At 35.6% G+C, this 72,089-nt stretch overlaps 1 non-coding gene and 2 pseudogenes across 1 annotated transcript; 1 reads left to right on the forward strand and 2 right to left on the reverse strand.

The window, feature by feature from the left end:
- Positions 1 to 4,548: 4,548 nt before the first annotated feature.
- On the reverse strand, positions 4,549 to 4,653 carry LOC122737664. The gene has a single exon (XR_006354473.1). It is a non-coding gene; the product is annotated as a U6 spliceosomal RNA (small nuclear RNA).
- Positions 4,654 to 37,934: 33,281 nt separating this feature from the next.
- LOC122749463 lies at positions 37,935 to 42,288 on the forward strand (annotated as a pseudogene).
- Positions 42,289 to 42,462: 174 nt separating this feature from the next.
- LOC122749534 lies at positions 42,463 to 43,863 on the reverse strand (annotated as a pseudogene).
- Positions 43,864 to 72,089: the final 28,226 nt, after the last annotated feature.

The raw sequence follows: 72,089 nt of genomic DNA on the forward strand, positions 1-72,089 counted from the left end.
AAAGCTATGACAAATCTGGAGAGTGTACTAAAAAGTAGAGATGTCACCTTGTTGGAAAAGGTCTACATAATCAAAGCTCTGTGGTTTTTTTTTTTCAGTACCAATGTATGGCTGTGAGGATTCAATTATAAGGAAAGCTAAGTGCCACAAAACCAGTGTTTTTGAATTGTGGTATTGGAGAAGACTTTTGAGATTCCCTTGGACAAAATGGAGATCAAGTCAGTCAACAATTAAAGAAATTAATTCAGACTATTCATTAGAAGGTCAAATACTGAAGCCAAATTTTAAATACTTTGGCCATATAATGAGGAGACAGGACTCGTTGGAAAAAGGCGCTGATTTGGGAAAGTTTGAAAGAAAAGGAAAAGGAAACAACATGAGATGGATAGATACTGTCATAGAAACAATGAACATGGACTTTGACAGACTTTGAGACATAGTAGAGGATAGAAGGGCCTGGTAGGCTATGGTCTATGGGTCATGATGAGTAGGACATAACTTAATGACTGAACCACAGCACCAACCTCCTCTACTCCTCTCTCACTCAGAAAGCTAATGCAATCTTAGGCTATTTTTCTGTAATCCAAAGTCCATTGGTATGGGATTCTTTCCTCATTGGTGGAGACTGATGTCCTGATCCTTGTTGAGGAGTATGGTGGAGTTGAGGATAGGGAGAAAGGAGAGCTCTTTAGTATTATTTGTTTGTTTGTTATTGTTGTTTGTTTGTTTGTTTCTTTTTTGGAGTTGCTTGGTTTCTTCATAACTTCTTAGGGTATTATTTAGGCTCTGAGGCTCCTCTGGGCTATTCTGACTTCCATCTTTGAGAGAAAAGAAGCAAAATGCTAATGCCACTTCAGTTGGATTAAAGAAAAAACTATGAGAAAAGGGAGTAATTTCCAGTTTGTTCATGGTGGAAACTTTATGGAGCTTTCCCTTATGTGAGATCTAAGACAATCACTTGTATGAGCTGAGTTATCTCACTCCCAATGGGAAAGAGCCTTCACTCTGTTTTGTCTGGCATTTATTCTCCTATGAATACTTTCTCTGATTGATGTTTTGCTATGATTTGGATAAATGAGGTTCTTGTTAACTGCTGTCCAAAATGGATTTGGTATTGGATGGGAATTGGGTGAAGCTTTTCCCAATGATAAATCAACAATCAGAAATTGAATTGAACCTAAAAAGCACAAAATTCTGGCCTAATTCCCCCTTTCACAAAGGAGAGACAAGTGGTCATGTTTCTACCCCTAACCTACTGCTTCGCCTCCTATTAGAGAGTAAAATCCCCTTTAAAGATGTGTGGGAGAGAAGAGGTTAGAGATGTCTATTCTGCCTCTTTTCAAATCACACTATGATTTCCATACTACATGTATGAGCCATAGCCCTCACAATGATCATTTTGAGAAATCTATAGAGTCTAGATTTAGTGCAAAGATAGTCCTACTGTATTCTGCCCAGATCATATAAAATCTTTCAGTTTTTGATGTCATATTACAACAAAGACACAAATAAACTGGTGCTAATGGAAATTAGATAAATTGATCTTTCCTCTCTTCCTCCCCTTTATCTCACCTCCACTAACAACTGGACAATTCTGTAAACATCTTCCCTCAAGTTTACACAACCATATCTAAGGGGATTCTGCTCCAGTATGCATAAATATTAAAATTTCCTTATGTGCATAGAAAACAATCTTCTTATTACTTTGAAGTTGTATTCTATACTTGATGAGAATCAAGATTGCATTCAAACAGAACCTAACCACTTTCAGGGAGTGTTTTATGAAGAGCTACTTTGGTGAAAATGGAAGGATGACTGCTGTGTTCTCCCTCCTTGAAGGTTTAGGGCTCGGCTTTATAGAGCCTGAAGGATACTGTGTACAGTAGATAAAAGAAAAAGCTGGATGCCATACAAGATTAACTTGGCAATAGTGATAAGAACATTTAATCAATCATAAGCTAGCTTTAAGAAGTAGATCAGATCACTGTGACTGGAAGGCAATGTACAGCATCCACAAGTATTTGTTATTTACCTTTTGAAAACAATGACAGTGAGAATTTAAGTTTCCGTGGATACTTTGATGAGAAATTTCGAATGCTATAGAATATATTAATGCGATAAGCCCCCTATCATAGGTATGGGTTCAGTTATCACTCTTTAAAATCTTAGCATATATATTAACACATTAAAGCCTCCCACCATAGGTATGAATACAATTAGTATTTTCTAAATTATAGACAAGTTGGTTTTCTGATAGAGGAAATGTAAGATCACTGGTGGATTACAAATGCTTTTGAAAAATATTCTGTATTTCAATCCCTGTGGAATAAGAGATTTGTTTTATATAGGAAGTCAATAAAACCCAAGACAATCAGAATTTCTGCATATGTACTTGTGATATTGCCATGCAGTCTAAAAACATAAAATTATTTCTAGAAGTGAATAGGCTTTATATTAATGCCCATAAATAAAGGCCCTTAGAAGGCTTGAGGGAGGAAAAGATTTTCTGAAAAAGCTTTAAATCTGAAAAAAATAGCAAATTATATTAGACAGCATTCAATGCAGAACTACAAGAACACATTAGAATGAATTGTGTGCCCATTTAAAACCTAATTGCATTACCTTTGTTTGCTACTTATGCATCAAGTGAAATCAGTAGTAGAGAGAATCTCAGGCAAGTTTCTGAAAGTCCTCCCACCAATAATCTGAAGTCACTATTTTTGATATGTAAATATATAAAAAAGAAGTCCAAGAAAACAATCACCTTTATCAAAGTTCAATGCATAACATAAATAAGATAGGGTATGAGGACAAAGATAATTTGATGTGATCTGCAAATATCTGTTTTACTAGAGTTCTAGACTCAAATTTTATGTTTTTTCCAGGGCAATGAGGGTTAAGTGACTTGCCCAGGGTCACACAGCTAGTTAAGTGTCAAGTGTCTGAGGCCGGATCTAAACTTAGGTCCTCCTGAATCCAGGGCCGGTGCTTTATCCACTGCACCACCTAGCTGCCCCTAACTACTGACTTTTTAAAAGTTATGTTCTTTTTAAAATCAGTTTTCTAAATGGAAACTTCAGAAAAAAGAAAAATCGATTTCTAAATCAGTGGTTCTTAAACTATTTTTGTTTCATGGTCTCTTTGATACTTTGATGAAAGCCAGGGACTCCTTGGAATAATGCCTTTAAATAAATTAAATGAAAGAAAATATATATTGCTACAAAGAAAAAAAATGGAAATCCATACATACACCTCTTTCCAAATGTTTTCTAGGTCTAGGAGCCTTAATTCAAGGGAAAATAAACAGTCTATTTCTCTTTCCCTTCCTTTCTCTCTCTTCCTCTTCCTTTATCCTTCCCTTACTTCCTTTCTTCTCCCCTCCCTCTCTCCCTGTGTTCCTCCCTTCCTGCTTTCCTTCCTTCCTTCCTTCCTTCCTTCCTTCCTTCTTTCCTTTTTTCTTCTACTTTTCTCATTTATTTTTCTCTCACAGAAAAGTCATTAACTATAAAAACATGAAAGCTATGTACTTCAACATACACAAAGAACTCCTAAATCCAGGGCCAGTGCTCTATCCACTGTACCACCTAGTTGTTCCTTATTAGTTGTAACTTAGTATTTATTAAGCCCATACTTTTTCTAGTGAATTTTGTGGTACTGTGATATTATTCTATCAATGTGAATAAAGTAGTCCCTACAGATCTCTAGGATTTTCAGTGTGTTTTTCTTTTTTATTCTTTTTTTTTAAATTTTTTTGCTGGTCACATTATATATATATTTATCAAATGTAAAACCGTCCTTTTTCATTATTGTTTAAAAGAGCAAAGGCTCTTTGTCACTTTGCTACATATTATTTTACCTTCAACATACACAGACAACTGCTAATTATCCTCAGGTCAATACATCTGCCACTTGGACACACAGAATCTATAGCTATTTAGAAATAAATTCACATACAGTGAGGCAGCAGAAAACTGCAAAAAAAAAATCAGCAAAAAAAAGATTAGCAAATCATTTTGATTAGCATTCAAGATATAGAAAAATGACCTATAACCACATCCATAATATATATTTTTGAGATAACATGCTGCAATGAATAGGGTATTGAAATTTAAGTCAAGAAGAGTTCATATTCCATCTCTGATATGTACTAGCTACTTGACCATTAGACAATGCACTTTACCTCTTCGCGACTACTATAGTATGCTACATAGGGAGCTTGCCCTTTTTTTAAATACTCCTTTTATTCTAAAAGGAAATGCTTAAACTGTGTAAATCATGAATTTTTTGTGTTTTTGAACTGACTGTAACAACATATGTTCACATATACCATTTGTTTGTGGCATAAAAATCAACTTGCTAATGTCAGAAATAATTTTTCTAAACTTTGTTAGACAACTGATTTAACATTTGCTGAGAACTTGTAAACTAATCTGTTCTATGGCCATCTAAGAACCACTGCAAATTGGTGTTAAATATCCCTGAACTGAGAATTACACATAATAAAAATAAAGGCAGCATACCTCTACATTGAAGTATGACAAATCCTAAACAAAAGAGGATAATCTCATAGCTACTACCAATCCTTGTGCAAGGGCCATTCTAATCTTCTCTGTATCAATCCAATTTTAGTCTATGTGCTGCCGAAGTGAGCACACTACTACTAATCAATAAACTTTTTTTTAACCTGAATGTGTTTCAGGGATGCCAAAGCAAAGTATACTTTTACAAATCACTTCACAGTTGTAAAGGTTCTATACTGATTCTAAATAGTGACATGTTCCTTCCTCCAGTACTATAAGTATAAAAAGAAACAAACAACGCTGCATCTATATTGGAACTTCTGGTAAACTCATTGCATGTAAATATAACAAAAACATAGAATTGAAAAATTATTTAGTTTGTTTTCATCTAGCTTCATGATATTCTTAAGTGCCAGGGTAACAATAAAAAAGTACATCAATAAAATTTTAACTCAAAACCGCAATTCTGGAGATGGAAAAGTAATGTCTTGGACTCACATACAAAACAAATTTATACCTTTTTGGTATTGAAGTGATTTTGTTTTTCTTTTTTTTAACATTCAAGTTAATAATCCTACTTAGAGAAAAAAGTCTGAAATTGGTCATAGCATGGGTGGACTTGAAAAAAAGAGATTATGATTCATTTAATTAGACTTCCATTGGAATGTCAAGAATACAGACAGGAGCATAACATAATATTGCATAGTTTTTGACATGTCAAATTATTAAAATGAGAAATCAGATAGGAATGGAAATTCTCAAACATTGTACAATCTATCTACTTCAGTGAAATCCTATGAAATTTTGTTAAGCAAAGGAAACATGTAGGATGTAAAAAGATGCTCATATTCTGTTAACCCTTTCCTTAAATAAACAAAATCAATAGTTAATGTTCCCAGCTATTGGGCATCAACATAATTAGCCAGATTTGCATATTATCCTTTATACCCCAGGCATCATTCATAGCATAAAAATTGACCATATTACCACTATAACTCTGACATCATCATTACAAAAAACACACAAAAAAATCAGCAGCAGCAGCAGCATAATCATCATAATTGAATAGTCAACAAGAATTAATTTAATATATATCCCCTACTTTTTATTAGAAAAGTATGAATCAGAACACCTAGTTTCAAGCTATCTTGTTATTTTTCCCATCTTAATATTTTAATTTATTATTTCTTTTAAATATTTTCTTTTTTTTAATTTTGAGGTCCAATTTTTCCCTTCCTCTCACCCACCCCCACTAAAAAGGCAATCAATATGTTATCAATTGTAAATGAGAAATCAAGAAAACAATTTCATATTAGCCATATGTCAAAAATAAAAGCAAGAAAAATAACGTTGGAAAATTATACTCCAATTTATGCTCAAAGTTTATCAGTTCTCTCTGGAGGTAAATAACATTTTTTAAACATTAATCCTTTGAGATTTTGTTGGATCATTATACTGATCAGGGTATTTATGTCTTTCACAGGTGATCATCCTTACAACATTGCTGCAACTTTGCACAATGATCTCCCTTTTTTCTCACTTGCAATAGTTCAGTAAGCACTTACCATGATTTTTTTCTGTAACCACACCCCTTGTCCTTTCTTATAGCACAAGAGTACTCCATCACAATCATATGGCACAAGGTATTCAGCTATTCTCCAACTGTTGAGCATCCCTTTGATGTTCAATTCTTTGCCAACACAGAAAGAGCTGTTATAAATATTTTTGGGTATATTTGTATTCTTCATTTTTTCTTTATTTCTTTGGAGTACAGAACTAATAGTAGTATTTCTTGGTCAAAGCGGGTGCACGATTTTATAGACCTTTGGCCATAGTTCCAATTTGTACTGAGACTGGTTGGAACAGGTCACTATCCCATCAGCATTTTATTAGTGTACATATTTTTGTTTCATCTGCTCCAGCATTTGTCATTTCTGATAAGTATGAGGTGGTAACTTAGGGTTGTTTTAATCTTCCTGTCTCTAAGATATAGTGATTTAGAGCATTTTTTCATGACTATGTATAGCTCTGACTTCTTTTGAAAACTGCCTGTTTACATCCTTTGACCATTTATCAAGAAGAATGGATCTTTTGGGGGCAGCTAGGTGGCGCAATGGATAAGGCACTAGCCTTGGATTCAGGAGGACCTGAGTTCAAACCCAGCCTCAGACACTTACTAGCTGTGTGACCCTGGGCAAGTCACTTAAACCCCATTGCCCTGCAAAAAGAAAAAAAAAAAGAATGGATCTTTTTTTTTCTTTTTATACATTTGCTTCAGTTCTATACTCAGTATATATTTGAGAAATGAAGCCTTTATAAGAGAAACTTGTTTAATTTTTTGTATTATATAATTTTCTATGGTATCTTTCAGCAAAATATAATTTCCATGATTATCTTTTTAGTTAGATTTACTTTTGCTATTACTTTGTCTGAAAACATGCCTGCCTTTTCTACTTCAAATAAAACATGGGAGATTTGGCCCCAGCCTTTTATTTTAATTCTGCGGGTGTCTTTCTGTTTCAAGTGTGTGTCTTGTAAATATTTTATTGTTGGATTTTGGTTTCTAATCTGTTCTGCTCTTTGCTAACACTTTATGGATTAGTTCATCTCATCCCCAGTTATGATTGTTAACTATGCATTTCCCTTTATTTCGTTTTCTTCTGTTTCTTTCACACTTTCTCTTTTTATCCCATCTTTCTGCAAAATATAATTTTGCTCTTAATTACTAATAACTTAATCTGGCCTGCATTTTGTTGATCCCTTTCCCCTTCTATTTCCCTACTGACTAAGACAGATTTCTATATACAACTAAATTTATAGATATATTCTTTTTTTGAACCAATTCTGAAAAGTGACATATAAGTATTATCTACCACTTTCATTTCCTGCTCCATTGTAAAAGCTCTTCTTTGTGTACCTTATTTATATGAGAAAAATTTCTCCCATTTTATCTCTCCCTACTCAAAAATTCTAATACATTCCTCTTTCTCACTCCTTTTTTTACATCAACCCAAAATAATAGGCTTTCATTTATGTCCTCTGTCTATGTAAACTCCCTTTAATTGTAATAATAATGACAAAATCTTAGTAGTTACATCTGTTACCTTCCCATATAAAAATGGTACCATTTTAAGTTTATTGAGTCCCTTATGATTAGTTTTTTGTATTTTCTTTTTATGTTTCTCTTGAGTCTTCTGTGTAAATGTAACATTTTCTACTCAGTTCTGGTCTTGTTTTCAGGAATGTTTGAAAGTCTTCTTTTTCTATAAATATCCATTTATTATCATGAAGGATTACCCTTGGTTTAGCTGGGTAAATTAAACTTCATTGTAATTCTAGCTCCTTTGCCTTCTGGTAAGTCATATTCTAAGCCCTCCCCTTCTTTTTTTTTTTAAATTAATAAAGTATTTTGTTATTTTTTCCCGTTACATGTAAAGACTTTTGTTAGACAAGCTTGCCAATTTCAGATTTTTCTCCCTCCCTCCCTCCCCTCCCTCCCCCCTCCCCTAGACAGCAGGTAATCTGATATAGGTTTTATATATATATATATATATATATATATATATATATATGTGTGTGTGTGTGTGTGTGTGTGTATGTGTATACATATACATATGTGTGTGTATACACATGTACATATGTATATGTATACACATACACACACACACACACATATATATATCCATAACATTAAACATATTTCAGCATTAGTCATGTTATAAGAGAAAAATCAGAGCAATGACGAAAACCCTCAAAACAGAAAAACATGAGCACTAAAAACAAAAGAAATAGTATGGTTCATTCAGCATCTACTCCACAGTTCTTTTTTTTTTTTTTCCTGGAGATCCTCTTCTATGATGAGTTCCCTGGAACTCTTCTGTACCATTGCATTGGTGAGAAGAATATAGTCCATCACAGTAGATCAACACTCAGTGTTGATGATACTGTGTACAATGTTCTTCTGGTTCTGCTCATCTCACTCATCATCAGCCCACACAAGACCCTCCAGGTTTCTCTGAACTCCTCCTGCTCATTGACAGCACAATAGAATTCCATTGTATTCATATACCACAAATTGTCCAGCCATTCCCCAATTGATGGGCATCCCCTCAAGTTCCAATTCCTTGCCACCACATAAAGAGCAGCTATAAATATTTTTGTACATGTGGGTCCCTTTCCCCTTTCCATGATTTCTTTGGGCAAAAGACCCAAAAGTGGTATTGTTGGGTCAAAGGGTATGCACAGCTTTATCGTCCTTTGGGCATAATTCCAAATTGCTCTCCAGAATGGTTGGATCAGTTCACAGCTCCACCAACAATGCATTAGTGTTCCATTTTTCCCACAGCTTCTCCAACATTTATTATTTTCCTTTTTTTCTCATTTTTGCCAATCTGATGCCAATCTGATAGGTATCAGGTGGTACCTCAGAGTTGTTTTAATTTGCATCTCTCTAATCATTAGAGATTTAAAGCATTTTTTCATATGGGAATAGATAGCTTTGGTTTCTTCATCAGAAAACTGCCTGTTCATATCCTTTGACCATTTCTCAATTGGGGAATGACTTGGATTCTTATCAATTTGATTTAGTTCCCTATATATTTTAGAAATGAGGCCTTTATCAGAAGTACTGGTCATAAAAATTGTATCCCAGCTTTCTGCCTCCCTTCTAATTTTGGATGCATTGCTTCTGTTTGTACAAAAAATTTTAATTTTATATAATCAAAATCATTCATTGTGCATATACTCTATCTCTTGTTTGGTCATAAACTGTTTTCCTTTCCAAAGATTTGATAGGCAGACTATTCCTTTCTCTCCTAATTTACCTATGGTATCACTTCTTATGTCTAAATCATGTATCCATTTTGACCTTATTGTTTTCCCAGCAGTTTTTGTCAAATACTGAGTTCCTATCCCAGAAGCTGGAGTCTTTGGGTTTATCAAACACTACATTACTAGTGTCATTTACTACTGCATTTCCTGTGCCTAGCCTATCCCATTGATCCTCCACTCTTTCCTAGCCAGTACCAGACAGTTTTGATGACTGCCACTTTATAGTAAAGATCCAGGTTTGCTACCAATAACCCAACTTCCTGTGCACTTTTTTTTTCATTATTTCCCTGGATATTCTTGATTTTTGTTTTTCCAGATGAATTTTGTTATTATTCTTTCTAGCTCTATAAAATAATTTTTAGGTAGTCTGATTGGTATGGCACTGAATAAGTAAATTAATTTAGGCAGTATTGTCATTTTTACTATATTAGTTCTGCCTATCCTTGAACAATTGATATCTTTCCAATTATTTAGATCTGATTTGATTTGTGTGAAGAGTGTTTGGTAGTTGTGTACATAGAGTTCCTGGTTTTGTCCTGGCAAGTAGACTCCCAAGTATTTTATATTATCTACCATTACTTTAAATGGAATTTCTCTTTCTACCTCTTGCTGCTGGACTTTGTTGGTCATGTATAGAAATGCTGATGATTTATGTGGATTTTATATCCTGCTACTTTGCTAAAGTTGTTCATTGTTTCAAATAGTTTTTGTGTTTATTCTCTAGGATTCTTTAAGTATACCATCATTTCATCTGCAAAGAGTGATAGTTTTGTTTCCTCCTTGCCTATTCTAATTCCTTTAATTCCTTTCACTTTGATTGCTAAAGCTATCATTTCTAGGACAATATTAAATAATAGGGGTGATAATGGACATCCCTGTTTCACCCCTGATCTTATTGGGAAGGCCTGTAATTTATCTCCATTGCATATACTTGCGAATGGGTTTAGGTAGATACTGTTTATTATTTTAAGGAAAGCTCCACCTATTCCTATATTCTCTAGTGTTTTTATTAGTAATGGGTGCTGTATTTTGTCAAAAGCTTTCTCTGCATCTATGGAGATAATCATATGATTTTGTTTGGTTTTCTTATTGATGTGGTTGATTATGTTTATAGTTTTCCTAATGTTGAAGCAGCCCTGCATTCCTGGTATAAATCCCACCTGTTCATAGTGTATTATCCTGGTGATCACTTGCTATAATCTCCTTGCTAATATTTTATTTAAGATTTTAGCATTAATATTCATTAGGGAAATTGGTCTATAATTTTCTTTCTCTGTTTTTGCTTTGCCTGGTTTTGGTATCACCACCATATTTGTGTCATAAAATGAATGTGGTAGAACTCCTTCTTCACCTATTTTTCCAAATAATTTGTATAATATTGGAATTAATTGTTCTTAAAATATTTGGTAAAATTCACCTGTAAACCCATCTGGCCCTGGGGACTTTTTCTTAGGGAGTTCATTAATGGCTTGTTCAATTTCTTTTTCTAATATGGGTTTATTCAAGGATTTTATTTCCTCTTCAGTTAACCTGGGCAGTTTGTATTTTTGTAAATATTCATCCATTTCATTTAGATTGTCAAATTTATTGGCATACAGTTGGGCAAAATAATTCCTAATTATTGATTTAATTTCCACTTCATTGGTGGTAACATCACACTTTTCATTTTTGATACTGGTAATCTGGTTTTCTTCTTACTTTTTTCTAATCAAATTAACCAATATTTTATCTATTTTATTGGTTTTTTCATAAAACCAGCTTAATTTTATTGATTAATTCTATAGTTTTTTTGCTTTGAATCTTATTAATTTCTCCTTTAATTTTCAGGATCTCTAGTTTAGTATCTAATTGGGGATTTCTAATTTGTTCTTTTTCTAGCTTTTTAAGTTGCATACCCAATTCATTAATCTCCTCTTTCTCTTTTTTATTCATGTAAGCCTTTAGAGCTATAAATTTTCCCCTAAGCACTGCTTTGGCTGCATCCCATAGATTTTGGTATGTTGTCTCATTATTGTCATTCTCTTGGATATAGTTATTGACTGTTTCTATGATTTGTTGTTTGGCCCATTCATTTTTTAGAATGATATTATTTGGTTTCCATTTGATTTTCATTCTACTTTTCCCTGGCTCTTTCTTACATGTAATTTTTATTGCATCATGATCTGAGAAGGATGCATTTACTATTTCTGCCTTTCTACATTTGACTATGATGTTTTTGTGCCCTAATACATGGTCAATTTTTGAAAATGTGCCATGTACTGCTGAGAAAAAGGTATATTCCTGTCTATTCCCATTCAATTTTCTCCAGACATCTATCATGTCTAACTTTTCTAGTATTCTATTCACCTCTTTCACTTCTTTCTTATTTATTTTTTTGGCTAGATTTATCTAATTCTGACAGGGGGAGATTCAGATCCCCCACTAGGATAGTATTACTATCTAATTCCTCTTGTAACTCATTTAACTTCTCCTCTAAGAACTTGGATGCTATACCACTTGGGGCATACATACTTAATATTGATATTACTTCATTTTCTATAGTACCTTTTTGCAAGATGTAATTTCCTTCCTTATCTCTTTTAATGAGATCTAATTTTGCCTGCGCTTTGTCTGAGATAAGGATTGCTACCCCCACCTTTTTTACTTTAGCTGAGGCACAATATATTCTGCTCCAGCCTTTTACCTTTACTCTGTGTATATCTCTCTGCTTCAAATGTGTTTCTTGTAAACAGCATATTGTAGGATTCTGGGTTTTAATCCACTCTGCAATTCACTTCTGTTTTATAGCAGAGTTCATCCCATTCACATTCACAGTTATTATTACTGACTGTCTATTTCCTTCCATTCTATTTACACCCTTTGTACTTTCCCCCCTTCTTTAACCCTATTCCTCCTCACTAACATTTTACTTCTTACCCCTGCCTCCTCCAATCTGCTCCCCTTTTATCACCCCCCTCTCTTTTCTTTACCTTTTCTCCCTTGCTTTTGTCCTCCCTTCTATCAGTCCCCCCCTTTCCCTTCCCCTTTTGCTTCCCTAAAGTATGAGCTAAGTTTCTTTATCCCAATGAACCTATGTTATTCCTTCTTTGAATCAAATCTAATGAGAGTAGGGTTGAAACAATGTTCACCCCTCCTTTCTTTCCCTCTATTGTAATAGGTTGTTTTTTTCACCTTTTCATAAGATATAATTCACCCCATTCCACCTCCCCTTTCCTCTCCTCCCCATAGACTCCCTTTTTAACCCCATTAAGTTTTTTTGTATCATCACCTCAAAGACAATTTATATTTATGCCCTCTGTGTAAACTCCTTCTCTCTGCCCAAATACATTTATAGTTCTTAAGAGTTATGAGTATTATCTTCCCGTGTAGGAATACAAACAGTTCAACCTAATAGGGTAACCTTTGTTCCTCCCTCTGTTTACTTTTTTAAACTTTTCTTGAGTCTTGTATATTGAGATTGAATTTTCTATTCAGTTCTGGTCTTTTCAGCAGGAAAGATTGAAAGTCCCCAATGTCATTAAATGTCCATCTTTTCCCCGAAAAGAGAATGATCAATTTTGCTGGGTAATAGATTCTTGGCTGCAATCCAAGCTCCTTTGCCTTCTGGAATATCATATTCTAAGCTTTGCGGTCCTTTAATGTTGAAGTTGCCAGGTCCTGAGCAATCCTGACTGTGGCTCCATGATATTTAAATTGCTTCTTTCTGGCTGCTTGGAGTATTTTCTCCTTCACCTGATAATTCTGGAATTTGGCTACAATATTCCTTGGAGTTTTCCTTTTGGGGTCTCTTTCAGGAGGTGATTGGTGGATTCTTTCAATGATGATTTTATCCTCTGATTCTATGATATCAGGGCAGTTCTCCTTAATAATTTCCTGGAATATGGTGCCTAGATTCTTTTTTTGGTCATGGCTTTCAGGCAGTCCAATGATTCTCAAATTATCTCTCCTCAATCTGTTTTCCAGATCAGTTGTCTTTCCAATGAGGTATTTCACATTTTCTTCTATTTTTTCATTCTTTTGATTCTGCTTGACTGATTCCTGGTGTCTCATGGATTCCTTATCTTCCAACTGTCCAATTTTAATTTTTAAGGCATTGTTTTCTTCAGTGAGGTTATGCACCTTTTTTTTCCATTTGGCCAAGTGAAGTTTTAAGGCATTGTTTTGTTCAATGAAATTATGCACTTTTTTTCCATTTGGCCAGTCAATCTTTGTGCTTCCTTTTCCAAACTGCTGATTCTTTTTTCATAGTTTTCTTGTTTTGCTTTCATTTCTCTCCCCATTTTTTCTTCTACCTCTCTCAATTGATTTTTAAAATCCTTTTTGAGCTCTTCCAGGAAGGTTTTTTGTTCTTGAGACCAATTCACCTTCCCTCGTGAGGTTTCACATGTAGGCAATTTGAGGGTATTGTCCTCATCTGAGTTTGTCTTGGCTTCTTCCCTATTGATGCAGAAGCTCTCAATGGAGAGGGCTCTTTTTTGCTTCTTACTCATTATTGCAGTTATCTATTTATTTTTTAAGTTGAGGTCTTCTCTGGGGGCACCAGGGTCCCTGTTTTGAACTTCTTGTGCAGGGGTGTAGGTGCTGCATGACCTGCTTTTTATTCTGAGGCCCTTATAGTGTGTGCAGTTCGCTGCCCCCCCCCCCTGCACTTCCTGTCTGAGTGTGCTCGGCCAAGCGCCCTATCCCTCCTCTCCTGTTTGTGGCCCTTCAGCTGGCTACCTGCCCTCCCAGCCTGTGCAGGTAGGTTTTTCCACTGTCCTTCTTGGCCACCAGATTTTTGAGCCAGGTTCCAGGGGCCTTAGTTGTTCGGCTGTGGCCCACAGCTCCTGATGACTTGCCCCGACCCCCTCAGTGCTGGGCTACTGCCCTGCACTGGGTCTCCCTTTTGCCCGAGTCAGACCAACCTTTTCCTGAAGTCTTCTAAATTACCTCTGGTTGGAAGACTGTGTCTCTCTGTCTCTTTGCAGGTTCTGTAGTTTCAGAATCTGCCCAGAGGCTTGATTTAATGTTCTTTTTGAGGGAACAGAAGGAGAGCTCAGGCAGCTTGCTGCTTCCTCTCTGCCATCTTGGTTCTGCCTCCCTCCCCTTCTTTAATGTGGAAGCTTCTAAATCTGTGTGATCCTGACTGTGGCTCCATAATATTTAAATTGTTTCTTTCTGGCTGTTTGCAATATTTTCTCTTTGATCTGTGAGCTCTCACGTTTGACTCTACTATTCCTGAGAGTTTTCATTTTGGGATCTATTTCAGGAGGTGACTGGTGGATTTTTTCAATTTCTATTTTATACTCTAGAACTATGATATCAGGACAATTTCCCTTGATAATTTTTTGAAATATGATTTCTAGTCTCTTTCTTTGATCATGGCTTTCATGTACTCCAATCATTCTTAAATGATCTCTTCTTGATCTATTTCTCAGTTCAGTTGCTTTTTCTGATTACATAATTCATTTTTTATGATTTTTTTCATTCTTTTGACCTTTTTTATTATTTCCTCTCTCATGGAGTTTTTATCTTTCACTTGCCCAATTCAGATTTTAAAGGAATTATTTCCTTCAGTGAGGTTTTCTTCCTCTTTTTATTTTTTTTTCTAATTTTGCTTTTTAAAGAGTGCTCTTCAGTAATTTCTGTGTCTTTTATCATTAGGCCAATTTGGGGTTTTGAGGTGTTATTTTCTTTAATATCTTTTGTTCCTCTTTTACCAAGATTTTAATTTTCTTGCATTTCTTTCATTTATTTTCCCAAATTTTCCTCTACCATGTTTATCTTATCATTCTTATCTTTTTTCTTCCAGGAATTCTCACTGGCTTTTATTAACATTAGCATTTTCCTTTGAGGATTTTAAATCATTTGTAGCAGTTTCCATATTGTTGTCTTCTTCTGATTTTATTATATCTTGATCTTCCCTGACACTTCATTAGCTTTTTTTGCTCAAATTCTTCATTGTTGTTGTTGACTCATTTTCCCAGATTATTTCTTGACTTTGAACTTCATATGATAGTTGGGATTTTCTTCCCTGGGGGTGGGGAAGCATTGTCCCATGCTTCAGTCTTTATCATGCTTCTGTTTTCAGAGCTAGGTCTGAGTGTCTGCAAGTTTTTCTTGCTTCCTAGAAGGTGTGATCCTTCAAAAGGAATGGTCACTGGTACTTATCCAGGAAGGGCCTCTGATCTCCTAAAGACACAAGCAGTAGCATTCATCTTTGATTTAGAATTGTGACCAAAGACCCCACTCCCTTGTAACTGATCAACAATGCTCCTCTCAGTCTTGGAACCGCAACATAGAATTGTGCATGGCAATAGAGTTGTTGATCAGCACCAGTTGTAACCAGTGTCAGAAAAGAGCTTCCTTCTAACTATTTCTGACCAGCTGTTCAAACCTCTTACCATCTCTAGGTTGAGAGATTCCAATGTTGCTGCTGTTGGCACTGCAGCTTGTATGGCTTTGCACAGGACTCCTTCCTGGTGTCACAGACTTCTGCCAATCTCTTGTTTCCTTAGGCTGGAAAAATTCTCACTATGAACTTTTGTTGGCTCTTTTCCAATATCTGATTTGAGGAATTATTTTAAAGTAATTAAGAGAGGAATGTTGGCAGAGTTCAACTGGGTGGCTTCCTTTGATTTATATCATTTTGGAACATATCTATCTAACATATTTTGAATTTCAATTAAAGCCTAGGTATATATGCTCTTTTTTCTTTTGGTGAGGCAATTGGGGTTAAGTGACTTACCCAAGGTCACACAGCTACTAAGTGTCAAGTGCCTGAGGCCGGATTTGAACTCAGGTCCTCCTGAATCCAGGGTCGGTGCTCTATCCACTGCACCACCTAGCTGCCCTAGGTATATACTCTTAATGTTTGTATTTTTAAAATGGGAAAACCAAAAGTAACTTTTGACTACAGTCTGCATGGGGTAGTTGCATAAATGGATACAGAAATTGTTGAATGTAAAAATACAAATTTAGTCTCTCATATTGACAGCGAATGGGAGTTGTTTTCAACTCAAGCTTTAAAGAAACATATGTTCTATTAAGCCTTCCCCAGATGATTCTGTGTTTGTTTTTACATTGATATTAAATTTGGTTTCATGAGTACTTTTGGTGGTTTACACTTATTACTAAAATGTGAATACTATGTATATTTCAGAAATTTTCTGATTTATTTGCTTAAATGACTGTTAATTTGTTTTCTCTTCTACTTCTCTCTGTGATTAATATTGTGTTCTCCCTGAGGAAGCTCAGAATCTGATTTAGACTATTTGCCAGTGCTGAGACATGGAGGGGTCAGCAGTTGCCTAAAGCTGGATACTCTTCTAAAGATGAGTCCTTACCTACTGGGATACCAGTGCTTTCTGTCATCTCTGTAGGAAATATAAATATGTCACAGGACATAGCTGAACTTATATATTTGAAATTTTTAAGTGAACTTTCACTTTTTCCTTGCTGTTTTTATGAGACTTGAAACTGCTGGTGAGATTATTTGTATGGCCCACATAATCAAGTTCTACTTTATCTTTTTGTGTTTTTTTTTGTTTTTTGTTTTTTTGTTTTTTTGCAGGGCAATGAGGGTTAAGTGACTTGCCCAGGGTCACACAACTAGAACACATAAATTTTCTGAGGCTGGATTTGAACTCAGATCCTCTTGAATCCAGGGCCAATGCCTTACCACTGAAACACCTCGCTGCCCCCAAGTTGTACTTTATCTTAAACAAAAATTCCAAAAGCATTCCCAAAGTACCATACTATGGACAGATGCTTTGAAAGGTGCTGGCAAGAGAAGAAAACTGAAGTACGTCTTACAATTATAGACATCACAGATTAGTGAGTGAAATAATATGTGTGCAGATAAGTACACATTGGAAGAAGCATGTTTCCGTAGAAACAGTATCAACTCTGTAATGTTGAGGACTTGGTATTATAGTCAACATCTGACAATAATTACTTGTATGACCTTCAGCTTTTCACTTGAACTCCCTGAATTGTGATTTCATCATCCTATATCTAGATGACTGCTGAGGTTTCTTCAGACTCTAGATCTGTGGGTTTTAAGTAAACGCGAGGTATATAGAAAATCAGTGGAAAATATATAACTAAGCTTTAGAAAGTATTATCAATTATGTAATATTAAAAAAACATGTGTCTGGAATATCTGCAACAGTATCCCTTGGGAAACTTTCCTAATCAAGGATTGTGCATGGTATCTCACAGTTCAATTATTGTAATGGAAGGAGTAAGATTAGTGTCCCTTACCTCTATGCCCACACATTTCTTAGCAGACGTAAGGGAAATCTAAAGAGTTAAAAGTGGCAAGGCCTTCCAAGTCCTGAATTATCTGTGCAATAATGCATATTCGTTGGTTAGCATTGGATAAAAGACAGTATCATAGATTTAGGTAAGTGACCACAAAGGGTATGTAGTTCAACTTATACCTAAAAAAGATCCCATTTTAAAGCCCCCCAAATGCTCATTCATACTTTTTTATTTAATTTTTGCAGGACTGGGGCAGCTAGGTGGCACAGTGGATAGACCACCGGCCCTGGAGTCAGGAGTACCTGAGTTCAAATCTGGCCTCAGACACTTAACACTTACTAGGTATGTGACCCTGGCCAAGTCTCTTAACCCCAATTGCCTCACTAAAAAAAAAATGCAGGACAATGAGGGTTAAGTGACTTGCCCAGGGTCATAAAACCCTGGATAAAGCACCAGCCCTGGATTCAAGAGGACCTCAGTTTAAATCCAGCCTCAGACACTTAACACTTACTAGCTGTGTGACCCTGGGCATTAAACCTCATTGCCCTGCAAAAACAAAACAAAACATAAAAATAATCCCAAAACCAAAAACAACAAAAAAACTTATTCAAATTCTTATAAAATTGAAACATATAATGTATGCTCAACAAATGTTTGTTGAATTGAACCTCACAATAGAAAGGTGTCTGAAAAGATATACATTCTACCCAATATCTATACTATAAACCCAACAATTTGACATCAGACCCCCACTTGAAGATTTCTAGTGAAGTCCCTTCAGGTGGCCAGTTTTATTTCTAGAAAATCTTTATTGGTAGGAAGTGTTTCTTTTTATCAATCCTAAATTTGCCTCTCTGAAACATTTACTCATCACTCCTTGTTTTCCCCTTAGGCTATAAGCAAATTGAAACCTGTAATGTGTATGACAACCTTTCAAATTCTTGAAGACAACTACCATGTTCCCTCTAAATCTTTTCTTAAGGCTAGATATACAGAGAGTTTTCTCACCTTATTGTCATAAATTATGTTTCTCAGTCTCCTAACAATTACAGTCACTCTCCTCTGAACCTGTTCCAACTCATCAAGGTTCTTCCCAAGCTGTAGCACCATGAAGTGAACAAAATATTCCAAATGTGTTATGGCTAAGGGGGAAATGGAATAATCATTTATTAAACATATACTATCCAATCTGTTAGGCATTTGGCTAAATGCTCTGAAAATATTTTCTCATTTGAACTTATGGGATTACCATTTCCTTGTATTTATTTTATATAAATGTGCAGTTATTTGGACCCAAACTTATGCAGGAGAGATTGGTCTAGATTACATAAGGAAAACTAAATAAAATGAACTAAGACAAAGGAATCAGATATCAGGCATAGATTTTCATCACATAAAATTGATTAGACAATGGAAATGATGAGTGAATCTAAGGAGACATGGGAAGATGCAATAGAATTTCTTTGGAGAACATACTGTGTTAATGAGAAATAAGAACAAAAGAAGCTAGTAAAGGAGATAGAAGTGATACCAGATTTAGGAATGGAATCATCAAAATTCAATTTCACACAACACAAGAGAGGAAAGTCTTTGAAGGTCAATAATGTCAAATACCTCACCTCACATCCAACACAGTAAAAACTATTTACTTTATTTGATATGTCTTCCTCCTCTTTAATCATCTCCTCTCCAACCATATGTGCTTGGAGAAATCCTAACCATTCCTTTTCCCAGTTCAACTGTCACTCCTTCTATTACTTTTTTCCCCGTTATGACTACAGTAAAAGTAATCTCACTCTCCTTTGAAGCTCTATAGCACTTTGTAACAATCATGCATTGGCCTTTTTTGTAAAATGTAGTTTCTTTTTTATCTTTTTGTATAGTTTGACTTCCAAGTTTATGAGCTCCTTGAAATCAAGAAATAATAATTTATATACTATCGGATGCCCCAATCTCTTCATACTATACTTATAGGAACTACTCAATATGGCTTAATAAATAACTTAATCTAATGAATAACTAAATCCATCCTGAATTTAGTGATATTATTTGTGGCTTTATTACCCAGCTTAGGCCTTTTACTCCTAAGTCTATAAGAAAGCATGTTTTGAAAGTAAAACTACCAAATATATACCTAAAACAGCTATTTTAAGTATCTTTCCCTGTTTATTCTTTTTTGGGGTAGATATAATTATCCACTGCAATACAACTATATAGCATTTTAAGGGTTATAAAGTACTTTACATGTATTTTCTAATTTGAGTTTCACAATAATCTTGTGAAGGAGGTGCTATAATTATAATCATTGTGTGGATAAGGAAACTGACGTATATATAAGTTTAAATGACTTTCCAAATTAAAAATAACTCCTAAATGTCTGAGGAAATGTTTTGACCTCAGAACTATATCATATAGCTACCACTGGTATAGTCAAGTTTATGTCTGCCTATTTTAGGCCATTAGTATAATTATCTTTAATATCAACCAAAAATCAAATCTAGTGTGTCTAATTTTTCAATTATATTTTCTTCATTGTGTTACTTATAATTATAAAGAAGCCATGCTTTTTTTTTTTTCTGGCTACATTTGTCTCCATGCCCGAGTAAGATATTTTCATAATAAATAAATATTAACGTAAAGTTACTTTTATAATAGCAGAAACATCAATTGTTTAATTTCGCATGGTACTGGGTCAAAATTCATGGCCCTTTAGCCATTTTTACAGAGGTAAAAACTGATAAAATTCATTAACCATAGTTTAAGGTTAGTCCTTATGTTTTACATCAGGCCTGAAGAAGGGTTCATGAAATACACTGTAACAATTAAGTATCAAAATGGTCTCGATGATAGTATTTGTCTTTCATTCTCTAAGAGGACCGTGGCATCAAGGTGATGTCATGACGTGCAGTGACTTGGATTTAAATGGGGGAGGGCTGTACAAAGTCACCAATTTCACTCTCTCCTCAAGAGCCATTTAGGTCCAGTGGCATGATATATATCAGTGGCATGATATATCAGGATGAGTGGAGCTGGCCTTGAAAGTTTAAGACTATTGGAGTTAAGTGACTTGCCAGGGTCACACAGCTAATAAATATCTACGGTCAGATTTGAATTCAGGTCCTACCATCTCTATGGCTAGTGTTCTATTCATTGAGTCACCCAGCTGTCCCAAGTATCAAATGCCATAATATTGGTTATCTATTTCCAATTATTACACTTTGAAAACGAATAGAGAAACGATGTTTTATTTTTGCCCATATGTTTGAATCTATTCAACATCCTTTGTGCTAGATACATGCTTAGCTGATGAAGAAACACTATATAAAAAACAAATGTTTGATTTGATGTTTGCCATTAATTAGCATACAGAGTGCTTCTTAGAGAGACACATTCTTGAAGAATGGCATTAAATCATTTTATATATAATGGTGTATTAAATAGCTATCTATATAATGAAGAATCACAAGGAGAAATTCAGGGGAATAATTAGATTCCTACTTAGGGCCTAATTATGCATTCCTAATGGGGCTTTTAACCACCTACTGAAGTAGATGGGAACCACACCTGCAGAAGGGGATATGTTAAGTATGGTTCTACTATAAAACTAACTGGTTGGTAAAGAATCTGCATCTGCAGATTTGTGTGTGTGTGTGTGAGACAAAATAATGGAAGCATCATATTGGTTTACATTAGAAAGCAATAGAAATGAGAAAGGACACATTCTTTACAATGAAGAGTTTAGGTTTGTTTTAGAAAATACACTACCTTCTTGCACTTATTTTTCATTCTCAATTTGGTTCTGGAATAAAATGGGAAGAGGGTTGATGTCTCTAAAAAATTATCAGTACTTCATATACATTCTCCAATGTTCACCATTTTGGGAGTCCTGTTCCTCATTAACATAGTCAATAGAAAGTAGTTCTCAGAATTCAGAATAACTAATTTCATATCCTGTATCTGACATTTAGTAAATGAGCATATAAGCCTCTAAACCTTGTTGAGTCTGTTTCCTCATCTGGAAAATGAAGATAATACATGTAAGACAGACAGTGAGAGTGAGACCAAAAACGGGAGCACAGGAGGGAGGGAGGGAGAGAGAAAGAGAGAGACAGAGACAGAGAGAGAGGGAGAGAGAGAGAGAGAGAGAGAGAGAGAGAGAGAGAGAGAGAGAGAGAGAGAGAGAGAACGAGAACATAGGAAACTGCCACTGAAGTCAGGAAGACCTAAGTTCATATACATTGTCACCTTGTCTGATACTTTCTGACTATTTGAATCTGGGCAAAAACATGTAACCTAAGCAACTCTCAAAATCTAAGTTGTAGAGAAGATGCTGACTTTTACTGGAGGAGAGTTTCCTCACCTGGGAGTGCTTTATCACAATGAAATCACAGGTTCAGTACCTTCCTTCCTACTCCTTCACTCCTTCATCATTTGTCCATTCTACCTTACATTTTTGTTCTGATGCTAATGCTTTGTAAACTTTAACATACTATAAAAATCCCAATTATTATCTTAATAGAACTAAAATAACTTTTTTGTTCTATAAGAATGTCCCAGTTAGACATGGTTCTTGACAGATAGGGAGAGAATTACTAAAAGCTTTGAAATTACTAATGAGGGCTATATTCTTCAATGGATATCATCAGAAAGTTCTTCCTTTATGTAAATATAAATTAGGCAAATTGGACTTCCCAGATTCCTTCTAGACTCCAGTGCTTTTGTTCATGGTTGGGAATCACTTCTGTACCTCCCAATCTTATGGCCAGATAGATCATCAGATTCCTCAGCTACTATGATCTACATTTTAATTTACTAGAATTTGGAGATTAGATACAAGAACTCACTGAAATTAGTCAATCAAGCATGTATTAAACACCTATTATAAGTCCAAAACTTTTAGGAATAAAACAGTATATCTCATGAGTTAAAACCTGGATCTTACTGGCCCTGAAGCTGAAATGGATAGAGCTACTTCAAGGAAGGACAAGCATTTGCCCTCGCCTTAGAGTTCCCAGCCTCCTCTCATCAGAATCTATAAGAAGCAAGAGACAGAATAGGAGGTGCAGAAGTACTTTTCATGGGCAAAGAAAGGAATGGAAGCAGTCCCTTAGTCATGTACACTTTTACTTTCTCTCTAAGATTTGCCTCCAATTTCTCAAACCTTGTTTTGGTCTAGAGGGCATCAGTGTTGTTCTTGGGGATATGGTGTTTAGGGAAGAAATAAAGCACCTCCTCTCTTTTCCCAATTGCTTGTTCTCATGCATAATACTGAGATTTGTTACTCAGGGTGGACTAGGCCCCTGAAGAAAGGCTATTTTTCAAAAATCTTGGTGAAAAAGAATTGGACTCTGAATCAACAAACCCGGATTCTACTTAGGCCTTTGACACCAAATGTTTTCTTGTTTCTTTTTCTGTTAAAATGAGAAGATTTAATAAGGTGATGTCTAAGGTCCCTTGTATCTTTGTCTGTGCAGCTAGGAGAATTAGCTCCACCTCAATTCTGTTCTGATTTGTGACCTGGGGCAAGTCACTTTAACCTATCTCTTCAGCTTCTTCCTCTGTAAAATGGAGTTAGACTAAATAATCCCAAATTCTTCTCTATCTTTAAAATGATATTTAGAGGATGTTATGAGGGGACGGCTTAAAGTTTTTTTTTAGTTACCTATTTTACAGCATGTATCTGTTTGTTATAAAGAGCACCCCCTATATAAGCTCTCCCCCTGAAATGTGCTTATTAAATTTCAAGTATGGGGGGGTGGGGATGACCTTACCATCTCTTGATAATGTTTCATTAAAATAGAAAATGAGTATGTTTTTCTTGGGCATTGGCTATGTAGCCTCCCTAAGAGCAACTTGTAGTGTTTGATGTTCCACCAATTAGTCAGAACATTCATGGCTGTAAGAGTCCAACCCTCCCACCCCTACCCATTCTCTGAAACAGAGATTCTTAATACTTGCCCCAGGTGAATAAAAATATCTGTTACAACTATGCTTTCCTTTCTCTGTGTCATTTAAACTATGGGGCAGCTAGGTAGCACAGTGGAAAGAGCACTGGCCCTGGAGGAAAGAGGACCTGAGTTCAAATCTCACCTCAGACACTTACTAGCTGTGTAACCCTGGGCAAGTCACTGAACTGATTGCCTTAAATATTTGGGGTTATCCAAATTTGTCATGATATATATCTTGCCACTGGACCCAGATGGCCCATGGAGGAGAAAGTGAGGTTGGTGACCTTTCACAAACCTCTGTCACTTAAATCCAATCCAGTGCAAATCATGGCATCACACTGATGTCACGGTCCTCTTCAAGGGCAAACAACAACAACAACATTTAAACTCCTTTTAAGCCCCTTGTAAAAGAGATCATTTTTTTTTGTATTTATACCCCTAAGATCTAGCATAGCATTTTGTACGTTGCAGATAGTTAATGAATGTTTGTTGATTTGAATTGTAGATTGCTGACTAGTGGTTATGACTATGTATTTGTCTATAATACTAGAAGCACACAGTAAAATAACCCAAGTTCTCTGCCACTATTGATTCCAGATACTTATTATATAATAAACTCCCTTACTCATATTTAAAATCAAATTAAATCATACAATCACTTGATAAAGCAATTGATAAAAATCCTAGATTGGCCAATGTCTTAAACCTAGGTGTAGAAGCATTGTCTAATAAAAAAAACTGCCTGAATAATTCATTCTATTACTCCATTTTTAAGACATGCCCATTGTCCCATTACTGCTAGTTTTCTACCCACAGAATGCTTTTTATAGAAAGTGCTCCCTTCCCAAATGATGAGTGTCATATCCTCTTGTCATGTGTAAGAAAATGGCAATTCTTTTCAATAAAGTAATGAAAAGATATTTCTGCCACAAGACTTAATACAGCTGCCTCCCTCCCCTTTTCAGGAAATAAAATCAGTTAGGTTCAACTTGAACAGGTCAGGAAACCACATCCAGTTACTTAGAATAATTGATTTTGATAGTTAAAAGACAATAAAGGAGTACAGCATAAGATATGCTGAGCTACCTTACCCACATCAGCCAATTTTCTATGAGAAATGACAAAGAAATTTTAGTCCCCAATTATGTATTGATTCTATAAGACTGTCTCAAAGAAAGTTTTCTTTTTAATCTATGCCTTTAATTTGAAATTCTAAGAAATCTCCAAAGGCAACCTGTAAAGGAAGCAACAATTCTGTAACCACTAAGTGAAGTGGATTTACCTGCTATTTCTTCACTCTGTAGCATAATACAGAGACAATTTATCAGATGCGTATCAATAGTAAAAAATAAAAACCAAAAAAAAAAAAAACCCTTAAAAACATGAACTTAGTGAAACACATGATGTGCATGCCAGGGACAGGGCAATGTTAGTATGTTTATTTGCTGTTTGCTTGTTTATTTTAAAGTTTTCTTTGGAAATCCTTTTTGTGTTTCCCTGAGTCAAAATGAAAAGTTTGTTTGTTAATATGTTTTTCATTTGGACCACCACAAATTATACTGAAAAATCTATTTACTCTGCATTTGGAGATGTTTGAATATAAGTCATTTCTCCCATTAGTAAATCAGTATTCATAAAGTGATTAGTATTTTCCAGACCCTTTGCTGAGTACTAGGTATGGGAACAGAGATTTTTAAAAATTGCATACCCTCAAACAGCTCACAGTCTATTGGGGAAGAAATCATACAATAACTGTGCAGAAAATATAAACAATAACTTAGGGGTAGTTTAAGAAAGAGGGCATGGACTCTGTCTCTCTCCCTTCCCCCTTATTTATCTTTATAATACTTGAAGATAATCATTAAGAGAAGACATTTGTTTCTTTTCCTCTTACTAGCATATAAAAATCATAATAATCCTCACCATATGTCTTTCCAATGGATGTCTTTCTCAGTTTCACTTAGCTCTTTTGTTTTATCATTTCCACATATATATTCAGTTCAGGATCAGGAACGCTCAGAATTTCTTTATTTCTTTATGAAGCTACTTTTTGACTTGCAAGTTTATACTTTATGGTGGTTTCTACCAAATCTTGTGTGACCCTGACTATGCTTCCTTTGTATAGTAACTCTTTATTTATGGATGTGTTATATTTGCATCATTTACAGTTTTCATTCCTTAAATTTTATTTTGATATTTCTATATAATAATGGTGAAGTGAGGCCTTGCCATAGGAAAAAAAAATGTCAAAGAACTTGAAACCTATTCTAGAACACAAAGATATTGAGAGTGTTTGCTTAATAAACTGCCACTGACCAGGGTTGAATGGATGCCCTCTTTGATAATTGTGGGCACAGATATTCTCCCCAATGAGAGAGAAAAAAATAAAACAAAAGCAAAACAAAACAATGCGGATTTACCCTAGAGACCCAAGTATAATAATGTCATTTGTTGAGTCTGTGGTAGCAACATTTCCCTGCTCTCCCTGCCATAAATATTCATTTAATTCATTCAACAAGCATTTATTTACTGTCCCTGATATGCCAAACACTCTACTAGATGCTTGGGATCAAAATATAGAAACAGCAAGAAGCTTTTCCTCATCCTCTTCAATCTTAGTGCCCTTTTTCTTAAACTACCCCTAATTTCTCTTGTGTATATCTTATCTGCAGTCTCATTATTTGAAATAGTAAATGTCTCTGCCTCTCTATCTCTGTCTCTCTGTCTTTGTCTCTCTGTCTCTCTGTTTCTGTCTCTGTCTCTCTCTCTCTCTCTGCCTCTCTCTCTCTCTCTGTCTCTGTCTCTCTCTCTCTCTCTCTCTCTCTCTCTCTCTCTCTCTCTCTGTCTCTCTCTCTCTCTGACAGATGGGACAGAGAGAAACAGAGAGAGAACCCAGAGCTAATTTTGTTCTATTTTTTGATGGACTTTAAAGAAAACAGAAATGGGAGGGACTTGGACTATAGGAGGAAGGAAGGTGGGAGTAGAAGGGGAAATACAATTAATTTACTATTTCATATAATAATGATTCATATAATGAATAATATACAAATATGGGGGAATAGGTAAATAAAATGGGCATCACATGAAACTAGCTTTCCACTGAACCACATAGGGAAAAGAGCTTGAAAATATTTCCATATGTGCCCTCACACAGAAAGATGGGACAGCTAGGTGATGCAGTGGATAGAGTGTCAGACCTGGAGTCAGGAAGATTCATCTTCCTGAGTTTAAATCTGGTCTCAGAAAAAAATCCTAAATGGCATCACAAAGTGTTGTACATGACTGAAAAACAACTAAACAACATGTTTAGACACAAAGAATATTGTATAGAAATGCATCAAACTTAAGAAAATCAGCAGGGACAAGAAAAGGAAAATTTAAGAGGGAAAGTAGGATAAGGAAGGGAATAGTAATAAACAAAATAAACTCAGAGTGGAGAGTCTGATGATTGGATTAAACTGAATGGAATAAAAAAAAATAAACCTACAATCAGGTAGAGGAGGGGAAGAGAAGAAGGTCAAAGAAGCAAAAACAGAACACTTCATTTATAGATAAAAATTGTGAGATACACTCTTGTTCCTCTATACTTTTTCATTAGTGATTATATCAGATCCCATGGATTTATTTTTTATTTCTAAGCTTAACTTCAGTTTTACTCATCCAGACCCTTTCTTCTTTCTTTCTTTCTTTCCTCCTTTCTTCCATTTCTTTCTTCCAGTTTCAAATCTAGAACTGCCTATTTGATATCTCAAACTAGATGTGCCATATATATTGTAACTCAAACACGTCCAAAACCAAACTGTTTCTCACCAAAATTCTTTCCTTATCCAAACTTTTATATTATTGTTAAGAGTGCCATTATCCTTCAAGTTACTCAGTCTCAGAGTCTAGGTGTCATCTTTGACTCTTCACAATCAACCTCCCCCTCACCACAGGTAAACTATTGCCAGGCCTTATTGATTATACCTTTGAAAATTCTTTTATATATGCCCCCTTTTCTACTCTGACACTGCCAAGATACTGTTGTAAGCCCTCTCCTCCACACATCTGGACTGTAGTAATACCTTCTGAATGGTGTCTCTGACTCATCTCCCATTACATATATGTGTGTATGTCTGTATACGTCTGTATGTATTTATATTTGTATTATGTATATGCATAGTTACATATGTATGCATATTTATATATATGTATATATAAATAGAGTGGAGACTTGAGTCAGAGACTATCTCTCTCTCCCTCCCTATCCCTATCCCTATCCCTATCTATATCTCTATATTAATTTCTATTATCTATATTTATATCTATATCTATATATCTGTATCCATATCTACTCTATATCTATATCTACATCTATAGCAATAGCAATATCTGTATCCAAATGTATATCTATATATCTCTATACTATATTTGTATCTAGATCTATATCAATTTATATCTCTATCTTTATCTCTATCTCTATCTCTCTATCTCCCTATATCTATGTACACATAGATAGATGATAGATAGATAGACAGACAGATAGACTTATATACTGCCCCCCTTCAGCTACTAAAGTGATTTCCCCAAAGCTCAGGTCTGATCATGTAGTTAGTTCCCTATAATTTGCAGGGTCAAAGAAGAGATCCACTGTTTGGATTTCAAAGCTACTCATAATGTAACCTCTTTCTACCTTTCCTGTCATTTTATACTTTGATGCCTTGACTTTGACCTCCTTGCTGTTCCTGTATGAAAACACTATTTCCCAACTCACAGCAGGATTCTTAGATTTTATTCCTTTGTACTATGCAATTTAGTGACTCTGGCCTCTTTACTTTTTTCACACACAGTACTTCAACTTCCAATTCTATAATATTTCACTAATATTCCCTATGCCTTGAATATTCTCCATCTTCATCTCTACTTTTTGGGATGCTTCAATCAGCTCAAATGCTGTTTTCTTGAACAGATATTTTCTTTTCCTTCTTATATTATCTCTATTTTGCCATGTATAGCTTTTAATTGAACATAACTGTTTGCATGTACTAACAACCACAACTTAAAATAAGTTATATATCATTTTTTAGCATGTCAAATCAAATAGTCATATTAAATTTGTCACATAAAGGAGACTTTTCTATGGGATTACTAGGTGGTCTCCTTTATTCCCATTTTTAAATGGTTTTTATGTCTCAAATATGTTAGATAATGTGTAATGAGTGAATATGAAAATATATTAGGTATTTTATTTATATTTTCATGTTGACCAAATTATATGGTTTTATCCTAAAAACTATTTTGATTTTTTGTTACATTAGGAAAGTTTACATATTTTATCTTTTGTGATAGTATATAAAATATTAAATGTTAATTATAAAATGAAATTTAAACATATTATTTTAATTTTAATTTTAATTTATTTTGGCTTACTTAGAGTTCTTAGGTTTTTGTTTATGAATTTTTATTCTGCTGTAAATTTTTCTTTCTAATTTTTTTTATTCAGAATTTCCCCAAGTTACATGTAAGAAAAAAAAATAACGCATTTTTTCAGTTTTTTTTTTAATTTGCATTCCAAATTTTCTTCCTCCCTCACTCCTTACCCCACTATAAGAAATCAAACAATTCAATATGTTATGGATATGCAGTCATGAAAAATATCTTCACATTAGTTAGGTTGTGAATGAAAACAGACAAAATAACGTTAGAAAGAGGCACTAACAGAAAACATATACTTCAGAGTTCCAGAGCAGAGCCAAGATGGTGGATAAAAGGCAATAAGCTCTTGAACTCACGACAAGATCACTCCAAAAAACCCACAAATAATGCCATAGGACAATTCCTGGAGCAGCAGAACCCACAAAATAAAGGACTGAGATAATTTTCCAAACAAAGACAGCTTAAGAGATTGGAAGGAGGGGGCTGCTGTGCTGAGGCAGGAGTGTAGCCAAACCCCACAGTCATGCTGACATAGATGTAGTCCCACGTAGGCCAAGCGAGGAAATGAGACCCCCAGAGCTTCTGATGCAGCTGCAACATGATGTCTGGAACTAAGCTCACGGTCTGCTGAGAGGGATGAGTGGTTGGCTTGGGGGAGATAACAGGGGTCCCTGTTGATGCCAAGGCAGAATTTTGGTTTTTCGCCCCAGCTGGGAACCAGGAAGAAGGCTTGTATAGCAGTGGCCCAGGACGGGGAGTTGAAATTTGAAATCTTACCTAAACAATTGTTGAAAACTAAAATAAATTAATTAAGATTAAAATGTTTAATATCAGATTTTTCATTGTATAATCTTGTAGTTTCACAATTTTATGCTTTGTTCTATTATATATATGAATTGCTTCTTTCTTTTATATTCATTCTGATGTGAGATTTAAAATTGGATATAAGAGCATTAAACTCCCCTTTAACCTTTCCCTTATATATCTCCCAGACCAGTAAGAGAAAGAAGCCTCTGAGCTTTAGTTAGAGATGGATTACTTAGCTTTTATTGTTTGGGAATTAATTAGCCAACAAACAAGGTGATGCTGATTAGAGAAATAGGAAAGTAGAAATGCAAATAAATAGTCTTAGATCTAAGCTTAGTCTATATTCCTTATAAAACTCCCCAAATCCCAAAGCCACCTCTGAGGCTGAGAACCTCGTCAAGCACGTGCTGTTACTGAGGACCAGGCCGATCACCAGACCACACTGTGAAATCTGAGTCAGCGTGTGTGTGCGCAGAGCGAGAGAGACTACTTCCATTCTCTCCTCATTTTTAAGCTCGCACCACAGAAGTGGAGTGCTTGGTAATGCTCTCCTGAGCATTAGCAAACGCATGGCTGTTTGTCAGAGTCTCCTCCCCGAAAGGGCAGTCCTTCAAAAACTGGTGTCCTTCAGTTACTGTTAACCAAATCTTAAATGTTAGTTAAAAGCTTTCATTTTTTACCACACTGATAACAATGTTTTTAGAGTCTTTAATGGCCTTGTCTACTTTGCAATGTTTTTCTTTAAGTAGATGCTTTAATAGTATGTGTAACGGGACAGCTAGGTGGCGCAGTGGATAGAGCACCGGCCCTGGAATCAGGAGTACCTGAGTTCAAATCCGGCCTCAGACACTTAACACTTACTAGCTGTGTGACCTTGGGCAAGTCACTTAACCCCAATTGCCTCACTAAATAATTAAAAAAAAAATAGTATGTGTAAGACCTTATTTTTATCCATTTTTCTTTTTAAATATCTTCTAGTAGCTTAAGTGATCTAATATTGTAATTTTCTTTTTTTCTGGAAATTATATTATGCTTTTACATATATAAAAATCACTTTGTTCTAAGTTGTGTTATTAATTTTTTTAAAAATTGGAATAAATAAAAATGTTCATCATTTTAAAAAATAGGTTACTTTTCACTCCTATTTTAACCTCAGCTATTGTCTTTATTTAACACATTAATATTTTTGTTCTCTGGTTATAATTTGAAAATTACCCCCAATCACTACATCTTTTCTTGTGTTTTGTTAATCAAATAAAATCAAATTATATAACAAGTAAGTAAATTAAATTGTATACCAAATGTCAAAAGAAGTCTTTGTTTTCATTTCTTTTGACATAAGCAATACAATTTAATTTATCATTTGGCATTGCTTCCATAACATCCAGTGATATGCCAATATGATCTGGAAGAATCTTCCACTTTAGGTTTCACATATTGCAGAATCGCTTTAATGAAGTTTTTTTGAGGCTACATTTGAACTCATATCTTCCTAATCCCAGGCCCAGTCATTGATTCAATCAGCTCTCTTTTTCAGATTTTAACTTTCAAAGTTGTGTTTCCTTCAATGAATGTAAAAATACTCCTGATTTGTAATAGAGATACAAAAAAGAAAAAAGAAAACTATATTTCAAGATCTCTAATTAATTCAGTTAAAAATATTGAATATAACATTAGCAAGCAAATCATAGCACCCTATTAAAAATACTACATAGTCTGACCTGGTTATATTTTAAACAAGATTGGTTTGTTCATTATTATGAAACTAAAAATATATAATTTATTAATTATAAAAATAAGAAAAATAATTTTTATATGAAATGGTATTATACTATGTATAAAATATTAAGAAGAAATGAATTAATTTGAAATTTCCTTAAGGCAAAAGTGTCCATCTTAAACTCAGAATTAAATGGTCTCTATTAGGAAAATTCTGGATGCTTTTTCAAACGTAGCAGGGGTAAAACATCACTGTCATATATGACAACAGTTTTTTCATATGGTTCTAGAAATGCTAGCTATAAAAAGAATACAAATTAATTGAAGAACTAAGCTGAGATAAAAAGGAAGGAAATTACTTTTTTTTTTTTGGCAGGGCAATGAGGGTTAAGTGACTTGTCCAGGGTCACACAGCTAGTAAGTGTCAAGTGTCTGAGGTAAAATTTGAACTCTGGTCCTCCTGAATCCAGGGCTGGTGCTTTATCCACTGTGCCACCTAGCTGCCCCCTTACATTATGAAAAGGATATAATGGTTTATTGAGGAAATGTTAAAGGTTCAAATGAAAATAATAGGAACAAATAGTAATTTCAATAATCTGGCAAAATAACTCTCTGCCAAAAAAATTAAAAATCAACCTCTCTGAAAAATGACAAGAAGAAGAAATAAATCAAAAGAAAAAATTCTTTGAAAATAAGAACAAAATATATAGAATATATAAGAGTTCACTTACCATGGCACTCATAGTCAACAAGCATGTATTAAGTATCTCCCAAGCAGAGGAACTATTGCTATTGTTGCTCAATTTTTTACAGCTAAACATATTATTTTCCCAAATAAAGAAAAATAATTAGAGATTTTTCAATTGCTTATTTGGCAACCAAGCTAATATATTAAAAATGAAAGTATTACCTAAATTAATTTTCATTTCCAATGGCATACTAATAAAATAATAAAATATTAATTTATAAAATTAGAATAAAAGATATATTCATATGTAGAGGCAAAATTTTATGAATATTAAGAGACAGTGAAAAAAATGTTTGAAGAAAGGACAATATTAGATATTATACTATATGGGGCAGCTAGGTGGCGCAATGGATAGAGCACCAGCCCTGGAGTCAGGAGTACCTGACTTCAAATCCAGCCTCAGACACTTAACACTTACTAGCTGTGTGACCCTGGGCAAGTCACTTAACCCCAATTGCCTCACCAAAAAAAAAAAAAAAGAAAAAGAAAAAGAAATTATACTATGAAGTGGTAATCATTCAAAATATATAAGATAGGTATATAATTTGCAAAAGCAACTAAGCACAGTTGAGTTACTTTGGGTAAACCCAAAGATACACATTATTTTACTAAGGATACAATATTATTAAAAAAAATTGGACAACTTGGAAAGCATTTTGGGAGAAATTAGGATTAGACTAATACCTCGTACCATACACCTCAATTAGCCTCAAAACGATCTATTATCTAACCATAAAAAGCATTTTATAGGCAAATTAGAAGAAAATTTAAGGAGTACCTTTTTTATAAATATGGAAAGGAAAATCCTATGGATAAAGGGATAGGAATTTTCATAAAAAACAAAATTGACCCTTCTGTATACACAAAAATTAAATGTTTCATTTTGTTTTGAGGAAATAAAATCTATAGTTACAATGAGAAAAATAACAAGTAATTAGTAAACAATAATGCCATTAATTTATCTTTTAAAGTTCTGATATTCAAAACATGAAGCATTTGTCATATATATACATTTATTTATTTATTATATTATAGATATATGATTTATATATATATTATATATATAAAGATTTTTTTTAAATTCAACAAACAATAAAGCACACAATAATACAGAATAAAGTTTAGAAGGGGACACAAACACAGAAATATTAGAACTATCATGTGAGATTTTCATAATATATATGTATGCATAATATTTATTAAATATATTGGCATTTTTCAAATAATATCTGTATTTTATTTGTATACATATAAACTTAAATTATATATTTTATTTATATTGTAAATATGTTTACATATATATATATATTTGGGGGGGGGCAATGAGGGTTAAGTGACTTGCCCAAGGTCGCACAGCTTCTAAGTGTTAAGTGTCTGAGGCTGGATTTGAACTCAGGTCCTCCTGACTCGAGGGCAGGTGCTCTATCCACTGCTCCACCTAGCTGCACCCCCCCCCATATATACATATATTAAAGCTATGCAATTGACAAATTCACGTATAATTTCTCATTGTCTGCCTTTCCCTATATTCAAAGTGGTCATATTTTTTATAAATTTCCAATTCATAAAAAGAAAAACAAAAATTCTCTTCATATTGACTTGCCAAGGGATCTGTAAATAAGTGTAAAGAAGTGATTACCTATTTTTTCACCTTCCAATGCTATCTTTTGGCTTATTTAGAATTGAAAGATGTAAAATACAGTAATTTTAGCCAAGATAGTTTATAGATGTAATTGTAAATTAGAAGGGAGATGGAGAAAAATAACAGTAGGGAGTTGCTAGGTGGTATTGAGTATATTTGAAAAATATTTTTGATAAATTAATATTTTTATTAATTTTACATCTGCTCAGTTCATCTTATTCCTCTGTTAAATATTAATGTGACCAAAATGTGTTCAATCAGTTGTAAATTTAACAAAATTTATAAAAAGCAAATTTCCTTTGTTTTAAATTTATCTATTTTTTCAAAATAGAATTTAGCTCTTTGGTATGTGTTCAACAAGTATGGTTATGGTTTAATTCAGTGTTTGGCACAGTTTTTATTCATTCTTTCATTCATTCATTTTAAATTAAAAAGCCCTTCTATCAAATAGATAGTCCTAATTTCACTATCTTTTCCTCTCCTGGCACTTTCAGAAACATTAACATCTCTTGAATTTTCTCTTTTTGTGTTTGAATATCCAGCTGTTACTTTAATTAAGTCTGCTACAGGCAAGGATTTGGCTTTCTATACCTGAGGAGTCACTCCTCATGGCATTTTAATGACTTGCTATGGAAATAGAAGAAAGGGATCTTGGAAATAGCATATAGTACCATAAGTTCAAGTAAGAGCCAAAACTGTCAATTTCTAATTAAGATATTTCTTTTTTAAAAATTTAGCTCACTCCTAGATTTTGTTTTAGAATTATTCATTAATCTCTCTCCTAACAAAGAAGAGTAAACAAAAGATTTCCAGGTTTTTTTATTTCAAAACACAAAATTATTAATTAATAAATTCTACCAAATTTTGATATGAAGACTTATGTCTAACAAAAGTAACAATATTTTAGGAGCAAAATATATGCATGGCTCATGATATATATTTTAGGCAGAGAGAAATGTCTGATAGAAGATTGAGTTATGGAATTAATTATTTGGCTTAGATTCAGCAAGAGCTATTCCAATCATATTTCAGATACTGTGTCACCAAGGGAAGTCATTTAAATGTTCTGGTCTTTAGTTTACTCATGTCTACTTGATAATATTTTTGTTACCTTCTAACTCTAAGTTCATGACCTATGACACAATGAGTTCTCCTGGAAAAATAGAATCTATTAATTTACTATGATGAAGATGAACACTATAAACCCTGAGATGTGAGAAAATTGGGGATGAAGGCTAGGAGGATAGACTTTCTACAGAGGAAAATTCAAATAAAAACTTTATTACTGAACTTAATTTGAATTCAGAGCTACCAGACCACTCTCCTCCTTGATCACTGTCTTGTCATGGCAAGGGGTTTGATAAGCTCAATAAAATTAAGAGCTATGTTGTACAGGGTTACACAGGACTGACAGGTCATAGTGGAGAGTTTTAACAAAAGGTGATCCGCTGGAGAATTAAATGGCAAATGACTAATATCTTTGGCAGTAAAAAAACAGATGTGACAATGGAAAATGAGCCCTTCAGGTTGAGAAAGAGTACAAGACATTAATGGGGAAGAATGGAGGAGAACTAAAAATAGCTCCAGAAAGAATGAAATGACTAGGTCAAAGCTAAGAGGAAGTTCAGCCATGGATATTTCTGGTGATGAAATCAAATAATGATATAGTAAAGATCAATATCACCTAAGAACTTTGAATGCAAGATCTATGTACCAAGTTAAGCTGGATGTGGTCAAACAGGAGAAGGAAAGATGAAACATAAATATCTTGGGTGTCAATGAACTTAAATGGATAGTAATGGGTGAATTTAATCCAGGTGAACATTACATATACTACTGTGTTCAAGAATTTCTTAGAAGAAGTGAAAGACCCCTCAAAATCAATGAAATGGGGAGAAAATCAATACTGGAGTATAATCTCAAAAATGACAGAATGTTATCTATTCAAATCCAAGGAAAGGCACTTAACATTACAATAATTCAATTGTATTTTCCAACCACTGATGCCAAGGTGCCAGAATTTATCAAGTCTATGAAGATCTAGAATATCTTCTAGAACAAACACCAAAAACCAAAACCAAAACCAAAAACAAAAACAAAAACAAAAAAAGATGTCATTTATAAAAGGGAATTGGGATGCTAAGGTAAGAAATCAAAAGAAAATTGGCATAAGAAGCAAGTTTGGCCTTGGAATAGAAAATAAAGCAAAGAAGAGAATAATAAAGTTTTGTCAAGATAACTCACTGGCTGTAGAAAACACTCTTTTTCAATAACCCAAAAGGAGATTTTACATATGGCCATCACCAGATGGTAAATATTGAAATCATATTGATAATATACTGTGATATTTAGAGCGCTACCAACCTGTTGAGAAAGATATTGCAGAAAGGCTCTGCCTTGAGGAGAAAACACGTGACTTGGAAACCATGTGACTTTAGCATCTGGAAGTTACCACCTGTTAGTTGTGTCAATCAAAATTACCAACCAATTAGCTTGGAGCTCTGTGTGTGTGTGTGTGTGTGTGTGTGTGTGTGTGTGTATGTGTGTGTGTGTGTGTGTGTGTGTGTGTGTACGCGCGCGCTCGCCCATATACAGCCCTTCTTTCCTATTTCACGAGAAGTTCTGGGAGAAGCCGCTGAGGCGAGGGTTTTTCAGTTCCTGACTTGGCCTTTGGCAGGTGAGATGCAGGGCTATCTTAGAGATAGTTAGATGAAGTTTGATTTTTCCCTCTCTATCTCTCCTTACCAACTTCTGATGCACTTTAATAAATACTTAAAAGTCTAAACTCTTGCTAAAGCTTCTAATATAAGGCAATCACTCATTAGATTTTAGACATTGCAACTAGAATTTTAGGCCCTTACAATACTTTTCAGCCAAAGGTGGAGAAGCTCTATATAGCCAGTTAAAATGAGACCTGGATCTGACTGTGTTTCAGACCATGAGCTCCTTATTGAAACATTTAAACTTAAATTGAAGAAAGTAGGGAAACCTATCAGATCATATAGGTATGATCTAAATAATATACTTTATAAATATGAAGTGGAAGTGATGAATATATTTAAGGAGTTAGATCTGATAGAGTGCCTAAGCAACTATGGACAGAGGCTCATAATATTATGTAGGAAATAGCAACAACAAGAACAATCCCAAAGAAAAATAAGAGTAAGACAGCAACATGGTTATCTGATGAAGTTTTATAAATTGGTGAAGAAAGGAAGAATATGAAAGGTACAGGAGAAAAAAAGATTTACTCAGTTGTGTGCAGAATTCTGGAGAACATCAAGGAGAGATAAGAAGTTGCTTTTTGTTTTTTTTAAAAGTAATAGAAAGAAATAGAAGAAAGCAATGTAATAAGAAAAACAAGACATCTCTTCAAGAAAATCAGAGAAATCATGAGGATGTTTTATGCAAAAATAACCATGATAAAAGACAAAAATGGCAACCACTTAACAAAAGCAGAAGAGATTAAGATGTGATAAAAATATACAGAAGAACTATACAAGAAAGATCTTAACATCATTCATTGATGATCACATTAGTGTGGCTACTGATCTAGAGCCAGACAATCTGGATGATGAAATCAGTGGGGACCTCTGGAAGGATTGCTAACAATAAAGCTGGTGGATATGAAGGAATTGCAGTTGAGTAATTTAAAATTCTAAAAGATGATGCTGTTAAGGTACTGTACTCCATTTGCTAGCAAATTTGGAAAACAATGGAGGCCACTGGATCAGAAAAGATGACTTTATATTCTAATCCTCAAGCAGAACAATGTCAATGACTTTTCAAATTACTAAACAATAATGTTCATGTTTCATACCAGCAAGGTTATACTTAAGATTCTTTGATCTAGGCTTTAGAAATATATGAATCAAGAATTACCAGAAGTATAGGCTGGGTTTTTTTGAGACAGAGGACCTAACGACCAAGTTTCCAATATTCATTGGATTGTGGTGAGGAAATTTAACTTTATTTTGGTATGATTTAACTATTGATATTAATTTGTAACATTCCCAGCAGTTTCTGCCTAGGATCTTCTCTTGCTTTATCTCTGGTCCCCCATGGCCTCACAGAACACTGGCTGCTGCCAGTGATGCCACAGTCTCCCATAAGGGTGTTCAGCCTGGGGTGGGCAAGGCCTGTGGATCCACAGGCCTGAAGTTAGAGCAAGAATCAATGACCCTAATGATGTCTGGAGACAAAAGAATTTCTGCCTTCCCAGAGTCTGACAATCTCTTCAAATGGGTTGGGGCCATCCATTTGACTGCTGGGACAGTATATGAAGACCTGAGGTACAAGCTCTCCCTGGAGTTCCCTGTTGGCTATCTATATAATGCTGTGAAATTTGTCACACTTTGTTACCATTCTAAAGTGGACACCCAAGGCAATATCTGTTTGGACATCCTCAAGGACAAGTGGTCACCTCTATATGATGTCAGGACCATTCTACTATCTATCCAGAGCCTGTTGGGAGAACCCAACATTGACAGCCCATTGAACACAGATGCTACTGTTCTTTGGACAAACCCTACAGTCTTTAAAAAGTACCTGCTGGGGCAGCTAGATGGGGCAGTGGTTAAAGCGCTGGCCCTGGATTGAAGAGTACCTGAGTTCAAATCCAGCCTCAGACGCTTAACACTTACTAGCTGTGTGACCCTGGGCAAGTCACTTAACTCCCATTGCCCCGCAAAAAAAAAAAAAAACAAAAACAAAAACAAAAAGACAAAAACAAAAACAAATAAAAAGTACCTGCTGAAAACCTACATGAAGCAGGTGACAACCAGAAGCCCTGACCCCAGCTGCCCAGCCTATCTTCACTTCATCTTGTTCCTATGTGTATGTGTGTGCATGCATCTTTTCCCCTTCCTCATAACCTGTCTTCTCCTGTAGAGGACTGTATCATACTGTTTTCCTTTTTTTTTAAACTCCAGTCCAGACCTCAACATTAATGTATAAATAAATTTGTTTTTGTTGCCAAAAAAAAAATTGTAACATTCCCCTCTCTGTTTAAAATCTCACATAGAAAAAATTCATGTCCACACACTGGATGTGGTCATATCCCACTCTCTCCCAGAACCTGATCTAGCATTCTGTTTATCTGATAAACAATGCAAAACTGAGCTGATTCTTGCTACCAAAAATTACCAAGTGCCATTAGCATGACCTTGGTCCCTTCAGTAGAGTCTGCAGTGGTCTGGAGCATGAAGGAAAAAATAAAACCAGAGAGTACCTGACCAGGGTGCCCACATTGTTATGGGGGCTCAAAACTCATGATCAAGCATCCTTTTTGAACTAACCTCTCCCATCCAAATGGTAAGTAATCAAGAAAGTTTGAAAGCTTTTAGCCAAATTCCACATTTAATATTTATTAATCTGGGTTGCTTTTCTCATCAGGGGATTTCCCAGTAATTTGCTGTCAGGAAGACATATGTGGATTTATACTGGTGTGGACTCTCCCTTAGTGTCATTGGTTCCTGAGACAACCAAACATCAATTTGTTGATTGCTGGCCAGACTAATTAATATATTTATTTTAATACCCAAAACTTTGTCTCTCAGAATTTCTAATACTGAAATACCATAATGGAGAAAGAAAGGGAACTGCAGAAAAACAAACAAACAAAACCACATCTACTTCTGTTTCACTGACTATGCTAAAACCATAACTGTGTGAATCATCACAAAATGTGGAAAGTTTTTAAATAGATGAGAGTATCAGATCATCTTGTATACTCCTGTGGATCCTGTATACAAACCAAGAAGAAACAAAACTGGACATAGAACAACTGAATTGTTTAAGATTGGGAAATTTACTTAACTTATATGCAGAGTAAATCATGTATGTTGCCAGGCTGAATGAATCAAGAGCTGGGATTAAGGTTGCCAGAAGAAATATCAATAATCTCAGATATGCAAATGATACCAATCTGATGCCAGAAAGTGAAGAATTAAGAAACCTCTTGATAAGGAAGAAAGAAGAAAGGGTAAAATCTGGCTTGAAGCTTAACATTGAAAAAAAATAATAAGATCATGGCAACTAGTGCCATATCTTCCTAGTAAATACAGGGAGAAGAAATGGAAGCACTGTCAGATGTTATATTCTTAGGCTCAAAGATTACTGCAGACAATGACTGTAGACATGAAATTAAAAAAAACCTGCTATGTGGAAGGAAAGCATTGCAAATCTGGATAACATAGAAAAAAAGCATAGGCATCGCCTTGCCATAAAATATCTATATGTTCAAAGCTATAGTTTTTCCAGTGGTAAAGTATGGATATGGATTATAACCATAAAGAAAGTGGAGTCTTATAGAATCAATACTTTTGAACTCTGGTGCTAAAGACTACTTTTGAGAGTTCCATGGACAATAAGGAGATCAAATCAATACTCAAAGAAATTAATTCAGACCATTAGAAGGACAAATACTGAAGCTGAAACTTAAAAAAAAATGTCAAAAAAGGAAAACATGGTACTCACTGGAAAAGACCCTTGATGTTGGGAAAAACTGAAGGACAAAGGAAAAGGGGATGGCAGAGGATAAGATGGAAAGATTGTTATGGAAGTAACAAACATGAGCTTGGACAGACTTCAGGAGATGATGGAGGATAGAAGGGTCTGGTGTGAAATTATTGTCCATGGGGTCATGAAGAGTCAGACATGACTGAATGACTAAAAACAACGACAAACCAGGCCAATTAAACAGTATATGTGTGTGTGTATGTGTGTGTGTATGTATGTATATGTATGCCTATGTATATGTATATATTTATGTATATATGTGTATGTGTGTCTATGTATGTATATATATAAATATAAAGGCACATACACATGTGTGTGTGTGTGTGTGTATTTTTTTTTCCACTTTCATTTCAGTGGAGGATGAAAGGAAAGAGAGGATGCCAGCAAGAGTAAGGGCCTCACATGAAGTTTGATCAAGGGACTGGCACTTGGGTAGGTGAAGGCCATTCAAACAAATCCCTCTATTACTCATAGGACCTATTGGTATGCAACAGGAGGTATGGCTGGAATGAAATAAGTTTTGTAGAGTTTCTCCCAGAGAACTGAGAAAGAATAGGAAGTGTCTTGCTTTATACCTCACCATAGTCCATCTCCTAGAGATGGTAGAGATTTACTCAATATCTTTTTCATTCTTTTTGCCATCCATTCTTTTCCTCTTTCCTTCCCCCTCCCTCAACTGCAAGCACAAAAGAAAGGTCCCTGGAGTTTTTAGAGTTGAGGACTGTGACTAGGGAGAAGAAAGAAGGAGAAAGGTATTGTTTAGGCAATATAGGTAAACACTATAATCCAAGCTTGGGGACAGAGGAGGGTATGACTAACTATTCCTTCTTACTTTTAACCTAAAAATCCATTATATTGCACCAGCCCTGGAAATCTGACCTCAGACACTTAACACTTACTAGCAGTGTGACCCGAGGCAAGTCACTTAACCCCAATTGCCTCACCAATCAATCGATAGATAGATAGATAGATAGATAGATAGATAGATAGATAGATAGATAGATAAATAGATGTGTATGCAGTTAAGTGATTTCAAGACACCTATATCACTACAAGGAACCTCACAATAGCACTAAAGATATTGAATATCCAGATTCTTACTAAATTTTGCATACTTATTATAGGCCATAACTCTAGTACATTGACTTAAAAACTAGTTAATATACATGTATCTTCTATAGTTCAGTTTTCAGACATGATGAGAGGCCTAATGAGCATTTGCATGTCTATTTAGTGTATCTCCACAGGTATTTTATTCAACTTTTATATGATTATGGAAAATAAATTCTTGCATTTCTTAGATTTATAAGGGAAAATTCAGCAGATTAAGAAATAATCCTTCTCAATTTGTTTTTTTTGGGGGGTTTTGTTTTGGTTTTTTGGGCGGTGTTCACTTAAAGCTTTTATTGGCCATAGTAATTTCCCCCACAAAACCTTTCAGAATACCTCTAAGTTCTTAGTATGTCAAAGTAGAAAGTTATGAATAAAAGGAATAAGCTTAAGGTGTGAGATTTAAAATTGGATATAAGAGCATTAAACTCCCCTTTAACCTTTCCCTTATGTATCTCCCAGACCAGTAAGAGAAAGAAATCTCTGAGCTTTAGTTAGAAATGGATTACTTAGCTTTTATTGTTTGGGAATTAATTAGCCAACAAACAAGGTGATGCTGATTAGAGAAATAGGAAAGTAGAAATACAAATAAATAGTCTTAGATCTAAGCTTAGTCTATATTCCGTATAGAACTCACCAAGTCCCAAGGCCACCTCCGAGGCTGAGAACCTCGTCAAGCACGTGGTATTAGGAAGGACCAGGCCTATCACCAAGGACCACATGTCAAACCTGAGTCAGCATGTGTGTGCAGAGCCAGCAAGGAGAGAAAAGGCACCACTTCTTTAGCAGACACACAGCTATTTGTCATGGTCTCCTCCCCGAAAGGGTAGTCCTTCAAAAACTGGCTTCCTTCAGTTATCGCTAACCAACTAATAAATCTTAGTTAAAAGCTTTCACTTTTTACCACAAAGGGGAAAAAAGCAGCAACTTGGCAAAGGAGTCTCTGAGTGCCCTGCCCCTTCACGCCTCCTTCTTCTCCAGTAAGATTTTGTGCAGCTCGTAGGTGGCCTCCGTGGTCTTGACCCAGATGAGCATCATCACAGGGAGGGTGGCGCTCTTCTCGCTGATGGACGGGTTGGGGACGCAGACGATGAGCATGTTGTTCTTGCGGGTTGGGGAGCAGGGCATGTTGGGTAGAACCAGGACATTCAGGAGTATGTTCCCTAAATTGGTGTCTGCTAGAACCAGAAGCTGGGTCTTCTGATTGGCAGCAGGTTTCAAGTGCAGGGTTCCCACGCCCTTCTCTTTAAACTCATTATCTTTTTTGTAAAAGAGTTTGCACTCCTTGGAATAAAAGGCATCCTCTTCCTTGACTTCATTCAGGATTACTTTGGGCAGCTCCTCACTCTCTTCCTCTTGGGCACCTTTGCCTTCACCAGCAGCTGCATCCGGGTGGCCCTATGGCATTTGGGGGTAGAAGAAAGAGGCCGGGTTCGCCTGGGTCACCTCTTTGCCAAAGAGGCCCGTGTTTCCAGGAGAGAAGGAGAAGTTTGCCATGAGGCTGGAGCCCAAGGGGCCCAGGACCGAGCTGTCGACTTTCCATCCAAAGTGAAAGGAGGCAGTGGACTAAGCTCCCGTAGTCGGGGCCGCTTTCTTCTCTGATGGCGCTTCTGCCCGCTTTTCGCGGCCCCTTTGGCTTTGTTCCGGTGAAACAAAAAGGGAGTGTCTTGGGGGTGTTGCGGTGATGGGCCCCGGGTGGCGGCCCGGCCCAGGGCCCCAAGGAGCTGCCTGCCGGCCTCCATCTCCGAGCTCCTGTCTCTGCTGTTGCCGGGCAGCTGCTCAATGCCTGTGAGGTATCTCTCGTAGTCTTTAAAGATGGGCGTCAGGTCACAGAGCGTCCACATGCTTGAGGATCCAATCATGCACAGAGCAGTTTAAGGCAGCAAGCTGTCTGTGGTAGGCACTGCCACCACAGGCCTTCCCCTGTGAGCCCTGCTGGCTGTCCCCGTTGGTCTTAGGGCTGGTGGCCTTCTTGTCCACCCCCCAGGGAGACGTTGGCCCATTGGCGTTGGCACAGCCAAAGGTCACCTTCTTTTCTGCTGAGGGGCCGGAGAGAGCACATTAGACAAGCCGCAGCCATTGGCCAGGCCTTGCAGAGGCTTGATGCTGGAGCTGTTGCCGAAGCCTGTGAGTCCTCCTCTTCCTCCTCCTCCTCCTCCTCCTCCTGGAGGTATGACCAACCCTTTGAACCCTTTAAAGGGCCCTCCACTTTCAGATTCCAAGGCCACATTCCTGCGCCTCGCCTTCTTGATAGCTCTGTCTTCACTCGCTCTCCACTGAAAACGTACCCACCTCTTCCACAGCATCCTCTTGATCCCAGTTCCTATCTGTCAGCTCCTTCTTCGCATTTCTTTTGCCCATTTTCTCGTACCTGCTGGGCGGCTCCCAGGCCTGGCTGCGCAGCATGGCCCTGGGAGCCTCTGCCTCCACCTCAGCCCCAGCCCGAAGAGGCCGCCTCTCATGCGCGCCCCCGAGGCTGGGGGCCAGGTCGACGGGGGATGAGGGGTACACCGAGTGCGGGCGCCGAGGAGGCGGCCTTCTCGCAATTTGTAATAACATATAGGTGTTCATATCACAGTTAATATTTTCAGTGAGACAGGTGACGGCAAGTACCAGTAGAGGCTGAGCTTTCTGAAAATATTTTCACTTCTTAATAAAATTTAATTTTACCTAAATGACTTCTAGGCAGTGTTTTTTAGAAGGAAATAAATCTCTTCTTGGAAATTAACGTCCTTTCCAAATAACATTAAATTGATAAGGTGACGAGGAAACCTTATGCTGCTGAAGCTTGCCTATTTTTCCTCATGCTTTGTCTCCATTTTAAGGACAAAAAGCTGTTTAAGAGAAAAAAAAAGATATTTCCCCCCTTCTAGTTTAGTAGGAAAGTTTCTTTCTTCTTTTAGGTATGACTGAATCTTTGCTGCTGCAAAGACTTCTTCCTACAATTCATATAGAAAATGTAAAAATGGTTGTCAGGTTCTCCAGGAGAAAAGACCCAGCTACCACTGGTTAATAATTTTTAAAGTAAAATTTTATTTTTCAAATTGGTAAAAAGCTATCTTTTTTCCAGCTCACTCCACCTTGTCCCCAACATAATATAGTTTAAAAAAAACACCATCATTATACACGTGTAAAGTGAAGCAAAGCAAATTTCTTTTAGCCATACACAAACATACACGTGTATACAAACATAAATCTACATATATGCTTGCATGTATACATACACATGTGTGTCAACTCAAGGTTGATGATTATTCTGACTAGAGTTACTAAGTATTTCAAAGTTGTTTGTCTTTGCATAACTGTTGTTATTCTGTAAATTCTTCTATAGCTTTTTCACTTCCCTTTGCATCAGTTCATACAAACCTTTCCAGTTTCCCTGAAACTAACCTCTTCAGAATTTCTAATGACACAGTATTTCATTAATGTTATATGTCATAAATTGTTCAGATAGGTAGATATGTGAGAGCGAGAGAGAGCGAGTGAGAGAGAGAGAGAGAGAGAGAGAGAGAGAGAGAGAGAGAGAGAGAGAGAGAGAGAGAGGTATTTCCTAGAATTTCTTTTACTTAGAACTAATCACTCATTCTATCTGATTCTAATCTCCACTTTTCCTCCTATTTTTCTATTGAGTGAAATGAGGTTCTTTACCTAAGGTTATGTTTGTGTTTGACTTTGTGTATTTGTATGTGTGTGAGAGAGATTCTTCAAATCTTTGAATCAGTTTAGATGAGACTGAAGTTCAATTGTTAGCTATATTTCCTATCACTTTCTCCTGTGTGTAGTGTGTGATACTTTTCCCTAATTTTCCTTTCCCCTCCTACCCTAGTGTATTCCTCTTTCCCTACTTCCTTTCCATTCTACTTTTAATCATCATTTTGATCAGTAAGATATAAGAAAAGCACTCTGAGTACTTATCCCTAATTAGATGTCCCACATTCCCTCATGATCCCTTTTTATGATAGGTCTCTGATTGAATGCATATATCATCTTCTCATATTAGAATGTACATAGTTCAACCTTTAGTTTTTCATGAGTATTTATTCATGTTTATTTTTAAAATATTTTTCCTAATTACTGAATTTCCATTTCAAAGTTTCTATATAGTTGTGATCTTTTCACTAGGAATACTTAGGAATACTTTATTTCATTTAAAATCTACTCTTTCCCACAGTACAATTATTTTTTTTTCTGAGTAAATTGTTGTTGGTTACAGGTAGAATATACACACATGTGTGGACCTATGATTGTATGTATATATGTATGTAATTTGCCTTTTAACATAATGTAATCCAAGCTCTCAACTTGGTTTCCAAAGGTTGTCATGCCAGGGTGGGAGTGGGGATGAGCTCCCGCTCTCTATAAAATGCTCCCATGGCGTGGGTCTCAAATAGCCTCTGACAACCCAAGCTCCTGGCCTTCCCCTGGCGGAACTGTTTCCACTAACAGAAGGGGCGAAGGTGAGTCACTGGTGCCTTAAAACCAGTCGCTTTGGGCAGGTGGGGCTAGTCAGCCTTGGCAGGCAACTTGACTAGGGGAAGGAACCCTTATATTAAACCTCCTCTGCCTTGAAGCTATACCCATATATGGGAAAGGCTTAGGGAGTTAACCCAGAGGAAAAATCAGGAGTCAGAGTCCCTTAGGCAGTTGGATGTTGGACATCACATCCCTCTGGCAAATCCTGAAGCAGTACTGGTGCCAAACTGTACTGGCTCTGCCTCTCCTTTGGATCCACCAATGTCGCGGAGAGGGAAAACCTGCTGCATGGGCAACAGCTTGTTTTCCATATTGATCCACCCAGGCCGGCGTCCTGGAGAGGACACTCCAGCTACTCCTCATGGGGTAGATACAACACGGGACGTGGCAGTTACTGGTTATAAGTCACTTGCCCAACTGACATAGGGCTTGATGCCAGGGGCTGCATTCGACTCTCCTTCCGGCAGGAGCTGCGGGTCCTGTGGCTCTTGAAGGCCCTGATCCATGGTTGTCCACGAATGGTGGAAGCCTACTACTACTACTACTATTAATCCAAGCTCTCAACTTCTTTATAGCAGTTTGCTAAATTGTATGTGATACTGACTGTCACAGTTAGGAATTAAAACTCTTTCTGGCTGCACACAAACATACACATACATACACATATGCATATATACATATAATATACATATATAAATGAACATATGCATATCTACATATACATGCATGCATTTGTGCATAAATGTATGCATATATACCTACATTTGTTTTGTTTTTGACCTGGATACTCTTTATTTTGCCAATAATGTTGCTAGGAGAGTTTTCATTTTAATGTTTATTTTAGAAGATGACTTATAGATTATATTTCTACTTTGCCTTCTGGTTCTAAGCAATCTAGGCATAAAAAAAAAGTGAGAAGAACCAGGAGAACATTGTACACAATTATAGCAATATTTTAAGGATGACGAACTAGGAAAGACTTATTTACTCTGAGCAAAACAATGATCCAAGACAATTACAAAAGATCTATGATGAAAAATGCTATACATCTCCAGAAAGGGAACTGATGAACTCTGAGTGCATATTGAAGCATACAATAACAACAATAACAACAACAACAACAGCAACAACAACACCAATAACAACAGCAATTTCTTTGCAGGCTCACTGTAGAAGGAAATCACAAATGACTCCATTATATTTACTAATAAAAAACCATGGCCATTAAGGTACATAGGATCAGGAAAACTGAAAAACAACATTACAGAACATGGAATTCTTACCTCAGGGTGTTCTGGCAAGAGGAAAAAGAAATATCTGTTTCCTGGGTTTCAGCACCAAAATGTCATGGGGGAAGAGGAAGGGAGGGAGATGGGAAGAGGTTGGCAGTTGGGGGAGAACAGCAGTGAAGAATCGGTTCTGGACATCCTTCTAGTAAAGAATTTACTTCTTGCACACACAGTGTGATCAGAAATAATAATATTTTTTTTTTAATTTTGTGGCAAGGGAATGTGGGCAGAAAGGAAGTCAAAGACTTAGCCTCTAAGGGAGGAAAAGGTTTAAAAACATTTCCTCATTGAGTCAGAGGAAAGATAAAGCTTTTATAGGGGGGAAAAGGGGGAACATAAAAAAAAAAGAATTACAGCTTTTGCTGGGCAAGAGATGCTTGTAACAGTTGATGTCACATCCCTAAATTCTGGCTTATCACCAGGAAGCACACCTGATTACCATTTAGCTTCTTGCTATTAACTTTTAAGGCCCTCTAATCAAGTTGTTTTGTGTTCCACAGGAAAAGCATCATCAGATTATCCTAGGCCCACCACACCCTTATCAAGTGTTTTTTGTTTGTTTGTTTGCTTTGTTTTCCCCACAGGAAAAGCATAATTTAACTGATTCTAAGCCTGCTGCATCTTTGATTTTGTTTCTCAGAAGGAGAGTCCCCTCTTATTGATTCTATGCCCATAACATTATAAGCTCAACTATGCTGCCTCCTAGCCCAGGAGTTTCTTTCAAAACCTGGGAATGACTCTCTCTAAAATATCTCTGTACCATGCTCCCTTTCTCTACTGATAATTTCCTTCTGTCACCCCCATTTAGGGGGTGAATTTAGGTCAGACTTTCTTCAGTTTATAATTCCTAAAGTCAGTACATCACCTCACTCCCTACCCCCTTTCTACCTCTCTTTTTTTTTAAGTAAAAAATTATATTTATCATTTTGAGTTCCAATTTTTATCTCCACTTCCCTCCCTCCCCTCTGCCTCTCTGAGGCAGGAAGCAATCAGATATGGGTTATACATGTAGAATTATTTAAAACACTACCGTATTAGTCATTTTGTATATGAAAACTTGCATAAAAGAAAAAAATGAAAGAAAAGTGGAAAATAGCTTGCTTCAGTCTGTGTTCCATAAATATCAGTTCTTTTTTTGGTGGTGGATAATATGTTTCATCAATGGTCCTTTGGGATTGTCTTGGATCATTATATTGTTGTGAATAGTCAAGTCATTCATAGTGCTTCATCAAAGAAAATTGCTGTCTCTGTGTACAACATTCTCTTCGTTCTGCTCACTTCATAATACATCATTTCATACATGTCTTTCCAGACCTTTCTGAAACCATCCTGCTTGTCATTTCTTAAAGCACAATAATATTCCATCACCATCATATACCACAGCCTGTTTAGCCATTCCCAAATTGATGAACATTCCTTTGATTTCCAATTCTTAACAACAACAAAAAAAGCTGTGATAAATATTTTTGTACAAATAGGTCTTTTTTTTTCTATTTTTGGAGATATCTTTAGGATAAAAAGCTAGCAGTGGTATTGCTGAATCAAAGGGTATGCACAGTACTATAGCCTTTTGGGCATAGCTCCAAATCGCTCTCCAGAAGAGTTGGATCTTTTAACAACTCTACTAACAGTGGATTAGGAACCCAGCTTTCCAAATTCCTCTCCAAAATCTGGGATTTGCCACAGGTTTTTTTGTTTTGTTTTGTTTTTTGTCACTCTCATAGGTGTGAGGTGATACCTTAAAGTTGTTTTAATTTGTGTTTCCCTGATCAATATTCAGCATTCTTTAAGGTGATATCTTCCCCATTATAATGCAAATTCCTTTGGTGGGAAGGGTGGGGGTGAGACAGGATGGCTGAGGAAAGGCAGTGACTTCTCTGAACTTTCCCAAAGACCCTTACAAATACCTTCAAATAATGTCATAAGACAATTTCTGGAGGAGCAGAACTCATAAAAAGGCAGGGTGAAATGGTTTTCCAGCCAAAGACAATTTGGAATGTCAGCAAAAAAGGTCTGTTGTACCAAGGTGAGAGTGGAGCATGGTCCAGTGCAGGCCATGCCAGAGCAGTCCCAAGCCCATCTCAGACCCTGCCACAGCCACAGAAACAGGCCTTGTGAGTCTCTGAATCATAATCAGCATTAGCTGCTTCTGGAATTCAGCCAACAGACTGTAAGGGGGTCAAACAATTGTCCAGGAGATTGCAGGGAGCTCTTTGCTAGCACTGACGCAGAACTCTGCTATTGTGTCCATATTCAGATCCAGGTCACAGTCTTGGGTGGCAGTCCCAGGCAGGGGACTAGCAAAAGCATACCAGAGCTTGGGATCACAGTGGAGCAGCAGTCTGTTCATAGTTAAAGGGCAGAAAAACAGCTTGTTGTTGCTTGCAGACCAGAGTACAAGCCAGGAGAGTAATAAACATACTTGTCCTTAAATCATACCACCTTGGAAGAACTAAGGACTAAAAACAAATTCCTTGAAGTATCTCTGGGAGCAGTTAGATGGTTCAGTAGATAAAACACTGACCCTAAATTCAGAAGAACCTGTGTTCAAATCCAACCTGAGATACTTGACACTTATTAGCTTTGTAACCTTGGGAAAATCACTTAATCCTCATTGCCATGCCAAAAAAAGAAAGAAAGAAAGAAAGAAAGAAAGAAAGAAAGAAAGAAAGAAAGAAAGAAAGAAAGAAAGAAAGAAAGAAAGAAAGAAGAAAAAGGAAAGAAATAGGATTGAGCAAATGGAAGCTAATGACTTTATGAGATATCAAGAAATAATAAAGCAAAATGAAAAGAATAAAAAAAATATAAGGCAATGTGAAATATTTTATTCAAAAAACAACTGAATTGGAAAACACAGCCAGGAAAGATAATTTGAAAAATTATTGTACTACCTGAAAGCCACAATAAAAAATAAAACAAAAAACAAACAAACAAACAGAAACTAGACGTCATCTTCAAGAAATTGTGAGGGAAAATTGTCCTGATATTCTAGAACCAGAAGGTAAAATAGAAATTGGAGTAAGCCACCAATCACCTACTGAAAGAGATCCCAAAATAAAAACTTCCAGGAGTCTTATAGCCAATTTTGAGAGCTCCCATGTCAAGGAGAAAATATTTCAAGCAGCCAGAAACACTTCAAGTATTGTGGAGCCACAGTCATAATACAAGATTTAGCAGCTTCTACCTTAAAGGATCAGAGGACTTTGAATATGCTATTACAGAATGCAAAGGATCTGGGATTACAACTAATAATCACCTACCCAGCAAAACTGAGAATAATCCTACAGGAGAAGAAATAGGAATTCAATGAAAGAGAGGACTTCCAGGCATTCTTGATGAAAAGACCTTAGCTGAATAGAGAATCTGTCTTTCAAATACAAGATGCTAGAGAAGCATAAAAAGGTAAACAGGTATAAGAAATCATAAGTGATATTAAAAGGATAAACTGTTTACATTCCTAAATGGGAATATGATACTTCTAACTCATAAGAACTTTCTCACTATTAGGACAGCTGTATGGAGGCTATTTAGACAGATGGGACAGGTGTGAGTTGAATATGAAGGTATGATATCTTTTAAAAAATAAAATTAAGGGGTGAGAGGAATGCACTGGAAAAAAGGGAAAGAGAGGTGAAATGAGAGAAAATATCTCACATAAAAGAAGCAAGAAAAAGCTTATACAATGGAGGGGAAGATGGAGGAGGTGCTAGGGAGTAATTGAACCTTACTCTCACAAGAACTGGCTCAAAGAGGGAATAACATACACAATCAATTGGGTATAGTCATCTACCTTAACTTGCAGGAAAGTAGAAGGGGAAAGCATAAGAGGGAGGGTGATAGAAGGGAGGGCAGATTGGGGAATTGGGCATTCAGAAGCAAAACACTTTTGAGGTGGGACAGGGTGAAAGGTGATAGAGAATAGAGCAAATGTCATGGAGAGAAAATAGGATGGAGGGAAATACAGTTAGCAATAGTAAATGTGAAAAAATTTTGAAGCATGTTTGTCTAACAAAGGCCTCATTTCTCAAACACAAAGAACTGAGTCATATTTATTAAAATAAGAGCCATTCCCCAACTGATAAATGATCAAAAGTTATGAAATTTTCAGATGAAATAATCAAAGCTATCTTTAACCAAATGGGGAAAAAGTGCTCTAATTCACTATTGATTAGAAAGATTAGAAAGTCAAAACAATTCTTGGGTACTAAATCATACCCATTGGATTGAGTAATAGGAGAGCAAATGAAAATAGCAAATATAGAGATATATATAAATATAGGAAAGTGAGACATTAATGCGTTGTTGATAGAGTTATAAACTGATTCAAACGTTCTGTAGAGAAATTTGCAACTATGGCCAAAGGGCCATAAAACCATGCATACTCTTTGACCTAGTAATACCACTAATATGATGATACCCCCAAAAAGATAAAAAAACCCAAAAAGTTAAAGGACCTATATGTACAAAAATATTTATGGCAGCCCTTTTCTCATGAAAATAATTCAAAATTGGGGAGATGCCCATCAATTGTGGAATAGCTGAACAAATTGTGGGATGAGATTATCATGGAACACTATTGTGGTGTAAGAAATGATGAGCAGGGGCAGCTAAATGGTGCAGTGGATAAAGCACTGGACCTAGATTCAGGAAGACCTGAGTTCAAATCCAGTCTCAAACACTTAACACTTACTGGCTGTGTGACCATGGGCAAGTCACTTAACACACATTGCCCGACAAAAAAACAAAATGATGAACAGATTACTCTCAGAAAAACAAAACAAAACAAAACTATAAAGACTAACATGAGCTAATGCAAAGTGAAATGGACTATATACAAAGTAATAGCAAGAGTGTAAGATTATCAACTGTGAATGACTTAGCTATTCTTAGGAATACAAGGATCCAAGACAACTCTGAAGGGCTTATAAAAATGTGATCCATCTCCACTGAAAGAACTGATGGTGTCTGGATACAGATTGAAACAAAATTTTTGTTTTAGTTTCTTTTTCTTAAGTTTTTTTGTCTGTTTTCTTTCACTACTTGATTAAGATGGAATCAGTTGCATTCTTGGGGTGGGGAGATAAGGGAGGGAAGAAGAGAATTTGGAATAAAAAGTTTTAAAAATATATGCTAAAATTGTTTTATATATAATTGGGGAAAATAAAATTCTAAATAATTTTTTTTAAAAAAGAATACAAACTCTTTGAGGGCAGGGGTTGTATTTATTTCTATTTTTGTCTATCACTTTGCTCCAAGCTTCAAACAGTACTTGAAAAATGCTTAATGCCTTCCATTTCCTGATGGCTTAATCTATTATTCTATCAATTGATGAAGTTGGTCCATTCATTCATCTTAGACCATGAAAAGAGACAATGATGGTAGATCATGCTAGGATTTAGACAGTAACCTGAATTGCCTTTGGGTAATTGGACAGTATTTTTATAAGCTCACATTTCTCCTTGAAACAAATCCCCATTCTTTTTGTGTCTTTAATCTTTCATTGACACTATATAAAGGAAAATTTTTAGGACAATAACTTTCTCTGAAGCTATAGGTCAATGAAGAAGTTGGTATGAATGTCCTATAACATATTAGTATAATAATAGTTTAAAAAATAAAAGGTCCCATGTTTGTAGATATTTAAAGTTTACCTAATTAGTGAACCAATTCAGGTTAGGTTCAGTTAATAAAGAAGCATAAGAAGTGGAAAAATAGAAAATTGGTATCAGAGAATGGAATTGTAAAGGTTTTTATAGGTCATGTATGGTGGTAAATATTTTCTTGTGTATAAAGTTGACTGAAGAAAGAGATGACAGTGAATGAGTACCTATGGTGGTCAGTGTATTAGCTTTCAGTATAACTATAGACTCTTAAAAAAATTATGTCTGAGGATGGAGAAGAAAGAACTATGAAAAGAACTAAACTGTTTAATTCTGAAAATATAAAATTGAGCATTTAATTTAGAGTACTCTATCTTTTTCTTTCTATCAGTAATTGTCTATCTCTTTATTGTCTCTCAGTCTGTGTCTTTGTGTTATTGTCTGTCTCTCACTAACCTCCCATTTATATCTTTCTGTTTATAACTACCACTCTCTAACCATCATATTTACCGAAGTAGTTCATATCCATATGTTTTATATATACATGCACATGAGTATTCAAATGTATGTATCTGTACTGCACAGCATAGCACATTGTATGTATATGCAAACAGGTACATAAGTATTCATTTAATAATCCATGAAAGCACATAGCTAACATGCACAAGTTTATGTTTTTCTCAGTCACCAAAAATATTCTAATGTCAAGAATACTTTTGTGGGCAGCTAGGTGGTGCAGTGGATAAAGCACCGGCCTTGGATTCACAAGGACCTGAGTTCAAATCTGGTCTCAGACACTTGACACTTAACTAGCTGTGTGCCACTGGGCAAGTCACTTAACCCTCATTGCCCCACAAAAAAAAGAATACTTTTGAATATCTATCTATCTATACACACACACACACACACACACACACACACACACACACACACACACACACACACACATATATATATATTCCAGCTATATTAAAACTTTTGTTTATGTAAAAAAAAAACAACAACTTTTGTTTAACATGGATTTCTCTTGTCCTACTGAGGTCCAAGATTGTTAGATTTTCCTCCTCCCTAAGGGTTTTCAGGTGTCTGATCATGGTTCCAGAATCTTTCTTCTCTATTATTAGTTTAAGCTCTCAATATCTGTATTCAAGTTTAGGGATGCAAGGAATAGCATTCAATTTCATTTAACCACTTAAAACCTGATTTTCTTTACAAATTTGCTAATTTACTTTACAAACTGAAGCTAGGTGGTTCAGTAGATAAAGTGTTGGGCTAGGAGTCAGGAAAATGCATCTTCATGTACTCTAATATGGTCTCAAACACTTACTCGTGGCACAGTGGATTGAGCACTGGCCCTGAAGTCAGGTGGACCTGAATTCAAATCTCACCTCAGACACTTACTAGCTGTGTGACCCTGGGCAAATCACTTGACCCCACTTGCCTTAAAACATCTAGAGCCATCTCCAATCATCCTGATATGTATCTTCTGAATAGGCTCAGATAGCTCTGGAAGAGAGAGTGAGCTTGGTGACCTTGCACAGCCCTCCTTAACTTGAATCCAATTTAGTGCAAGTCATGACATCATCCTAATGTCATGGTCCTCTTCCAGAATGAAGGACAAACAACCCAACTCAGACACTTAGTAGCTGCATGACCACGGACAAGTAATTTATCCCTGTTTTCCTTAGTTCTTTGTCTGTAAGATGAGCCAAAGAAGGAAATGGTGAACCAGTCTCCACTATCTTGGCTAAGAAAATTCCAAATGTGGTCACAAAGAGTCTGATATGAAAGAAGAGGAAGAAGAAGAAGATTAAGAAGAAGAAGAAGAAGAAGAAGAAGAAGAAGAAGAAGAAGAAGAAGAACAACAACAACAACAACAACAACAACAACAACAACAACAACAACAACAATAACAACAACAACCCATAGAAATTGCTTCAGGCAGTTTAAGAGATGCAGACCATTCAAACTATGTAGCTAATAGAAAAAAAGCTGAGCCCCACCACATAATAGGTTGACACAGAATTTCCATGAATGTTCCAGTTCTCATACCTCCTATAAATAGGTCTCACTAGAGTCCCATGGGCAATGCCACCTTAGGTGTCTTAAGCATGCATTAAACCTTCATTACATATGTAAGTATATGTGGTTTAAATCCACATATATATGCAATTATGTAAAATGCATACCTCAAATCAAATTTTTCATTTTCTTTTCTCAAAAACATTGCACACTATTTTTTTTAAAGTAAATATATAGCAGGAAAGCTTTCATATACATATAAAAGGCTTCTTGGATCTATCAACCTTAATATTTCAAGATAATATGGGTAGACGTTGTATATCCTTATTCAGAGTTCTCACTAGAAAATTCCACTTATATTTCAATGTATTAGATGTAGGTTTTTGTTTTTATCCCAACCTAAAATGAATATCTGAAATTAAATTCCTATACTTTTCAGGAAAGACCAGGAATCAGTTAGATTTCTTCTTCATGGAATAAAGGGTTTTCAGAATTATCATTGAAATAAAAAGGCTTAGAAATAAGTATAATAATATTGTGTATGTACCCTTAAAATTACAAAAGAAAACTAGAAGTTTGAAAGTCATGGCTATTTATATTATAACCATACAGGCTCTCTTGAAGAATGTGGAAAAAGAAAAAAAAATTCCATTTTAACAGAATCCCTCATGTCACAATGGAGAATAAGAAATTTGAAGAGGAGGAAAATTATTTTTTTGTAATAAAACCTTTCTTCATTATAAAAGTGGAGTAAATTTCATATGTGTGTTTTTTAGAAACCTCTGCTAGTTCTGTTAACCATATTAATACATTCATTAAAATTATCTTATGAGTTTTTCAAATACAACCAAGTAAACCCACTTGAATATAGAAATCTGAGACATGGATTGCTTTTCATTAAAAGAAGGCTTGTGCTACATATAACTTCCAGAGTAGAGGTGGGGTGTGTTAGGAAGGTATAATTAACTAGTACATGATGCCTCTTCTAAAAACTGTTGTTCTTACTATAGTTGGTTATACTGGGATACTCTTTTCTATACGTTATTTACTCATTGACTTTCGGCATTCAATTTGGTCTTTTGAATCCTTAAAATTCTAGAGTCTATTATTGGTCTGTCATAAAGATATTGTATACCATGAATACTTAAAGTGAAGAGATTTAAAATAACTTAAACTATGAAAAACTGCTATAATTAGCATTATAATATAGAAACCTATATACAATTCATTTCTATTCCACAAACCATTTCATTTCTCCAAGTATTTATTAACTTTTTAGACAAAAAAAATCAGTGTTAGGTGCCAAGGAAATAAAGATGAAATGACATAGTCTTACTCTCCAGGCACTTATATTCTACTCCAAATTGTGGTCATAATATTCTCACAGAGAGACATATCACAAAGTAGAAGTGATGGAAGCAGTAATGAGATTCAAAGTTTTCAAAACAAGAGAGTGGGAGAATATCCTTTTACTGGGGGTGAAATAGGAAGAGTGAAAGCTCCTTATAAGCTTTGGCATCTGTAGTGAGTTTCAAAGTAAGACAGGAAGGAGTTCTAAAAGTCAGAGATAAAGAGGAAATGCATCCCAGTCATCGTGGCCCACTCCCAGGAATATATGAGGCAAGATGTTGCATGATGAGTTCAGGGAACATTTAGTACTCATTTGGCTAGGATGCAGAGCATGTGAAGGGGTCTAATGTGAAAATTTGAAAGGGAGATTGGAACTAAATTGTCAACAGCCTTTAAAGCCCAGTTAATGAAGAAAAGGTGCCAACAATATGAAAATCACCATGCTAGGTTCTGAAACTAGGAAATAAATGTGACAACCTGTTCTCATGGAAAATCTACTTGGAAAAGGGGGGGAAGCATCAGTCATATAGTAATTAGGATATAATGGAAAGTTTATGATACATATAAATAGGTATATATTTTTTCTTTCATTTTTCTCCCTTCTTTCTTTCTTTCTTTCTTTCTTTCTTTCTTTCTTTCTTTCTTTCTTTCTTTCTTTCTTTCTTTCTTTCTTTCTTTCTTTCTTTCTTTCTTTCTTTCTTTCCTCCTTCCTTCCTTCCTTCCTTCCTTCCTTCCTTCCTTCCTTCCTTCCTTCCTTCCTTCCTTCCTTCCTTCCTTCCTTCCTTCCTTCCTTCCTTTCTTTCTTTTTTTCTTTCTTCCTTTCTTTCTTTTTGGTTTTAATCGTCTTATTTTGACCTGATGATGTCATCAGTGATCATAGAAATAACTATTATTGTAGCAGAACTGGGACAAAATCAAGGTTGCAAGGAAGTATGCAATATCTACATGGAGAGAAAATGAAGGAAACAAGTGTAAGGTATTCTTTGTTGTAATTTAGGTAATGAAAACTAGACACAAGTACAACAAAAAGTCATATTATTTTAGTTTTATACCTAGAACAGATCTCTGAGGTTATCTAGTCCCGCCCCTTCATTTTACATTTGAGGAAACTGGGGCCCAACTATGTTAAGTATTACCTCAGGTTACAGAGGCTGTAAGAGTCAACGATGGGGTAAGACAACTGATTGATGGGTTAACAGTGTCAAGGAAGGTTTTGCATATGTGTTGGTATGAGTAATTGTATAAGTACACATAAAATTTTCTATTATGTTTGGAGACAGTCTGTTTTACAGGTTATAAAGGAGTTCCCATAAGAGAGCAAGAGACCCCAGATGCATAAGAGAGGAGTAATAAATGGTCCAAAGTCAGGTAGGTGTGGGTGACACAAATATCATAAGACTCTAGTGTATCAAACTTGTCTTGTTGTTTACTGAGTTCAACAGTAAGAGAGTCCCACCTACATGGGCAGAGAATTTACATGGGGCTTATATATGCTTAAAATATAAAAGTGGGGTAAGGCTTCAGGCAGTAGGATATTGGGAGGTGATGTTGCAAGAACTAGAAGATTAGATATTAGAATGGCCCAAATGACCAAACTGATTGCTGAAATTAGAGGAACTTTGAAGACTCCCTGATCACATTTTATCACACAGAATATTCTTATGGAGGTGTCATTGGGTTGAAGAACATAGCAAGCAGGTTCTTTAATAGTTGAGTTAATAATGCACGTAAGATAGAGGGAGTTGTGTTCAGTTTGTGATCCACATGGGTAATAAAGAGGTATAGGTGGAGGGGTTAATATTAGTAAGGGGCACTGCTACTTCCTCCAAGATTGAAGAGAATGAGGAAAAAATACTAAAGGAAATATGATGTTTAGAAGAATGGAATAAAGTTAAGGAAATTCCTATCCTGTATTCTCAAGGTTTTCAGTAAAAGAATGGGTAAAGCTGGTTTTGTGATGTTATGGCCTTGAGGAGAGAAGAAAAAAATTGGCATGAATTCTGATAGAAATGAGATAGGCGAGTTGAAATTGCCAGGATGGATTAACTAACAGATGGTCAAATGACACTCATATTGTTTCCTTACAAATGATTTCTTAGAATAATGTGAGTTATTCTAAGCTGATTATTCCATCATATTGATGAAGATGGGGCTCCAAATGCTCTAACCAGACACTGAACTATGACTAGGAACCAGGTAACTAAAAAATAAATATTTTATGCTCTGAACTGAAAACAAAACAGAACAGCACATTAACTTTCAATATCAAGTAAGGAGACAATTCAACAACACACAAAGAAGAATCACTGAAGACAAATGTCAAATGGACAAAGTACCATGTGATTACAATAGTTACTATGCAAACTTAATAGGATATTAGGCATAGAAAATGTTGGTGGTATTTTACTTAAAAAAATGATCTCGAAATTGTGATTAGTAAGAAGCAGGCAGATTGTATTCACAAAATTTTAAGATTGGAAATTCTGATACAAGTTGGTTTTTCTGTTTCTAGAAGTTGCTTTCATGCCTATAGTCCCCTCTTCAGAAATTTCCTACCTAACCTGAGAAGAAAATCCGTAAACTTTTGTATCATGTGATTGCTTGTACCATTACAGGATACCTTCAAAATTTTGAAACTGCATGAAGGTTCAAATCCAGTCTCTGAAACTTACTAGCTGTGTGACCCTAGGCAAGTCATTTAACCCTGTTTGTCTCAGGTTACTCAACCACAACAACAACAGAATTATAGAATTTACAAATACTGTATAAATATAAACATAATTTATTTTATTTAATATTTATATATAAAATCACATTTAGTGATACAAGTTGTGAAATAACCTTGTAGTAACAGTAACAAATGTTACTGTTTATTGAGATATAAAATAATGTACATTTAATTAAAACCTGGTATTATTGCCCATTTGAATAAGGAATGACACCGTGCAAAGATGAATAAAATGGAATGTTTGGGAATTTTATATAAATATGTGTATATCCCAAATACAAGCTACCTCTGGTGTTTTCATTTTTTCTCATTATCATAGTGCTTGTGTCAGACACTTTCAGAAATTCAAGAATGAAGGTTTTACGTCTTGTTTGTTCTTGTTTTTGTTTCTTTGGGTTTTTTAAGATGATCTCAGATATCTCAAAGGAAATTCAAGACAAAGGTTTCTGGTTTAATGGTTTATTTTGTTTTGTTTTTTGTTGTTTTGTTGTGGGCTTTTGGGGTATTATTTCTTACCTCAAACCATAGACTGGGGAAGCCAAAAGGTAATTATAGGTAGAGCTATACTTAGAATAATTTAAAACAATTTTCAAATTCAAGACTTTTTTTTTCCATTAATTAAAATAAAATGAATGGGGCAGCTAGGTGGTGCAGTGGATAGATAGAGCACCAGCCCTGGAGTCAGGAGTACCTGAGTTCAAATCCGGTCTCAGACACTTAACACTTACTAGCTGTTTGACCCTGGGCAAGTCACTTAACCCCAATTGCCTCACTAAAAAAAAAAAAAAAACAAACCAAAAAACAAAATAAAATGAGTATGCTATGAGGCAGTTCTACTTTTTATTAGATAAATTCATATTATGCGTTTCAGTTTTTGTTATAGATTCTTCCATTTTATGTAAGAAATAGAAAACAATGTGAAAATTGGTTATAATGTTAATGTTTAGATGAACTTATTTTGTTAAATATGATCATTTTAATTACCAAATGAATGATAGATTTTTGTAACTATTAGCATGCCAAAGTTGTAAGAAAAAAATAATAACACTATCTTTCTACTTGCTTATCAATTATACTGTAACTTTTTTTTAAAATTCACATTATAAGATATGCTATGGAGTCATGGTATTTTAAAATCAAAAACTTATCTCTCTGTGTGTGCTAATTAGCCCAGGCATGACTCTTTTTTCTCCTATGTATGAAAGCAATATGTCAAATTATTATACCTGGTTTAATATTGGACACCTATGGATAAAATTCAAGAGGTCTTCCTACTTGACTCAAAAAAAAGGAATAACAGAAATTCTGTTTCTATAACGAAGCCTTCATTCTATAAAAAGTGATGACTTGTGTGATACAAATATATTTTACTTAAAAAACATAACAAAGGAAGAAAATTGATTAATTGTAAAAGATTTAATTTTAATAGACTAGTTACTTAAAAAGAACTTCACACCATATCGCTCTTGTGGTCCTCTTTAAGACCACTTAAAGCCAAATACAAAATTTACGTATCATCAAGAAACTTTTAGGCCTTTAGCTCTTCCTTAACATTAAACAACTTATTCAGAACCACTTTTCTTTTACTCAGTGCAAGAGATAAGGTCGTGTTATCCAGTGGATAGAGACAGAAAAGCTATGTGACCCTTGGAAAAATCACTTATCTCTCAGTGATCCAGGAAACTTTCTGGATCTATAGAGAGCAAAAAGTTTCCTGTCTCTATTGGTAAAGGTAGTTTCCTCATCAAAAATTTCTAATTATATGGTTGGTTGTTCTTCGCTCTCAAAGAGGATGAAAATGACATCACTATGTTAAAGTGAAGGTATGGTGTATCTGACTGTGACTGATCAGACCACTAGGATCTTGGGATGCTCTGCCACAGCTCAGGCAGAAATAGTCCATATGAAAATTTGAGGTAAAATATCTCTAAATTTGTGCATATCATTTCTTTTGAGCTACTGCAGTTGTGCTTCACTCATGGAGCACAGCATCTTCTTTAATGAGGGCACAACGTGCTGGGCAGTGCTTTTGATATCTTCCATGCCACACAATGAATTCCAAAGTTCTTTTAGGGAGACATCTGAGTGTACTTGTATCACTTCTGAACACAATGTCAGTGCCTTCTTTGATTCTGTTCTCTGTAAAATAGTCTTTAAGGCAAATGTATGTTTGGCATTTGAACAACATGACCAGACCATCTAAGTTTCACTCTCTGCAGTAGAGTATGAATGATTGGTAGTTTAGCTAGAGAAAGTGCTTCAGTGTCTAGTACCTTATCTTGCCAGTTGATCTTGAGAATCTCTGTAAAGCAATTCAAATGGAAATGACTTAGTTACCTGGCTTGACTTTGGTGTAATTTCCAGGTTTCAAAGGCATACAAGAGTGAGGTAAGCACAATGGTTCTGTTGGCCTTCAGTCTGGCAGGGAATCTCATGACTCTTCTCTCCCACACTTTCCTCAGAGTCTCCCAGACAATGAACTAGCACTAGCAATACACATATCAACCTCAATATCTATGTGTACATCCCTGGAAAGTGTACTACCCAAAGAAGGACTCAAAATTTCTCCATTTGCTGTAACTGATGGTTCCACAAATAGCTGGTATAGTGATAGCTTGTGTAGAACCTCTATTTTTTTTTTATTTTTTTTTGGTGTTAAGTAGGCCAAAATAAGCACAAGCAACAGAGAATTGATTCATATTTTGTTCAATCTCAAATTCGAAGGTTGCATTGAGTGCACAATCTGTGAACAAAAAATCATACACCAACTCTCCCTCCACTTTTTTTTAGATACACACAATTTTATTCAATGGAATGTTCTACTTAACACAAACAACTTACACTTTATGATACATTAAAATTAGTATTTCTGATCAGCTTAAAAATGGTTTTGGGACTATAATCCACTGAGATAATTTTTGGTACAAAGGTCTTTTGAACAACAATAAATATTTCCTTGAACAGAAGTGGGGATTTTCATTTTCACTTTAAAATGCCCTTATAATATTTCCATTGAAGGTCTTTCAGATCCATAAATTGTTTTTTCTGAATGGAGCAATTTTTCAGAAAGTTTGTGTCTCTTTTTTGTGGTCTAAAGATTTTCTCTTTGAGAGGGGCAATGTTGAAAAGGACTATTCTACAGAAATTCTTTTCACTCAGAATGTAATCTCTTATCATGAAAGGTAATAAGAAAGGAAGGAAATGGTGGGCAAGCATCTCATAAGAAAAAAAGGTGGATTGGCAGGGTCATTTTGAATAAGGACAATTGCTCTGGAAGGCTTCAGACTCTTTTCACTTAATGATTGTGCTGTGCCAACAGCTAATAAGGTACAGTGTAAGGGGTTTTTTTTGGTTTTTGTTTTTTTTTAGAGGGGCTATGGGGGTTAAATGACTTGCCCAGGGTCACACAGCTAGTAAGTCTGAGGCTAGATTTGAACTCAGGTACTCCTGTATCCAGGGCCTGTGCTTTATCCACTGTGCCACCTGGCTGCCCCCTGCAGTGTAAGATTTTAATCATTCTTTTTGGTACAAAAATAGTACCCTTATCTTTCAAGACAGCAGGCTGAGCATAGACTTCATGACTCTGTTTCTAGCGACATGATGTTTAAGACTTGAAGAAGATAGTTCTTTGTTTCTGTAATGGAAAATAATGTTTTCTTACGTTATGGAATTTTTCATTTTCCTTTATCGAAGTGTCAGCAGATAAAACCAATTTTGAGAGAGGTCAGAAAAATGATATTTTCATGGCTTTCACCACTTTCTCTGTGGAATCCGCAATGTCATTTATCTTTACTGATTCTTTCATCTCTGCTGCATCTTCTATTTCTACAAGATCAAATGAGTTTTCTTCATCAGTTGTGTTTGTTCATTGTTCTGGGAGATGACTTTCTGATTCTTAGTTTTCCTAGCTGAATAACCCAAAGTCAAAATCCTTGAGGAAGCATGCTGACACAGGCAGTGAAGTATCTCAAGTATCACAGCTATGTATCTGTGCCTTTCCTTAGCCCTTGAGACTTAGCTTGGAATCTCTCCCTCCATTTTAGTCTTGGCTTGTGGCCTTTTCAAGTTAAATAATTTACCATCAGTATAGTAACTACCCTTGATGCCATTTTCATGCTCTTTAAAGTCTTCTGGCAACATTGCTGAAAATAGCATCCTAAAAAGCATGGGAAAAAGCACACAGGCTTACTTCAATCCACGGGTGAATGGTTAAATATAATCCATTATCCAAAATCTGGGCAACCATGCCATCCTGAAATTGACATAAAGTTCTTATGAACTTCACTGGACAGCCACATTTCAAAATATTTTCCCATAAGACAGCAAAACTGATAGTATCAAAGGCCTTGGGAAGATTGTCTACAGATTTCTGTTCTACTCCTGGCATTTCTCCTGGTGTTGCAGCATCAAATATCATATTGACCATTTCCCAGCCCTTTCTGATGCCATATTCTCTCTCAGTTAAATGACCACTTTCCAGGTGAAGGATCAGCCTATTAAGGAGGACTCTAGCAAGAATTATGCCAGCAAAGAGTAAGAAAGACCCTTCCCCAAACACACCTCATGAATATCAAAAAAACAATTTATTTATCTTTATAGAGATAGACACTGGAAGTATCCTTGAATTCTTGGGGGATAACCTCCTCTTGCTTGATAACTCAAAAAATCCCAGTCAACATTTTTATGATCCTTGGACCCCCTGTATTGTAAATCTCCACTGGAATAGAATCAGCACCAGGCACTTTGCCAGAGGAGACAAGCCTAATGGTATTCAAAACCCCTTCTTCAGTTTGAAACTTGGCTAGAGAGAGTTTGACTTCAACCTGAGATGGCTTTAGCACTGATTGATGATGGTCTGTTCAGAACACTATGAAAGTGTTCATCCATCTCTCCAGGATCATGTCCTTATTGATAATCCTTGTGCCTCGATTATTACTGAGTACTTGAGATTCTGCTTAGATCTTTGGCCCATACATAGCTTGAGGGCATTATTTTTTCTTTTTCTTTTTTTCCTTTATTTTTATTCTGCTGGGCAATGATGGTTAAGTGACTTGTCCAGGGTCACACAGCTAGTATTGTGTCAAGTATGTGAGGCCAGATTTGAACTCAGGTCCTCATGAATCCAGGGCCAGTGCTTTATCCACTGTGCCACCTAGATCTCCTGCTTTGAGGGCATCATAAAAACACTTTGGATTGTCACTATCAACATAATTTCATCTGCTTTCTTACTGAGCCAAGAATCCTGCATCTCTCTCTAAGTTTCACTTGCCTCCATCTTGGGAATGGATGAACTATCCAACTGGTAAAGACTATAGAGTTCTTGTTGTTTTCTTTAGTAGCTTCTGATTTTTTTTCATAATTTTCATCAAAATTATCTTGATATTTGTGAGTCTTCTTATCATTTTATTAGCAAATAATTAGGCAAAATAGGTCCTAACTATAGTCTTAATTTCCTTTTCACTGGTAGTGAGTTCACCCCATTCTTTTTTTTTTTTTTTTTTTTTTTTTTTTTTGTGGCAACTGGGGTTAAGTGACTTGCCCAGAGTCACACAGCTAGTAAGTGTTAAGTGTCTGAGACCGGATTTGAACTCAGGTACTCCTGACTCCAGGGCCGGTGCTCTATCCACTGTGCCATCTAGCTGCCCCACACCCCATTCATTTTTGACACTAATAATTTGATTTTCTTCTTTCCCTTTTAAAATAAATTTAACCAATGGTTTATCTATTTTTTTTCATAAAATCAGCTTCTAGATTTAATTATGAGTATAATGGTTTTCTTACTTTTGATATTTTTAACTCCTTTGTTTTCCAAGATTTCTTATTTGTTGTTCCATTGTTGATTTTTGATTTGTTCTTTCTCAAAATTTTTTAGGTGTAATTCATTTATCTGCTCTTTATTTTGGTGATACAAGCAATTAGAAATATATTTTTTTAAATCCCCTAAGTTCTGCTTTGGCTGTGTAACGATTGGAATGACGCCACCTGCTGGATACTTACTGTAGAAGAGTTCTGCCCATGAAGGGAAGGTCTTTGAGGGCAAGACCAGGAGTCAGGAAGTGACGCGGGCTAGTGGGAGGAGGAAGGAAGAGACTGGCGCTCAGTCTCGCTCTCTTTCCTGGGGACGCTGGCAGAGAAGGGAGCTAGAAATGTGCTCTCCCTTTAATAGATAGGAATCTAGGCCTTTCTCTCTCTTTACCAAATTCTTATTCTCCTTAATAAATGCTTAAAAGTCTAACTCTTGCTAAAGCTTATAATTTATTGGTGACCACTCATTAGATATTTTAGACAGACTAGCTAGAATTTTAGCTTAGCCCTTAACAGCTGCATTCCATGAATTTTGTTATATTGTCTCATAATTGTTTTCTTTGATAAAATTATCATTTATTTCTATGTTTTTATGTTTCTATGATTTGTTTTTAGACCCACTATTTTTAAGATTAGATTATTTAGTTTCCAATTAATTTCTAATCTACCTTTCCATTGTTCTTTATTGAATCTAATATTTATTGCAGTGTTATCTGAAAAAGATGCATTCACTATTTTTTTGCTTTTCTGAATTTGGTTGTGTTTTTTTTTTAATGTCCTAATACATGGTCATGTGCATATGTGTGTGTGTGTAGGTGCCTTATACTGCTTCAAAAAAAAGTATATTGCTTTCTATTCCCATTCAGTTTTCTCCAGAGTACTATCATATCTAACTTTTCCCAAAATTTATTCACCTCATTAACTTCTGTCTTGTTTATTTTTTGGTTAAATTTTTCTTTTTCTCAGAAAGTTGAGGTCCCTAGGTACTATAGTTTTATTGTCTCTTCCTCCTGTAACTCATTCAACTTCTCAAAAAATTTAGATACTGTGTCATCTGTTTAGTATTGATATGTCTTTTTTGTCTATGGTACCTTTCAAGAAGTTGTAGTTTCCTACCTTATCTCTTTTAATTAGATCAATTTTTGCTTTTGTTTTGTAGGAAATCATGATTTCTTTGTTTACTTTAGCTGAATATAATAGATTCTCTTCCAGCCCCTTAGCTTTACTCTGTGTGTGTCTCCATTCTTCAAATGTGTTTCTTGTAAACTATATATTGTAGGATTCTGTTTTTTTTAATCCATTTTGCCATTCACATCTATTTTATGAGTGATTCTATCCAATTCATACTTATAGTTAGGATAATTAACTGTATTTCTCTCCATGCTATTTTTACCTTGTTTATCCTTCTTTTTCTTTCTCACCCTTGCCATGTCCCTCTTAACAAGTGTTTTACTTCTGATCACCCCCTCCCCCAACCCACCCTCCCTTTTATCTGCCCCCCCTTCTATTTTCATTTCTTATAAGTGTAACGATTGGAATGACGCCACCTGCTGGATACTTACTGTAGAAGAGTTCTTGGCGGGAGGAAGTGACGTGGACTAGTGGGAGGAGGAAGGAAGAGACTGGCGCTGACTCTGGGGCTCTTTCCTGAGGACGCTGGTGGAGAGTGGAGCTAGAAATGCGCTCTCCCTTTAATAGATAGAAATCTAGGCCTTTCTCTCTCTCTTTACCAAATTCTTATTCTCCTTAATAAATGCTTAAAAGTCTAACTCTTGCTAAAGCTTATAATTTATTGGCGACCACTCATTAGATATTTTAGACAGTTTAGCTAGAATTTTAGCCCTTAACAGATGGCTGACCACGAAGAGGAAAGCTAAACCTCAGTCTTCTTCTGATCTTCTGGTTGGGTAAGAAATTTCCCCTCCCTCTCCCTTTAACTGCTAAGTACTGGTGTACTGGCTGTGTTTTCCTTTAAATTTTTTCGAATGGACCTTTTAAACTCCCTAATTACCCTATTTTTGATTTTAGTCTGTTTAACCAGACAAATGGGAGATAAGATCATGTTAATGCTTTGTTTTTGTGGATTTTCTATTTTTCTTTTTATTTTTGTTAAAAGAGCCAGCAACTTACTCACACAAGGAAATATCTCTCCCTCTCCCAACCATGCTTTTTCAGAGAAACCTGAAGAGATTCCTGCAGCTTTTCCCAATTCTAACACTAATTGTTGCTCTAATTTTGCATGCCTGGAGGCAATGACCCACCCTCTAGAAGCTTTTAATCCCCTAGCACCTGGAGGCAAAGTGGGGGAAGAGGAATCCAGGCCTGAGTTCAAAATCAAGTCTGATTCAAATTGTGCTGGTCCCTCCCCTCCTCTCCAGACCCCACCCTCTACTCCTCCCATGGCCAAGCCCATTGCTTCCCCTGCCTGGGAAGTCCAGAGATCTGATGCACATGCTCAGCTTTCTCTACCTACATTTGCAGCTTCAGGCTCAGCCCTTCCCCGGCCTGGCTGTGCTTTTGAGACAATCTTAGAAAACTCTTTAAATTCCAGATATGCTCGTTTTGTTCATAATTTTGCTAACCTGCTTTTGTCTTTAATTAGTAATCTTATAAAGCATTTGTATGGTGAAAAGCCCAACAGACAATATAGAGGGGTTAAAGGAGAAAAACTTAAGCTGAATAAGAATGACAATCAACATAGTTCAAGACTCTGCTTCTTTTGCCATGGAAGGGTATATATTTTACAGAAATGTAGAAGTAAGCAGCAAGGTATTGATATGAGTATTGGGGATTTTAGATATCAGAATCAAGAGTGTTCTGAATTTACTCAGATTATTAATGTCAGTTCAGAGGTTACATAGGATTTCTATGCTATTACATATACATTTTGGAATTAATGGTATAGGTTTATTTTCATAGAGATTTTAATCCTTTTGAGATTGTGTCTTATACTTAGTTTCTAAAACAAGGCGAATATTTGTAAAAGCTTTTTATAGTCATGTGATCAAGTTTATATTTTATAATACTCTTATTAATATTAAGTTCATGCTCATTTAGATTTCCTTAGTTTGAATTTCACTGTCTTTTATTGTTCCATGTGTATTTTCTTCTATTCATTTATCTAATTTTAAAAAATTGGTTTTGATTTCATAATACAATGTTAATTCTAGTAGTATTGTGCTCCCATATTCTGAGTTGTTTGTTTTTGTTTTTCTCAACTGATTATTTGATCAAACTCTTTAAAGCATTTCCCTGGCAAATTGGTTGCCACGGCAAGTGTAAATTGATTCTAGAAGTACTATTTTTGATAAGCATATTCCAAAAAGAAAAAAAAAAAGGGGGGGAACATTTGTAAAAGTTTTCTTTGAGATTGTGTTGTGCTTTAACTTGTATTTAAATATGTTCAGATTTTTCAAAAAAGTAATTGTATACTAAGTAAAAAAAAGGGGTATTATTTGAAATTGTTGCATAATTATATATTGTATTCTGAGTCAAGATGTATTCACATTTTTTGCAATCATTTATTATCATCAATTTTTAAATCCATATGAGACTTGGATTATGGGAACTTATCATTTAAGACATTAATTGCCTTTATTCTGAGTTATCAGATGCCAGTTGGCCAAGATGCCATCCAATCACAACAGGAATACATGCAAGAGCAGACACTGAACTGTCACATGAGGGGAGACATGCATGAAGTCAAGGTATTGCCGAGGGAACGGCTTTTGACAAATGTTGAGGTTGGATTCTCTTGGTTTAATATTTTATTCTCTTTTTCCCCACAATATTGTACAGATGTCTGGAAGTATTCATCCCACCCATCTCACTTCTACACCTGGCTTCTATGCTCCCTCTATATGCCTGATGCCATGGACATCTCAATCCCATGCATCTGATTAAGTCTGATTCAGTTTCCTCCAATATGTTCGGTGGCATGGACATATATTCCATCCACCTATTTTAAGCCTGGCATACTGTATGGGTAGTACATATTGCTCAAGTGTGGGAATGCTCATATCCCATCATTTCTCTGTTCTTTTATGGTAACCCCCATAATTATCTCAGGTGTCATGATAAATAACAGTGTTGAATTTGGCCTTGACATCTGTTACTAATTATATTAGATTTTAAATTTCTCATAATGGCATGAGGATAATTAGGCAGATGATGCAAAAAGTGATAAAACAAAGATAAAAATTATTTTTATTAATTAATATTGCAGCAATTGTCTTCTCAATTACACTCCAAAAGGGGGGACTATAGTAACATTATAATTTTAAAGAATGGTTCAATTTTTGTTTTATTATATGTTTCATGTGTAACAACTAAGATTCTGAATTCCCTTAGACATGTTTTTGAGAACTTGCATTGTTTGATTTGATTATTGACAAAGCTATTTTAAAGTTGTGTTAAGCTCAATTTTGTAGGAAATTTTCCTGGCTGATTACCAGCATCCACACATCAACCCCTGAAAAGACTTCCATTCCACGACTACACCTAGAGGACATCTGAGAAAAGACTTTCAGAGACTTTAAATGAACAGTTTTGATTTGTTGTTTTTGTTGTTTTTTTTTTTCTCTTTCTGTTATAATATACACCATCTGTAACATGTATTGTCTGCAGAGGCCCTCCCTTTGCAAGACTAATGTCAAAGCGTCGGTTCATGAGGACAAAAAAAAATCGCCCCTCTGGACAAAACTTTCCTCTCTTCCTTTTCTATATTGTTGTTCACATATTATTAGTTAGCAATAGTTATTATATTGTTTTTACTGTTCCGTCAAGGAAACATTTTGTTTCTTGAGGAACAACAGGGGGGACTGTAATGATTGGAATGACGCCACCTGCTGGATACTTACTGTAGAAGAGTTCTTGGCGGGAGGAAGTGACGCGGACTAGTGGGAGGAGGAAGGAAGAGACTGGCGCTGACTCTGGGGCTCTTTCCTGAGGACGCTGGTGGAGAGTGGAGCTAGAAATGCGCTCTCCCTTTAATAGATAGAAATCTAGGCCTTTCTCTCTCTCTTTACCAAATTCTTATTTTCCTTAATAAATGCTTAAAAGTCTAACTCTTGCTAAAGCTTATAATTTATTGGCGACCACTCATTAGATATTTTAGACAGTTTAGCTAGAATTTTAGCCCTTAACATAGGGCAAAATAGATTTCTATAATCAACTGAGTTTGTATGTTATTCCCTCTTTGAGTCAATTCTGATGAGAGTAAGAGTTAAACTTCACTTGCCAACCCCACATCTTCCCCTCTATAATAATACCTCTTTGATGTGTCTTTTATGTTAGATAATTTGCTCCATTCTATTTCTTCTCTCTTCCAATAAAATCTTCCTTCTCGCAACTTTATTTTTTTGGGGCGGTGTACCATACCATTAAAATCATCTTCTATCTGCATTCTCTGTCTTCATAAATACCTTCTAATTTTCCTTATAATAATAAAGTTTTTTAAGATTTACAGACATTGTCTTGCTATATAGGAATATGAACAGTAATGTTTTTAAGACTCTTATGTTATATGTGTGTGTGTGTGTGTGTGTGTGTGTGTGTGTGTGTGTGTGTTTCCATGTTTTAGGATCAAATTTTTTAGTCATCTCTGCTCTTTCAATTAGGAATTCTTGAAAGTCTTCTATTTTGATAAATATCCATTTTTTGACCCTGAAGGATTATATTCAGTTTTGCTGGTTAGGTGATTCTTGTTTGTAATCACAACTCCTTTATCTTCCAGTATATCATATTCCAAGTCTTCCAGTTATTTAATGTGAAACCTGGCAAATTCTGTGTAATCCTTATTGTAGCTCCATGACATTTGAATTGTTCATTTTTGTCTGCTTGCAAGACTGCTTCCTTGATCTGTGAGCTCTGGAATTTGGCTATGATGTTCTTGGGAATTTTCATTTTGGCATCTCTTTCATGTGGTGACCATTGGATTCTTTCAATGTTTATTTTGCCCTCTGATTTTAGTATATCAAGGCATTTTTCCTTGATAATTTTTAAAAGATATTCTACATGGCTTTCAGATATTGTAATAATTATTAAATCATTTCTTCAGGATATATTTTTAGGTCAGTTGTTTTTCAAATGAAAAATTTCACATTTTTTTCTATTTTTTTCAAATTTTGTTTTGTTGTATATTGATGGCTTATGGAGTCATTAGCTTCCACTTGGTCAATTTTAATTTTTTAAGGAATTATTTTCTTCAAAGAACATTTGTAGTTCCACTTTCATTTGGCCAACTCTGTTTATTAGGGAGTTACTTTCTTCAGTGATTTTTTTTTTCATTACAATTTCCATGTTCTTGAGACTTTTTTCATGATTCTTTTGAATTACCCTCAATTTTTTTCCAATTTTTTTTTCTTCTAGTTTGCGAATTTGCTTTTTAAAATCCCTTTAAAGCTCTTCTAGGAATTATTTTTGGGTCTGAGAACAAATTACTTTTTTTTTCTTTGAGGCTTCACATGAAGCCATTTTGACATTATTGTCATCTTCTAAGTTTGTGCCTTTGTCCTCCCTGTCACCATAGTCATTTTCTATAAACAATTATTTTATTGTCTCTTTATTTTATTTTTCTTTTTTCCTCATTTTTATGCCTATTGTGTGACTTGATAATTTTATGTGAGAGCTGGGATAGTTTCTAGTGGCAAAGTCTTGCTTTTGGCCAGCCATAAGGCAGGGCCTCGCTACTAATGAACAGTGGGGAATAGGCAATGCTGGTACCTTATAGTGGGGGTGGGGGCATGGGGTGGGGCCTTGCAATACTGTATAGACTTCTGTCTTGCCTAGATGGCTGCTAGCTTGCATGAGGGTGGGGTCTTGCTGGTGGATTTCCCCAGGCTTAGAGACTTGCTGCAGGCCTCTGTTATTAGGCCAGAGGTTGCTACTCAATTCAGACCTTGTTCCCCTCCTACCCTAGTGAGACAGACCTTTTATATTATGCTGGCAAGCTGCATCCCTGCGCCTAGAGCAGTTCTTAGGTAGTGTCCAATTTGTTTATAGGGGAATTAGGGAAGGCATCAGGGTGTTACTTTCTCACTCACAGGATCTAAACATTTTTTTTCATTTTTTCGAGTTGTGATGAATTAATTAATAATTCCATAAACCAAGTGGCAATTCATGTTGACTTACAAAAATGACATTAGTACTATTTTTCTGATTTGGATTATTGTCTATTGTGCTATCACGCCATTTGAGCACATTATATTAATACAATAGATCATTGTTATATTACTGAATATTTATTATGGTTGTCATCTATTATATTATTTTTATATCAATGTGGGCAAATATTTAGCCATCTTTAGGGGGGAAAGAAGG

This window comes from Dromiciops gliroides, chromosome 1 (genome assembly GCF_019393635.1).
Source record: "Dromiciops gliroides isolate mDroGli1 chromosome 1, mDroGli1.pri, whole genome shotgun sequence".
NCBI lineage: Eukaryota > Metazoa > Chordata > Mammalia > Microbiotheria > Microbiotheriidae > Dromiciops > Dromiciops gliroides.